The sequence below is a fragment of the Neoarius graeffei genome, chromosome 16, assembly GCF_027579695.1.
Source record: "Neoarius graeffei isolate fNeoGra1 chromosome 16, fNeoGra1.pri, whole genome shotgun sequence".
Taxonomy (NCBI): domain Eukaryota; kingdom Metazoa; phylum Chordata; class Actinopteri; order Siluriformes; family Ariidae; genus Neoarius; species Neoarius graeffei.
In genome coordinates this window covers 67,003,780-67,075,868 of record NC_083584.1, presented here as the reverse complement: position 1 = coordinate 67,075,868, position 72,089 = coordinate 67,003,780, and the positions used below count along the sequence as shown (strand labels likewise).

Here is a 72,089-nt window from a genome sequence, read left to right as displayed (position 1 = left end):
CTAGAAAAGTCACCAGGTCTGACACATAGAGACAAACAACCATTCACACTCACATTCACACCTACGGTCAATTTAGAGCCACCAATTAACCTAACCTGCATGTCTTTGGACTGTGGGGGAAACCGGAGCACCCGGAGGAAACCCACACGGACACGGGGAGAACATGCATTGTCCTTGAATGAATGAATCATTAAATAACACAATTAATGACTCATGGATTATTATCCATCCATTTTGGCATATCACTACAGTGACATGGCCACTCTAATGACTTCAGCCATCAAAGTGTCTCGGGAACATTGCAGTAATGGTTTCCTGTTGCCTTCTACTGGATTATTATAGAGGTTTTCTCCTCTCAATCATTCACATACTCACTCACACTATGGACAATTTAGAGTAGCCAGTTAACCTAACCATATGTCTTTGGACTGTGGGAGAAACTGGAGCACCCAGAGGAAACCCACACAGATACGGGGAGAACATGTAAACTCTACACAGAAAGGCCCTCGCCAGCTGCTGGGCTCAAACCCAGGACCTTCTTGCTCTGAGGTGACAGTGCTAACCACTACACCACCATGCCGCCTATAGTATAATATCATAGAATATAATATCATATAATAATATTGTCTGGCTTTGAGTGGTCTATCAGATATATTCCATTCAGCTAGCATGATATTCAATGAGTCGTAGCTGAATGGAATGTATCTGATATATCATGAAAAAAGCCAGCCAATATTATTCTTATTATTATTTCCCTGTGTAATTTACTGAGTTACTTTTAAAATTAACATTGACAGCTACACACAATGGAGCGACCTGGCAGCCAAAATTTTCTCAAAATCTTCCATTTTTAATGAAGCAAACCTGGCAGCCATGTTTGTTTACAAATTGTCGCTGTCACTCACTAACACGGAAAGTTTACATCTCTGAAGTGTGACGTCATGTTGTCTTGACAACATGCAATATTGCAACAACATTACACACTCATTCTCCATTGGGTAGAGTGGCATGATACATGGAAGTTAAGCGAAATGATAACGATATTGCATGCTATCAATAAACCCACAAGAAGGTAATAGAATACATGTTCTTATTCTATGGAAAAAGTGGCCTGTATGTGCATATAATAATATAATATAACACATCCAGGACACTTTTTCAATGGAATAAAAAAGGTGTTCTATTCCCTTCTAGCAGGTTTCATTCATTTGGTTTGATAGCATGCAATATTGTGAGTATACCGCTTATCCTATGTGTATTATGTCACTCTACCCAGTGGAGAATGAGCATTGAATATGGTTTATGATGTTGCATGGTTGTCAAGACACCATGACATCACACATCAGAGATGAAAACTTCTGCGCTAGCAAGCAACTGTGACAATTTGTAAAGAAACATGACCACCAGGTTTGCTTCATAAAATATAAACTATTTTGAGAGAATTTTGAAAGAGAAAGACACGTTCAACACCAAAAGGAATGTGCATGTATAATAATAATAATAATAATAATAATAATAATAATAATATTGGCTGGCTTTTTTCATGGTATATCAGATATTAACTCGTCTTCGACTCGTTCAGTATCATGCTAGCTGAATGGAATATATCCAACAGACCACTCAACAGCAGCCAATATAATATAATATAATATAATATAATATAATATAATATAATATAATATAATTAATGCAATGTCATTTAATTAGAATGATTTTAAAATTAATAAAATAAATAAATATGTACCGTAGGCAGTAGAAGCACTCACACTTCAAAGTTTGTATGTCACACACAACAATTGGGTGAACTTACACTTAGTTATCTCATCTCATTATCTGTAGCTGCTTATCCTGTTCTCCAGGGTCACAGGCAAGCTGGAGCCTATCCCAGCTGACTATGGGCAAAAGGCGGGGTACACCCTGGACAAGTCACCAGGTCATCACAGGGCTGACACATAGACACAGACAACCATTCACACTCACACCTACAGTCAATTTAGAGTCACCAGTTAACCTAACCTGCATGTCTTTGGACTGTGGGGGAAACCGGAGCACCCGGAGGAAACCCATGCGGACACGGGGAGAGCATGCAAACTCCACACAGAAAGGCCCTCGCCGGCCATGGGGCTTGAACCCGGACCTTCTTGCTGTGAGGCGACAGTGCTAACCACTACACCACCGTGCCGCCACACTTAGTTATATAAATTCCAAATCTGTGGAGAAGTACATATTCATGATATGATTACTGATGTGTCAATCAATGAATCAGTGATTCAATCAGTGAGTCAACCAAAAGATTAGCCAGAATCCAGATATGTATGCCAAGCCAGGATTTTTATTTTTTATTTTGTCTTTGCCCAATGTAACTCAAAAAGTAGTGAACTGATTTGGATGAAATTTGGTGTACAGCTTTAGTATTTATTCTAGGTTCAAGTGATGTGATTTTGATGTTGATAATATGTGGCTTGGTGGATTAGGCAAGATACATTCACATATATTAAATGAGAAGCGCACTCGGTAGAGTGCATACTTGTGCCAAGCCACATATTAGAGTATCCAGGTGTTTATTATGTTTACATACATATTCAGATTTGCATCAAAATATAATGAATTGTTCCTTGGCTAATGGCTCACTTTTCCTCAAAATTTCATCAAAATCTGTTCACTGTATTTTGAGTTACATTGGGAGCAGACAAATAAACAAATGGAGGCAAAAATATAACCTTCTTCAACAAAGTTGTTGGTGGAAATAATTACTGAAACTGTATGAATGAATGAATTAAGCGTTTAAATGATCAATTAACTCATCAATGATTCAATGAAATAATGAATGAATGAAACAATGAAACAATCATTCAATTAAACAATGAATCTGTCACATTTATATTATAGTACCATCACATTCTTTTCTTTGTGCATCCCAGTCTGTTACAGTGGTGCTTGAAAGTTTGTGAACCCTTTAGAATTTTCTATATTTCTGCATAACTATGACCTAAAACATCATCAGGTTTTCACACAAGTCCTAAAAGTAGATAAAGAGAACCCAGTTAAACAAATGAGACAAAAACATTATACTTTGTAATTTATTTATTGAGGAAAATGATCCAATATTACATATCTGTGAGTGGCAAAAGTATGTGAACCTTTGCTTTCAGTATCTGGTGTGACCCCCTTGTGCAGCAATAATAACTGCAACTAAACGTTTCTGGTAACTGTTGATCAGTCCTGCACACCAGCTTGGAGGAATTTTAGCCAATTCCTCTGTACAGAACAGCTTCAACTCTGGGATGTTGGTGGGTTTCCTCACATGAACTGCTTCCACAAAATTTCAATTGGATTAAAGTCAGGACTTTGACTTGGCCATTCCAAAACATTAACTTTATTCTTCTTTAACCATTCTTTGGTAGAATGACTTGTATGCTTAGGGTTGTTGTCTTGCTGCATGACCCACCTTCTCTTGAAATTCGGTTCATGGACAGATATCCTGACATTTTCCTTTAGAATTCATTGGTATAATTCAGAATTCATTGTTCCATCAATGATGGTAAGCTGTCCTGGCCCAGACGTACCGGTAGCAATACAGGCCCAAACCATGATACTACCACCACCATGTTTCACAGATGGAATAAGGTTCTTATGCTGGAATGCAGTGTTTTCCTTTGCTTCTCATTTAAACCATACAGTTCTATTTTGGTCTCATCCGTCCACAAAACATTTTTCCAATAGCCTTCTGGCTTGTCCATGTGATCTTTAGCAAACTGCAGATGAGCAGCAATGTTCTTTTTGGAGAACAGTGGCTTTCTCCTTGCAACCCTGCCATGCACACCATTATTGTTCAGTGTTCTCCTGATGGTGGACTCATGAACATTAACATTAGCCAATGTGAGAGAGGCCTTCAGTTGCTTAGAAGTTACCCTGGGGTCCTTTGTGACCTCGCCGACTATTACACGCCTTGCTTTTGGAGTGATCTTTGTTGATCGACCACTCCTGGGGAGGGTAACCGTTGTCTTGAATTTCCTCCATTTGTACACAATCTGTCTGACTGTGGATTGGTGGAGTCCAAACTCTTTAGAGACGGTTTTGTAACCTTTTCCACCCTGATGAGCATTAACAATGCTTTTTCTGAGGTCCTCAGAAATCTCCTTTGTTCGTGCCATGATACACTTCCACAAACATGCATTGTGAAGATCAGACTTTGATAGATCCCTGTTCTTTAAATAAAACAGGGTGCCCACTCACACCTGATTGTCATCCCATTGATTGAAAACACCTGACTCTAATTTCATCTTTAAATTAAATGCTAATCCGAGAGGTTCACATAGTTTTGCCACTCACAAAATATGTAATACTGGATCAGTTCCTCAATAAATAAATCACCAAGTATAATATTTTTGTCTCATTTGTTTAACTGGGTTCTCTTTATCTACTTTTGGACTTGTGTGAAAATCTGATGATGTTTGAGATCATATTTATGCAGAAATATAGAACATTCTAAAGGGTTTACAAACTTTCAAGCACCACTGTGGGGAATTTGGGGTCAGAGGCCAGGGGGAGGCATGATACAGCACTCCTGGACCTGAGAAGGTAAAAACTCTTTTCTCAAGAGGCCCAGTGGTGGCAGCATGTCAGTACTGGAGCTTGAATCCCTGACCTTCTAATTAGTAACTCATTGTCCTTGAATGAATGAATCATTAAATAACACAATTAATGACTCATGGATTATTATCCATCCATTTTGGCATATCACTACAGTGACGTGGCCACTCTAATGGCTTCAGCCATCAAAGTATCTCAGGAACAGTGCAGTAGTGGTTTCCTGTTGCCTTCTACTGGATTATTATAGAGGTTTTCTCCTCTCAATCATTCACATACTCATTCACACTATGGACAATTTAGAGTAGCCAGTTAACCTAACCATATGTCTTTGGACTGTGGGAGAAACTGGAGCACCCAGAGGAAACCCACACAGATACAGGGAGAACATACAAACTCCGCACAGAAAGGCCCCTGTCGACCATTGGGCTCGAAACCAGAATCTTCTTGCTGTGAGGCGACAGTGCTAATCACTACACCACTCTGCTGGCCATGGATTATTATGCATAACTCATAATGCATGAACCAATCAATGGATTGATTAATTGATCAATGACACAATTAACAAAGTAACCAGTGAATCAAAGATTGAAACAATTAATGAGTAAATGAATGAATGTATGAATGAAACAATCAAACAGACAATCAATGAAACAATTAATGAATCAATCAATCAGGTAAATTTGCTAATAGTTATTATTGGTATATAATCTCTGGAACCCATATCTCACTGATACTAACTAGTGAACTGCTAAACAAACAAACAAACAAACAAACAAATAAGTAATATTGTCAATAGTGTTTATAATAATTGATTTATATATATATATATATATATATATATATATATATATATATATATATATATATATATATATATATATATAAACTTTTTATTGAATTTTGATTCAAGTATGGACATGAAACAGTCTTTTCAGTTGAAACTAGCTAATTTCTTAGCATGTGCAAAAATAAAATAAATATATTTTTCCCAAAATACAATCAATGCTACTTAATTTGTTTAAAATATATTATAATACTAAAAACATAAATAACATGATCATAAAAAATATAAAGTAATGATTTTTTAAATTAAAATAAACGAATTGTGCTTTTAAAAAGAAAAAAAAACTAAATTGAATCACATTTCTCATACACATTTCAACATCGGTGAGGAAGTCATGTCTGCCAGCATTAAAAGATATATCCTTCATATCAGAAGCCATTCAGATGTAATGTAGAGCTTAAGCCATGTCATGTGTTTCAAAAGCAGTATTGTGGCATAAAAAGTGGCATTTATTTTGTTTCATGTGACCCTGCCTAATAAAGCACACAAGTCTTCTCCTCAGAGCCTGAAAACGTAGAGTATAGATTTAAATTAGCATGCAAATATAGTGTATTTTTAGATGTTGCATTATTAAAGTCATTTTTTTTACGTGTGTCTTCTGTTATGTGAAACTGTGTCACAGAGAAAAGTAAGGCAGAGCAAATAAGCGTAGAAATAAAAAAAAAAAGTTTCACCAAGTTGTAGCCATAAAAAAGCACTGTGTACTTGTTTTACTGTTTGTAATATTGATAACACCGTCTCTGTTTAAGCATTTGGCAGGTTGGCTATTTTTGTAGCCTCAAAATTAAAAAAAAGATGCTTTAAAGATATTTCAGAGAAGATGAAGAAGCCTTTATTGGTTTAAACAATCCACAAATGGGCATTTTTTTTCCAGACATATCTTAGAGTGTAATGAAATTTTTCAAGTCAAGCTTATTTTTATAGCACTTTTAACAACAGACATTGTTGCAAAGCAGCTTTACAGAAAATTAAAGACTTTAAACATGAGCTAAATTTATCCCTAGTCTATCCCCAATTAGCAAGCCTGTGGCGATGGTGGCAAGGAAAAACTTTCTCAGACGACATGAGGAAGAAACCTCGAGAGGAACCAGACTCAAAAGGGAACCCATCCTCATTTGGGTGATAACAGATAAGGTGATTATAGATAACTTGCTTCGATAACTGTGTCCTATAGACCCCTTCACAGTAAATGTCATTCATACGTAAGTGGAAATTGCGCACGCAGCCTGGACCCAAAAAAGACTCAGAAATGCCTAGTTGTTGTGTTGTCGGGTGTCAGAATCGTAGCAATGATGGGGTTAAAATGTTCAGAATTCCAGCAGGATCTCGCCCATTCCAAAAAAATCACCGACGTCTATGGCTACAAGCCATCAAACGTGTAGACTGGGATGAAAGCACCATCAAAAATGTGCGGGTTTGCAGCGCCCACTTCATCACAGGTAAGATCAGGCTATTTATTAAATCTTTCTTTTTTATTCTTTCTAGTCTTCGTTTATTGATGTAGCAAAATACTTTGGTAACGTTTGTCTGATTAGCTGGGTCATAGTTACACAATGTAATGAATATTGTTAGCATGTTAACTTAGCTTTGCATGCAATTTTGTTTGTAGGAGAGGTCTCGCTTGACTCAAGCGGTCCAGATTTTGTGCCATCATTATTTGTGTATGCCAAAAATCACAATTTTAAAGCAAGGATGGAAAGGTAAAATTGTGTGCCCTCACTCTAAATGCCAACTTACGTTGACTGCTCTAACCTAGCTCCCGCCCCGTTCAGTTTCATTTCTGCTCTCTGCCTCTCGCTTTTTACGCAGCTCTGATTTCTCTTAGCTGCACTCTTTACACTATCATTCCTTTCATGCCATTACCTCCTGCAAATTGCTGTTTAGTGTTGGTATTTGCTGTTGTAGCTAAAGCCACATTGCCATCACATCACTGGCATAATTTGATTAAAACAAAATGAATATGAATGTCCCATTGTTAATCAAGTTGTACATGCCCACACATAACATAATCATATGCGTCTAAAGACTTGTAGGCACGAAGTTTTTCATGGGTGTACACTGAAGTCTTGTCAATAAGGTACGAGTATATATCTGGCCATTGTATACCAGGGAACTTACTAACATCGTCCGTCCACTCTTTAATTAAATACGGATCCGGTAGGCGATGTCCACTTGTTAGAGTTAACTTATTTATGTAGCATTCTCGATCTTGTAACGACAATTGTTTGGCATAATCTGACAGCTCATAATGCCGGTCTATGGGCAGCGCCATTGTTTCTGGGTCCAGGCTGCGCGCGCATCCTGGCAACGGTCGGTTTGTTTACAAACATGCGAAAGGGTCTATAGAGTCACAAAGTATAAATGTGAAACCAGGAAATTCATTATAGTTTTAACATGAAGTCTGTTTTTGTCACAGTCCAGTCTGGTCCATCCATGCCTAAGTTTGTGGGACTCCCATGCCTGCTCCAGGCCGGGAATTCAGTCCTGCCTTGCTGAAGGACATTTTCCCTGAAGCTGCACTCTCACACCTGCTACCATAGATATACATAGAAGACTAGATGCCTCACCGCGTATTCCAGAACGTCCGCACAGGGCGGCCATCTTACCACAGACAAGCTTTTCCACAGAATTTGCGGTAAACTTGACCATTGAGGTGCTTAAATGTTTATACTCTTATCTCGCTGACATTTTGACGTATATACAAATGGTTTGATTTCTTAAAACATTATTAATGTGGTTGTAATTCTGGGTGCTTGAACATGCTAAAATCGTACCTTTTCTCTTCAAAAACGACTTACTGCAGCTTTTAGTCAAAGTTGTGTTTCATGCTAGGCTAGCTCGTAGCACCAAGTAATTTTACATGGAAGGTCATGAGATAATTTCCTTGCCACCGTCGCCACAGGCTTGCTCATTGGGGATAGATTAGGGATAAAATTAGCTCATGTTTTAAGTCGTTCAAATTCTGTAAAGCTGCTTTGTGACAATGTTTATTGTTAAAAGCACTGTACAAATAAACTTGATTTGATTTGATTTGATAATATTTTCAATAACTGAAGTTGCACTTGCACATGGTTTTCATTTTCGGGTTGGTTAATTGAAAACACTGGTTGTGTCCCTATTTTTTAAGCTTAGACTCCACCACATTGCCAAGATGACAACCCTTTCCTTCCAGAACAACAGCATGAGACAGAAGCACAACAAAGCAGTACTGTTTAAAGGGCATTAGCCAAATATACAGTGTAAAAATTTTCAAGGGGTATGAAGACTTACGCAAGCACAGCCCAGCACTCACATTATGATTTACAGGAAATCAAAGTACTGACTTTGATGACAAGATGATGTGTGTGTCTGTGTGTGTTTTAATTGTAGATGTTTATATCAGTATGTTTAGTTTTATTTTAACTGCACATTGGAGCCTAGTCAAATGAAATTTCAATCTTCTGTGCTAACATATTGTTAGGACTTAGACTGTTTTGGCCTCTAGAGGCCGCTGTTATTTCCTTTTCGTGTCTTGTTTATTTTGGCCTCTAGAGGCCGCCACTGTTCCTGTGTTTTGTGTTTTTGTTAATTGCCTGTTAGTCCTAATTATCTTCACCTGTGTCCTTAATTAGTTTGTGTATTTATACCCCTGAGTTCAGTCCTCTTGTCACGGAGTCTTTGTGCTGTTATGTTTATCTCCAGTTTCCTTTGTACTGTGTTTTGTGGATCTTCTGAGCTTTTGCATTTTTGCCTTTTTCTTTTTGAATTATACTCTTTGTTTTTGTTTTTTTTGTTTTGCCCTGGATTGTATATAGTGTACATAGTATAAATAAACCTTTTGTTACTTTTTCTACTTCCGCCTCACGCCTCTGCATTTGAGTCATTCCCCTGGTGGCCTAGTGGGGGTTTGCTGGCTCATCACACCAACGAACCAGGTTCGAATCCCAGCAAAACCCTAACAGAAAGACTCCGTCATGACCGACTCAGCAGAGGCTGCTTCAACTGTCTACCCAGCCAACCTTCAGGGAATTATGGCAGCTTTGACACACTTCGGAGCGACCATGGACGCTCATGGACGTACGCTCACCAGCCAATGTGAGGCCCTTGCTCGCCACGAGGAATTGCTTCAGCAAATTGGGAAAACCCTGGCACAGCTGACATCTCTGCCTGCATCTCCTGATCCAGTTCCTGCTCCTGATCCAGCTCCCACTCCTGCTCCAGTGCCTCCTGCCATGCTGCCTTCTTCACCTCGCGAACCCAGCCTTCCTGCACCACAGAGGTATGACGGCAAGCACAGTGAGTGCCGAGAGTTCCTTACCCAGTGTCAACTCACCTTTGAGCTTCAGCCTACCACCTACACTACGGATCGCCGCAAGATTGCCTTTGTGATCACCTTATTAGCTGGTAAGGCGCGAGCCTGGGCTACTGCTATCTGGCAAAGACAGGGACCTGAGTGCTTTGATTTCCAGCTGTTTTCTGAAGAGATGCTTTGGGTCTTCGATCAGGCAGACATCAGTACCGACGCAGCCCGAAAGCTCATGTCCATCCGGCAAGGAGGAAGCGTCGCAGATTACGCCATCTCGTTCCGAACACTCGCAGCAGTAAGTGGATGGAACGAGACTGCCCTGGTGTCAGCCTTCCACCATGGTCTGTCTGACCCCATCAAGGACAGTCTGGCCTCTATTGGATGCCCAAGTGACCTCGAAACCCTCATCTCACATGCTATTCGTCTGGACAACAGGATGAGAGAACGCCACCAAGCCTTGAGCCCCCCCAGCCTCCCTACCTCTACCTGGAGACCATCTACCTCCTTCAGTGACTGTCCAGAACCCATGCAAGTGGGTCGTACTCGCCTCTCCGCATCTGAGAGGGAGCGCAGAAGGAGGGACAAGTGCTGCATCTACTGTGGCAAGCCTGGTCACTTCCGAGCATCATGTCCCGAACTCTTGGGAAAAGGACCGCCCCGTCCAGCCGAGGGAGGGTTGTGACGGGGCCTACCCTCTCTCCCGGACTCCCTGGTCAAGGAATCTACATCCCGGTCTCCATCTCCTGGGGTGAGTCTGTCCACTCTTGTCAAGCTTTGATAGACTCAGGGGCGGCTGGGAACTTTATGGATATTCACTTCGCCCAAAGCATCAATATACCTACTGCACCTCTTGAAGTCCCTCTGTCTGTGTCTGCCCTCGATGGCCAAGCGTTAGGTGATGGAAGAGTCACCCAAGTTACTTCTCCAGTCTTCCTCCAGTCTCAAGGTCACAAGGAAGAAATATCCCTGCACCTGATTCCTTCACCTGAGTTCCCAGTTATTCTAGGCCTTCCTTGGCTTATTCGCCACAACCCTCGCATAGACTGGGTAACAAGCCAGGTTGTGGAATGGGGCCCTGCATGCCATGCCTCTTGTCTGCTCTCTAGCTCTCCTGTGTCTCCTGCCGAGCCCCCTGATCTCACCGAGTTATCTCAAGTTCCCACAGAGTACTGGGATCTCAAGGAAGTATTCAGCAAGAGCAGGGCCGCCGTTCTTCCTCCGCACCGGGCCTACGACTGTGCCATCGACTTGCTCCCTGGGACTACCCCTCCTCGTGGCAGACTGTTTTCCCTCTCTCAGCCAGAACGCAAGGCTATGGAGGAATACCTCAAAGACGCCCTGGTCTCTGGGTTCATTCGACCCTCCACCTCACCTGCTGGTGCCGGCTTCTTCTTTGTCAGCAAGAAGGATGGGGGGCTTCGACCATGTATTGACTACAGGGGCCTGAACAAGATCACTGTGCGCAACCGATATCCCCTTCCGCTGATGTCCACTGCTTTCGACCTGCTCCAAGGCGCCACCGTCTTCACCAAGTTGGACCTACGGAACGCATACCACCTCATCCGTATCCGACAGGGAGACGAGTGGAAGACTGCCTTTAACACCCCGTCTGGGCACTACGAATACCAGGTGATGCCCTTCGGACTCACCAACGCACCAGCTGTTTTTCAGGCCCTAATCAATGACGTCTTAAGGGACATGATTAACCTGTACGTCTTTGTCTACCTCGATGACATCCTTATCTTTTCCAAGACCATGCAGGAGCACCGCCACCATGTCCGCCAGGTTCTCCAGAGGCTGCTACAGAACAATCTCTTCGCCAAGGCCCAGAAATGCGAATTTCATGTTCCCGAGGTCTCCTTTCTGGGATTTATTGTACAGACAGGCCAACTCCAAATGGACCCTGCCAAGACCCTGGCCGTCCGGGACTGGCCTACTCCCAAGTCCGTTAAGGAGGTTCAGCGGTTCTTAGGATTCGCTAACTTCTACCGCAAGTTCATCAGGAACTTCAGTTCTGTGGCAGCACCCATGTCAGACCTCACCAAAGGGACAGGTGGATCTTATGGCTGGTCTCCTCAGGCAGAAAAGGCGTTCAAAGACCTCAAGGCCCGCTTCTGCACGGCACCCATTCTGGTCCTCCCGGACACCTCCCAACCATTCATCGTGGAGGTGGACGCCTCGGACAGTGGTGTCGGCGCGGTACTCTCTCAACGTTCGGAAGGAAAGCTGCACCCCTGCGCTTACTTCTCCCACCGCCTGAGTCCTGCGGAGTCCCGGTACGATGTGGGGGATCGAGAACTGTTAGCGGTCAAACTGGCCCTTGAGGAGTGGAGGCACTGGCTGGAGGGAGCGCAACATCCATTCCTGGTTTGGACTGACCACAAGAACCTGGAGTACCTCCAGCAAGCCAAGAGACTGAACCCTCGACAGGCTAGGTGGGCCCTGTTTTTCAGTCGGTTTGACTTCACTCTCTCGTACCGTCCCGGCTCCAAGAACACCAAACCTGACGCACTGTCCAGGCTGTTCTCTGCCACTAACAGGGAGAATGAAGTCGGGCCTATTATCCCGGTGTCCCGGATTGTGGCCCCTGTCCGCTGGGGTATTGAGGAGGCTGTTCGACGAGCCCAACGCCAGGACCCCGGTCCTGGGACGGGGCCACCGGGCCTCTTGTACGTCCCACATCAAGCCCGGGCCAAGGTTCTCCAGTGGGGTCACTCTTCCCCTCTCACCGCCCACCCGGGAGCTCGGAGGACCCTGGACTTCCTGAAAAGACGCTTCTGGTGGCCTAACATGGAGCAGGAAGTAAGGTCATTTGTCCTGTCCTGTGAGGTTTGCACCAGAACCAAGAACCCACGACAGCGTCCCCAGGGTCTCCTGCATCCTCTGACCATTCCCCGGCGTCCCTGGTCCCACGTGGCAGTCGGCTTCATCACGGGTCTCCCTGAGTCACAAGGTAACATGGTCATTTTGGTCATTGTTGACAGATTCTCCAAGGCCTGCCGCTTCATACCTCTGTGCAAACTCCCCTCTGCTCTTGAAACAGCGAAACTTATATTTAATCATGTCTTCCGAGTCTTTGGTCTTCCACAGGACATCGTCTCAGACCGAGGGCCCCAGTTCTCCTCCCGAGTGTGGCACGGGTTCTGCAAGGTCATCGGAGCCACTGCCAGCCTCTCCTCTGGGTTTCACCCACAGTCCAATGGTCAGACGGAGAGGCTCAACCAGGACCTGGAAACCACCCTGCGAGGCCTGGCTATGGATAACCCGACATCATGGAGCACCTGGCTGCCATGGGCAGAGTACGCCCACAACACCCTGCAGTCATCGGCCACCAAGCTGTCGCCATTCCAGTGCCAATTCGGGTTCCAGCCACCTCTGTTCCCGGACCAGGAGGAGGACGCGGGGGTGCCCTCGGTCAACCAATATGTGAGACGGTGTCGCAAGACCTGGAGCAAGGTCAGGAAGACCCTCATACAGACCTCCAGAACCAACCAGACTCAGGCCAACCACCACAGAAGACCTGCACACACTTTCCGCCCTGGGCAGCGGGTTTGGCTGTCCACTAAGGACCTTCCGCTGCGGGTGGAGAACCGCAAGCTTGCTCCTCGCTACATTGGCCCCTTCAAGGTGGTGCGCAGGGTGAACCCTGTCTCCTACCGGCTCCAGTTGCCCCGGACTCTGAGGATCAACCCCACTTTCCATGTTTCCCTGTTGCGGCCTGTACTGACGTCTACGTATGCCCCTGCCCCTAGGAACCCCCCACCCCCCCGCATCTTCCAGGGGCAGACTGTGTTCACTGTGCATCGCCTGCTTGACTCCCGCCGGGTCCGCGGCGGGTTGCAATATCTGGTGGACTGGGAGGGCTATGGTCTTGAGGAGCGCTGCTGGGTTCCTGCTCGGGATGTCCTAGATAAAGAACTGTGTCGGGACTTCCATTCGGCCCATCCGGATCGCCCTGGGAACGTCAGGAGACGCTCCTAGAGGGGGGGGTCCTGTTAGGACTTAGACTGTTTTGGCCTCTAGAGGCCGCTGTTATTTCCTTTTCGTGTCTTGTTTATTTTGGCCTCTAGAGGCCGCCACTGTTCCTGTGTTTTGTGTTTTTGTTAATTGCCTGTTAGTCCTAATTATCTTCACCTGTGTCCTTAATTAGTTTGTGTATTTATACCCCTGAGTTCAGTCCTCTTGTCACGGAGTCTTTGTGCTGTTATGTTTATCTCCAGTTTCCTTTGTACTGTGTTTTGTGGATCTTCTGAGCTTTTGCATTTTTGCCTTTTTCTTTTTGAATTATACTCTTTGTTTTTGTTTTTTTTGTTTTGCCCTGGATTGTATATAGTGTACATAGTATAAATAAACCTTTTGTTACTTTTTCTACTTCCGCCTCACGCCTCTGCATTTGAGTCATTCCCCTGGTGGCCTAGTGGGGGTTTGCTGGCTCATCACACCAACGAACCAGGTTCGAATCCCAGCAAAACCCTAACACATATATTGACTTTGACATGATAATCAGCTTTGAATGTTCTTTTTGTAAATGTAAAGATATATTTTTATCCTTGGAAGTATAACCACATGTGATTAATTAAATGCTTTTTTTGTCACAAACTACCGTGAGTCGCTGTCACTGTTTTATACTATTACTTACTCGGGCAGTGCATTTGTTATTACGCTATGATGTGAGTGCATTAGGTTTTTGAGGTGGATGAAGTATTTCTGAAGTTTCAGAAGTGAGTAAGCTGTTTATTTAACTTTAGCTTCCCATACGGCCCTATCACATGTAAAAATATTTTCACTAAAAATTGGAAATAAATTGTATGGTTATTTGTCCTAAGGCTGCAGTTATCCATAAGTATGCAGTGTTAGGCTTCTCACAGCATAGGAATTTCAGCATGTATTTTTTTAAACCATAAAATGATTATTCATCATTAATATCATAAATACATACTTTTTTTTTTTAAATATAACAAACCAAACCGTTTGAATATCGATTGAAATTTGAGGAAGTTACGGTCATCTGAAAAGTACATATCACTACCAACACAATGTAATGGGTAAGCCAGCTGTCTGAGGTAAGATGGCTGCCATGTGCGGACGTTCGACTTCATTGACGGGCAACGGGGACGAGGCATCTAGTCTTCTATGTATATCTATGCCTGCTACCACTCCTCTCCCATCAGCCAGGGCCTTTTAAAGAACTGTTTGGAGCTACTCCAGTTGCCAGACTGTCCTCACCTTGCTACAGCCTTTTGATATTGTGTCTTCTTGATTCCCCCTGCCTGAATTGTTCCTTATTTTTTCTTGTCTAGTTTTCTGTTCAGTTTTTTGCCCCTGCTGTGCCTGCCTGTTCTTTTGGATTGTGTTTTTGCTTCCTCTGCCTGGATTTCCCTTGTCCCTGTGTTCTTTGTTTTTTTTGTGAAGATTTTTCTGTCCTGTTTTTGTCCCTGACCGTGCCTGCCTGCCCCACTATGTTTTTGACCTCTTGGCCCGTTCTTTGACTACTGATTTTTGCCTGAGCCCTATTGTACCTCTACCCTCTACTTCATTAAATAAGGTTTTTCTCTGAACACTGCATGTTTTGAGTCTGCTCTCGGGTCCTCACTTCACCTGAGCTCACCATTTCTAACAGTTTTGTTGAAGTTATAAACGGTTCATTGATGGAAACTTAAGTGCAAAACTGTTCATGACAACTGCAGTCCTAAAGTTAACAAGTCAACTGTAGTCCTCAGGCATAAATGTATTACCATAAGTGTCCAGAGCAACTTTTGACTGTCCGTATGGGGCCGTGCTCCACAGGAGCAATGTGATGAGATTGCAGCCAGACCTAGGGCATCAGGATGGATCAGGCAGGTCTGAGGAGCAGAAGAGGTCAGCATCTTGATCAAAGGATCGACATGTAACTCAGAGGGACAGACAGAGCGTGTGGGGAGGGGGGATTAGTAAACAATCTCAGCAGATACATGCAACTCCTTCACTAGTTTGCTAGCTAATGTTATCTACATTAAATTGTGATGAATGTTAGCTAGCTAGCTAAGCATAGAACATGCTTTGATGTCAGTAAACAATACAGAGGTCAAGCTAAATCTACAGTATGTAGCTACAAAAGTATTCATGCCACAGTGATTGCTCATACCCCTTCATTTAGCAGACGTTTATTAGCTTCAGTAATATCCCATCCCATCTGATTATCTGTCACTGCTTATCCTGTGCAGGGTTGCAGGCAAGCTGGAGCCTATCCCAGCTGACTATGGGTGAGAGGCGGGGTACACCCTGGACAAGTCACCAGATCATCGCAGGGTTGACACATACAGACATGCAACCATTCACACCTACAGTCAATTTAGAGCCACCAATTAACCTAACCTGCATGTCTTTGGACTGTGGGGGAAACCAGAGCACGCATAAGAAACCCACACAGACACGGGGAGAACATACAAACTCCGCACAGAAAGGCCCCCGTCAGTCACTAGGCTCAAACCCAGAACCTTCTTGCTGTGAGGCAACAGTACACCACCGTGCCACCTGAAACACAATATGTTAAAACCCAGCCTTTATGGTGCCTGCCTTCAAGACATGTTGTTGTGTTTTGTGTTTTTTTTATGACCTCAACCTGACTTCCTCTGGAGTCTCACAGAAAACATCAGAACAAAGAAAGATTTTATTCATGAAATGGCCACCTAATCAATTTTAACAAACTTTTTCAACTACCTTTGCATTTTAAGACACTGGGCTCAAACCCAGAACCTTCTTGCTGTGAGGCGACAGTGCTAACCACTACACCACCGTGCCACCCCACTTCAGTAAAATATATATATATATATATATAAAACCCTTTAGAATTTTCTATATTTCTGCATAAATATGACCTAAAACATCATCAGATTTTCACACAAGTCCTAAAAGTAGATAAAGAGAACCCAGTTAAACAAATGAGTCAAAATTATTATACAACCCCGATTCCAAAAATGTTGGGACAAAGTACAAATTGTAAATAAAAACAGAATGCAATAATTTACAAATCTCAAAAACTGATATTGTATTCACAATAGAACCTAGACAACATATCAAATGTCGAAAGTGAGACATTTTGAAATTTCATGCTAAATATTGCCTCATTTGAAATTTCATGACAGCAACACATCTCAAAAAAGTTGGGACAGGGGCAATAAGAGGCTAGAAAAGTTAAAGGTACAAAAAAGGAACAGCTGGAGGACCAAATTGCAACTCATTAGGTCAATTGGCAATAGGTCATTAACAAGACTGGGTATAAAAAGAGCATCTTGGAGTGGCAGCGGCTCTCAGAAGTAAAGGCGGGAAGAGGATCACCAATCCCCCTAATTCTGCACCGACAAATAGTGGAGCAATATCAGAAAGGAGTTCGACAGTGTAAAATTGCAAAGAGTTTGAACATATCATCTACAGTGCATAATATCATCAAAAGACTCAGAGAATCTGGAAGAATCTCTGTGCGTAAGGGTCAAGCCCGGAAAACCATACTGGGTGCCCGTGATCTTCGGGCCCTTAGACGGCACTGCATCACATACAGGCATGCTTCTGTATTGGAAATCACAAAATGGGCTCAGAAATATTTCCAGAGAACATTATCTGTGAACACAATTCACTGTGCCATCTGCTGTCACCAGCTAAAACTCTATAGTTCAAAGAAGAAGCCGTATCTAAACATGATCCAGAAGCGCAGACGTCTTCTCTGGGCCAAGGCTCATTTAAAATGGACTGTGGCAAAGTGGAAAACTGTTCTGTGGTCAGACGAATCAAAATTTGAAGTTCTTTATGGAAATCAGGGACGCCGTGTCATTCGGACTAATGAGGAGAAGGATGACCCAAGTTGTTATCAGCGCTCAGTTCAGAAGCCTGCATCTCTGATGGTATGGGGTTGCATTAGTGCATGTGGCATGGGCAGCTTGCACATCTGGAAAGACATCATCAATGCTGAAAGGTATATCCAGATTCTAGAGCAACATATGCTCCCATCCAGATGACGTCTCTTTCAGGGAAGACCTTGCATTTTCCAACATGACAATGCCAAACCACATACTGCATCAATTACAGTATCATGGCTGCATAGAAGAAGGGTCCGGGTACTGAACTGCCCAGCCTGCAGTCCAGATCTTTCACCCATAGAAAACATTTGGCGCATCATAAAACGGAAGCTATGACAAAAAAAGACCTAAGACAGTTGAGCAACTAGAATCCTACATTAGACAAGAATGGGTTAACATTCCTATCCCTAAACTTGAGCAACTTGTCTCCTCAGTCCCCAGACGTTTACAGACTGTTGTAAAGAGAAAAGGGGATGTCTCACAGTGGTAAACATGGCCTTGTCCCAACTTTTTTGAGATGTGTTGTTGTCATGAAATTTAAAATCACCTAATTTTTCTCTTTAAATAATACATTTTCTCAGTTTAAACATTTGATATGTCATCTATGTTCTATTCTGAATAAAATATGGAATTTTGAAATTTCCACATCATTGCATTCCGTTTTTATTTACAATTTGTACTTTGTCCCAACTTTTTTGGAATTAGGGTTGTACTTGGTCATTTATTTATTGAGGAAAATGATCCAAGATTACATATCTGGGAGCGGCAAACGTATGTGAACCTTTGCTTTCAGTATCTGGTGTGACCCCTTTGTGCAGCAATAACTGCAACTAAACATTTCCGGTAACTGTTGATCAGTCCTGCACACTGGTTTGGAGGAATTTTAGCCCATTCCTTCATACAGAACTGCTTCAACTCTGGGATGTTGGTGGGTTTCCTCACATGAACTGCTCGCTTCAGGTCCTTCCACAACATTTCGATTGGATTAAGGTCAGGACTTTGACTTGGCCATTCCAAAACATTAACTTTATTCTTCTTTAACCATTCTTTGGTAGAATGACTTGTGTGCTTAGGGTCATTGTCTTGCTTCATGACCCACCTTCTCTTGAGATTCAGTTCATGGACAGATATCCTGACATTTTCTTTGAAAATTTGCTGGTATAATTCAGAATTCATTGTTCCATCAATGATGGCAAGCCGTCCTGGACAAGATGCAGCAAAACCAGCCCAAACCATGATACTATCACCACCATGTTTCACAGATGGGATAAGGTTCTTATGCTGGAATGCAGTGTTTTCCTTTCTCCAAACATAACGCTTCTCATTTAAACCAAAAAGTTCTATTTTGGTCTCATCCATTGCCATATCCCTAACTTTATTGCCATATGTGTTCTCTAAGATTGGATTCCTAAATCAAAACAATGTCATGAAACATTACGGTAATCACCGGCCAATCAGGTTGCACTTTCCTCATGAATATTCATGAGTTCTCCCCAGCCACCCTGCAAAACAGAAATCTGTGTGCAGGTGTGTGTCATTGAAAAGGTTGTGCCTTGTGCATGCGCATAGGATTGGGGGTTATTTCAAAACCACAAGAATACATACAGGCATCCTTGAAAATTCTCTGAATGGAAGGCTTGGTCCTTGGTAGAATTCCAAGGATCCTACACATAGGAACAGTCAGATCATTGGAAACCGTGGATGTGGCATCCTTGAAACAGAGCCTTTAAAGGATCCTTCTTTGACACTGAGAAACACCGACTAATTATGGGTGGAACGTAAAAAGGCTGAGTGTGATTAACTCTGTGACACATGTGACAGGGTCATGTGATTGGACGAGACTGAAGTTTATTACCGTAAGCCTCTGAGGCTATGTTCAGGCTGTCAGTCCAAATCCTATTGGAATCCGATTAAATGTAGCAAGTCCAAATAGCTGAAAATTACAAGACCCAATTTATACAAATCTTTCAGACCACATCACTCTTCATTGTTAAAGGCCTTTTCACAAAACAGTAGACGCAGTGATCATTTGCGAATACAAAAATCAGATGAGAGTGTCTGATCAAGCAAATCATCACAAAATGGCAGCAGCTGCTAATGCCCAATCACAAAACTCGAGGGGTAACAGTACAGATACCAGGCAGAGTTGGGACAAAAACTCTATATTGGAGGCAGCCATGGTCTGTAGGTTAGTGAAGCAGCCTTGGGCCCAAAGCGGTGACGGTTCAATTCCTGGAGCTGGCAGGAAAAATGTGAGGGGAGTTGAGTGAATGAACAGCACTTTCCCCTTCCTTTGTATCATGGCTGAAGTGCAAGTACTTTGAGCAAGGTACCTAACCCCCAACTGCTCCCTGGGTGCTGTAGCACTAGCTGCTCACTGCTCTGGGTATGTGTGTGTGTGCTCATTGCTCACTTGTGTGCATATGTGTGTTCACTGCTTCAGGCGGGTTAAATGCAGAGGAGGAATTTCACTGTGCTTGAGTGTACGTGTGACAAATAAAGACTTCTTCTTCTTCATTCCTTGATGAGCCTCACAAAGCACTACTGCTGTCTGAAGAGAGACGGGATTCTGTGGCTAACAGCCAGAATATACTGTAAGTTAACACCATCATATACAACCCCGATTGCAAAAAAGTTGGGACAAAGTACAAATTGTCAATAAAAACGGAATACAATGATGTGGAAGTTTCAAAATTCCATATTTTATTCAGAATAGAACATAGATGACATATCAAATGTTTAAACTGAGAAAATGTATCATTTAAAGAGAAAAATTAGGTGATTTTAAATTTCATGACAACAACACATCTCAAAAAAGTTGGGACAAGGCCATGTTTACCACTGTGAGACATCCCCTTTTCTCTTTACAACAGTCTGTAAATGTCTGGGGACTGAGGAGACAAGTTGCTCAAGTTTAGGAATGTTAACCCATTCTTGCCTAATGTAGGATTCTAGGTGCTCAACTGTCTTAGGTCTTTTTTGTCGTATCTTCCGTTTTATGATGCGCCAAATGTTTTCTACGGGTGAAAGATCTGGACTGCAGGCTGGCCAGTTCAGTACCCGGACCCTTCTTCTACGCAGCCATGATGCTGTAATTGATGCAGTATGTGGTTTGGCATTGTCATGTTGGAAAATGCAAGGTCTTCCCTGAAAGAGACGTCGTCTGGATGGGAGCATATGTTGCTCTAGAACCTGGATATACCTTTCAGCATTGATGGTGTCTTTCCAGATGTGTAAGCTGCCCATGCCACACCCACTAATGCAACCCCATACCATCAGAGATGCAGGCTTCTGAACTGAGCGCTGATAACTTGGGTCATCCTTCTCCTCTTTAGTCCGAATGACACGGTGTCCCTGATTTCCATTAAGAACTTCAAATTTTGATTCGTCTGACCACAGAACAGTTTTCCACTTTGCCACAGTTCATTTAAATGAGCCTTGGGAGAAGACGTCTGCGCTTCTGGATCATGTTTAGATACGGCTTCTTCTTTGAACTATAGAGTTTTAGCTGGCAACGGCGGATGGCACAGTGAATTGTGTTCACAGATAATGTTCTCTGGAAATATTCCTGAGCCAATTTTGTGATTTCCAATACAGAAGCATGCCTGTATGTGATGCAGTGCCGTCTAAGGGCCCGAAGATCACGGGCACCCAGTATGGTTTTCCGGCCTTGACCCTTACGCACAGAGATTCTTCCAGATTCTCTGAATCTTTTGATGATATTATGCACTGTAGATGATGATATGTTCAAACTCTTTGCAATTTTACACTGTCGAATTCCTTTTTGATATTGCTCCACTATTTGTCAGCGCAGAATTAGGGGGATTGGTGATCCTCTTCCCATCTTTACTTCTGAGAGCTGCTGCCACTCCAAGATGCTCTTTTTATACCCAGTCATGTTAATGACCTATTGCCAATTGACCTAATGAGTTGCAATTTGGGTGGTGTTTACATTAGACTGTATCCGTCTTGTTTTCTTTTGCGGATGCACTGTCCGTTCACATTAAAACGCCGGGAAACGACTCCACAGGCGGAACAACTTGAATCCGCCAGGGCCCACGCATTCAACCCAGTTCGTATCTGATCCGGTGCTGTGTAAACATTGAGATATGAGGAAACGCTGTGCTGAGCTCTAGCTGACGTCGTCATTGGACAACGTCACTGTGACATCTACCTTCCTGATTCGCTGGCGTTGTTCATGCCACATTGGTCATGTGACGCGACTGCTGAAATACGGCGCGGACTTCACTTCCTGCTATTGTTTCCGCCTTGTATCACCTTTTTGTTTTTCATTAAAGAGTATAAAAGGATGAATATAATGCTTTGCTTTGTCATTCTTAATGTTGTTCATGGTAAGATGCAAATACTGCCCATTGTGTAGTTATGATTGTCTTTAGGCTTGCCATCCTTCCACTTGCAAGTGGTGAGTGACTTGCGCATGCCTGATATGCACTGGGATCACACACACACAGCGGCTCAGTTCCAAATCACTGCTCGTGCGCTTCACTCGCGCGCTCTGTGAGCTGCGCAGGGCCGGAGTGCGCACCCTCCAGAGGGCACTCGCTGTTCAGGGCGGAGTGATTTGGAGCGCAGCCGCTGAGGAGGAAGCGCTGAGCCGCACTGACACATTTCAACTTACGTGCCGTCTAATTAGTCATGTGATTAGCGTATCCGTGTATTGGTGTTGCTGTGTGCACGCGAATCGTGTATTGGCATTGCTGTGTGCACGCTAATCGTGTATTGGCGTTGCTGTGTGCACGCTAATCGTTTTAAAAACGTTAATCTGATGATCCGCTGATACGGTCTAATGTAAACACCACCTTGGTCCTCCAGCTGTTCCTTTCTTGTACCTTTAACTTTTCCAGCCTCTTATTGCCCCTGTCCCAACTTTTTGGAGATGTGTTGCTGTCATGAAATTTCAAATGAGCCAATATTTGGCATGAAATTTCAAAATGTCTCACTTTCAACATTTGATATGTTGTCTATGTTCTATTGTGAATACAATATCAGTTTTTGAGATTTGTAAATTATTGCATTCTGTTTTTATTTACAATTTATACTCTGTCCCAACTGTTTTGGAATCGGGGTTGTAGGACTTTTTGGAATCGGGGTTGTAGGACAATGTTCCATTTCTTCCCACATCTGCTGTAAGGCTCATCCGCGTACGGTATATCTATAGAATTTCTACCTCCATATTATCGATTCCTCAAACCTTTCCAGCCTGGAGATGGAAAGTTTATAATTACCATCCCTTTGAGTAAATGTCAATTTTAGATGTTGTGCTGAGACATGTAGGGCAATCACAGAACTGGAATGCCAGAGCTGGATCAGGCATGCCCGGAGATTTTTCCTGTATTGCATTGCCAGGGAAGATATTACACTATTTGCAATGTTGATGAAAATATGTGACCCAGTTTGAGGGACTGGACTGATCAGGCAGAGGAAAGAAAAATGGCATACATTTGTCTTTTAATTTGTTTGTATCACATTAGAGCAGGGTGGCACGGTGGTGTAGTGGTTAGCGCTGTCGCCTCACAGCAAGAAGGTCCGGGTTCGAGCCCCATGGCGGCCGAGGGCATTTCTGTGTGGAGTTTGCATGTTCTCCCCGTGTCCGCGTGGGTTTCCTCCGGGTGCTCCGGTTTCCCCCACAGTCCAAAGACATGCAGGTTAGGTTAACTGGTGACTCTAAATTGACCGTAGGTGTGAATGTGAGTGTGAATGGTTGTCTGTGTCTATGTGTCAGTCCTGTGATGACCTGGTGATTTGTCCAGGGTGTACCCCGCCTTTCACCTGTAGTCAGCTGGGATAGGCTCCAGCTTGCCTGCAACCCCGTAGAACAGGAAAAAGCAGCTAGAGATAATGAGATGAGATTTGAGCATTTTTGGTTTGTTGTATATTTTACTATGCCTGTAAATATTCCATGAATGTTTTGACATGGTTACTGTTGAACTGCTGTGTGTTACTTTTACACTTGAGTGAGTTTTCATCAAAGTAGTGAAGATTATTGTTTTGACCAATGTGCCTTCAGGACCTGAGACAAACTGTAAGCACTGTCAAATATTTCAATGATGTTTATACAGTACGTGTGTGTGTGTGTGTGTGTGTGTGTGTGTTAGCAGATGCTGTTACATACCTTTTTCACTTCTACTGTTCATGTGAACATTTTTCATGGCTTGACCTGTTTTGTTTTCTCCCGAATCGCTGCACTAATCATGACACCACACCCTTGTTTTCATACCCTCATGTAAGGTGCATTCAGATGAAACACGAGCCCTTGCAAAGCTGTGCTCAGTTTATCCAGTATGAAATGGCTGCTCGAAAGAAATTCACTTCTTTTTTTTTTAATGACAGAGAAATGAATACCAAGTGGTAAATAAATAAATGAATAAATAAATAATAAAGTAAAATGATATGTTGAAAATAACTTCAATTCATAAATAGCAGAGATGCAACAAACAAAAAGGTGTAATTATTCTTCAAAAAGAAATACATGTACAACACTTTTCACAGGGTCGTGGCAAAACAGTAAAATCTGTTTATTTGATATTTTTAAACAGGTTTTTTTCCCTTTCCTGTTGGTGTTGTACACTGTCGTGTTTATCATTTCTTTGCTCTGTTTTTTTAGATAAATAGTACAGTAGAGGTTCATGTTTATTTTTTCACCCATAAACAATAAGGGATGCAAACTTTTGCATTTAACTGTAGTTAAAATGTGTTGCAAGTACATTTTATAGAGTTTCTGAAAGTGTAGTGTGTTATTAAGAAGGTGGAATTGGTGTGCTGGGTGTTGAAGCTCCACCCAGCTGGTGGAGTCAGAAATCAAATGTTTCTCCACTCAGTGTGTTTGTTTTAGACAATTTAGATCTGGGAGAAGGAACAAGGAGAGAGCAGAGAGAGCTGATGGAGTCTGAGCAGCTTCCAGGTAGCAACCATTTATGCTTTCATATCGACACCCTCACATTTACACGTTCACATCTACATTCTCACATCTACACCTTCATCTCGATACTCTCACGTCTACACTCTCACATCGACACCCTCACATCTACACCTTCATCTCGACACCCTCACATCGACACCCTCACATCTACACCTTCATCTCGATACTCTCACATCGACACCCTCACATCTACACCTTCATCTCGACACTCTCACATCGACACGCTCACATCTACACCTTCATCTCGACACTCTCACATCGACAACCTCACATCTACACCTTCATCTCGACACTCTCACATCAACACCCTCACATCTACACCTTCATCTTGACACTCTCACATCTACACCTTCATCTTGACACTCTCACATCTACACTCTCACATCGACACCCTCACATCTACACCTTCATCTCGACACTCTCACATCTACACCTTCATTTCGACACTCTCACGTCTACACCTTCATCTCGACACTCTCACGTCTACACCTTCATCTCGACACTCTCACGTCTACATCTTCATCTCGACACTCTCATGTCTACACCTTCATCTTGACACTCTCACATCTACACTCTCACATCGACACCCTCACGTCTACACCTTCATCTCGATACTCTCACGTCTACACCTTCATCTCGACACTCTCACATCGACACCCTCACATCTACACCTTCATCTCGACACTCTCACATCTACACCTTCATCTTGACACTCTCACATCTACACTCTCACATCGACACCCTCACATCTACACCTTCATCTCGACACTCTCAGGTCTACACCTTCATCTCGACACTCTCACGTCTACACCTTCATCTCGACACTCTCACGTCTACACTCTCACATCTACACCTTCATCTTGACATTCTCACATCTACACTCTCACATCGACACCCTCACATCTACACCTTCATCTCGATACTCTCATGTCTACACTCTCACATCGACACCCTCACATCTACACCTTCATCTCGACACTCTCACGTCTACACTCTCACGTCTACACCTTCATCTCGACACTCTCACATCTACACTCTCACATCGACACCCTCACATCTACACCTTCATCTCGATACTCTCATGTCTACACTCTCACATCGACACCCTCACATCTACACCTTCATCTCGACACTCTCACGTCTACACTCTCACATCTACACCTTCATCTTGACACTCTCACATCTACACTCTCACATCGACACCCTCACATCTACACCTTCATCTCGACACTCTCAGGTCTACACCTTCATCTCGACACTCTCACGTCTACACCTTCATCTCGACACTCTCACGTCTACACTCTCACATCTACACCTTCATCTTGACACTCTCACATCTACACTCTCACATCGACACCCTCACATCTACACCTTCATCTCGATACTCTCACGTCTACACTCTCACATCTACACCTTCATCTTGACACTCTCACATCTACACTCTCACATCGACACCCTCACATCTACACCTTCATCTCGACACTCTCACGTCTACACTCTCACATCTACACCTTCATCTTGACACTCTCACATCTACACTCTCACATCGACACCCTCACATCTACACCTTCATCTCGATACTCTCACGTCTACACCTTCATCTCGACACTCTCACATCGACACCCTCACATCTACACCTTCATCTCGACACTCTCACATCTACACCTTCATCTTGACACTCTCACATCTACACTCTCACATCGACACCCTCACGTCTACACCTTCATCTCGACACTCTCACGTCTACACCTTCATCTCAACACTCTCACGTCTACACCTTCATCTCGACACTCTCACGTCTACACCTTCATCTCGACACTCTCACGTCTACACCTTCATCTCGACACTCTCACGTCTACACCTTCATCTCGACACTCTCACGTCTACACCTTCATCTCGACACTCTCACGTCTACACCTTCATCTCGACACTCTCACGTTTACACCTTCATCTCGACACTCTCACATCTATACTCTCACATCGACACCCTCACGTCTACACCTTCATCTCGACACTCTCACGTCTACACCTTCATCTCGACACTCTCACGTTTACACCTTCATCTTGACACTCTCACATCTACACTCTCACATCGACACCCTCACGTCTACACCTTCATCTCGACACTCTCACGTCTACACCTTCATCTCGACACTCTCACGTCTACACCTTCATCTCGACACTCTCACGTCTACACCTTCATCTCGACACTCTCACGTCTACACCTTCATCTCGACACTCTCACGTCTACACCTTCATCTCGACACTCTCTCGTCTACACCTTCATCTCGACACTCTCACGTCTACACCTTCATCTCGACACTCTCACGTCTACACCTTCATCTCGACACTCTCACGTCTACACCTTCATCTCGACACTCTCACGTCTACACCTTCATCTCGACACTCTCACGTCTACACCTTCATCTCGACACTCTCACGTCTACACCTTCATCTCGACACTCTCACATCTACACTCTCACATCGACACCCTCACATCTACACCTTCATCTCAATACTCTCACGTCTACACCTTCATCTCGACACTCTCGCAGACACCCTCACATCTACACCTTCATCTCGACACTCTCACATCGACACCCTCACATCTACACCTTCATCTCGACACTCTCACGTCTACACTCTCACATCTACACCTTCATCTTGACACTCTCACATGGACACCCTCACATCTACACCTTCATCTCGACACTCTCACGTCTACACTCTCACATCCACACCTTCACATGTACACCCTCACATGTACACCTTCATCTTTACACTCTCAAGTTTACACCTTCACATCTACACCTTGATGTCTACATCATTGTATATATACCTTTGCATCTACATTTTGACATCTACACCCTCACACGTACAGCTTCACATCCTCATATCCTTCCGTGTTCTGTGAAGTTTCTGATTTATAATGTATTTTTTAAGTTTTGTTTTAACTTTTGTGTTGAAATATGATAGAATAACTATTGCTATGTTGTCTGTGAGAAATTGCTATTTTAAAATTTGTTTTTAACAAAGAACCACTTTACAATTTATTACAATTTCTGATTTAAAATCAGATCGCAGAATATTTTAAATGATGGGATAGTATTATTATAGTGTGTTTTTATGTACTTGCTCTTTATGAGGCTGCTTGTCCATGTTTTCCAAATTTCTTGGTTTTAATTTAACTTTTTTAAATATAGTTTGGATTTCTTAGTGTAACAGTTAAGGTTGTTGTTTTTTTTTTTAAATGTTAAAAAGTTTATTAAATAACTGAACAATGATGCCATTTTATAAAATACTTGTTTACATCCTGGTCTGAATTTAAAAAAAAAATCAACATTTATTTTACTTTGCTCTTTCTGCAATTGTCTATAAATATTTAGAAATTATTTTACTTTTTTTTTATTTCAATTTTAGAACCTATAATTTAAGGAACTAATATAAGGCTGAGAACTCTCTCTCTCTCTCTCATTATCTGTAGCCGCTTTATCCTGTTCTACAGGGTCGCAGGCAAGCTGGAGCCTATCCCAGCTGACTATGGGCGAAAGGCGGGGTATACCCTGGACAAGTCGCCAGGTCATCACAGGGCTGACACATAGACACAGACAACCATTCACACTCACATTCACACCTACGGTCAATTTAGAGTCACCAGTTAACCTAACCTGCATGTCTTTGGACTGTGGGGGAAACCGGAGCACCCGGAGGAAACCCATGCAGACACGGGGAGAACATGCAAACTCCACACAGAAAGGCCCTCGCTGGCCACGGGGCTCGAACCCGGACCTTCTTGCTGTGAGGCGACAGCGCTAACCACTACACCACCGTGCCAATCTTTCCATAAATATTAAATAAACATCAATCCAGTATCTGTAACTGCTTATCCTGTGCAGGGTCATGGGCAAGCTGGAGCCTATCCCAGCTGACTATGGGTGAGAGGCAAGGTACACCCTGGACAAGTCACCAGATCATCACAGGGCTGACACATAGAGACAAACAACCATTCACACCTACAGTCAGTTTAGAGTCACCAATTAGCCTAACCTGCATGTCTTTGGACTGTGGGGGAAACCGGAGCACCTGGAGGAAACCCATGCGGACACGGGGAGAACATGCAAACTCCGCACAGAAAGGCCCTCACCGGCCACAGGGCTTGAACCCGGACCTTCTTGCTGTGAGGCGACAGCGCTAACCACTACACCACCGTGCCGCCAGGCTGAGAACTTTAAAAAAAAAAACATTTTGAAACTATAATTAAAATGAACTAGAACAAAATAATTAAATATGATTATTATATCATTTGCATAATCATGGAATAACAATGGATTTTTTTCTTGAAGAAATTTTTGATCTTTCAAAGAAAATGTAAAAATGTTCACTGAATAACTTTGTACAGTAATTCTTAAAAATATGTATTTACATTCTGTGAAAACTAGCAAAATTAAGTTTCACCATTTTTCTCCATCTATTATATATATAATAGCATGTGTGTGTGTGTGTTATGCAAATAGATCTCATTGAGGTTAAATCCTGTGTGTTTTCTAATCATCAGCTAACACCTTGTGTAAATATTGAACTCTGACTGTACTCCAATAACAGACACACTATGTTGGACTTTATCACAGTATTATTGTTGTTCTTATCCAAGTTACAGATCAACTGCTTTAAAGGTCCCATGGCATGGTGGTTTGTTGATGCTTTAAACGGGCTCGTGGAGGTTTCCGGATGTTATATCCGCAGCCTTTCTCGAAATGAACCCTCGGCACGTAGATATAGCCTCCTGGGAGAAAGCCCCATTTCAGCGCTTTTCCCAGTGCATCGTTTTGCTAATGAGAAGCAGGAGGTGGGGAAGGGTAGAGGGTGGGGGCGGGTCTTATCATTAATATTCATGACATGTAAACGTGTTACCTCTGATTGGCTAACAGCACTGTGACGCTACCTCCAGTGGGTCAGAACAAGCGGATGTGGGTGTCTTACTATGGCGAGAGAGAAGGAACAAACCGCGAAGGGAAAAATACCGCGCACTGACGTCATTAAGGTGCGACGCGAGGAAATAAAATAAATTCAACAAATGTTTGGGTTTTTACTGAACAAACAAACAAATAAAATGAACGAGTGACTTAAAAAAAGAATGTGGGTGTCTTTTTAAAACTGTTTTGATTGGCTATTATAACAGAGCATGCTGCATGCTTTTTGGTTTTGTAGCGCAGAGTACCTGGCTAACTGCGGGAAGCGGTTAGCTGCACAGCTAATGTAGCCATTGCAAGGCTAACGTGGCACCGATTTTAAAACATGGCAAAACATAAGCTCATAAGTTACAGTCAATTTCCAGACTAAACTCAGTTTAACAGAGCATGCTGCATGCTTTTTGGTTTTGTAGCGCAGATTACCTGGCTAACTGCAGGAAGCGGTTAGCTGCACAGCTAATGTAGCCATTGCAAGGCTAACGTGGCACTGATTTTAAAACACGGCAAAACGACAAGTTATACACTTACTTGTTCGGTGTTTGAGGCTGATGCGGCAGGGATGCTTGGCACAGACCCAGGCTTCAGTAACAGTTGATGTGCAAAACCTGCCCGGTACTGTCCCAAGTTGTGGAAACATTCATCAGGAAAATGCTTCCGACAAACATACACTGTCTTAGGCAAAACTAAGAGGTATAGATGCAGTTTTATCCCCTCTGCTATTAACACATTGAATAGCACATGAGTCCAATATTTTAAGGTTTTCCCCCTGTGATTTTTACACATATTTATATATTTATTGTTTATTTGACCTTCTTCATATCTTTGCTTGGAGCACTTGTCTGTTTGTCACGTTTGTGCTTTTGTTGTTCTTGTTTTGTTTTGTTATTGTCCGCTGTCACTGTCCAGTACTGGGCTGTTGGTATAAGTTTGCTGTGGGTCAGTATTTTGTTGTCTGTGTAAGCTTTTGCTACTTTTGCCTGCAACCAAATCTACCTTTGAGTACAAATAAAGTTACCTTACCTTACCTTACCTTAGACTCGACGGCGTATTATTGAAGTAAATAAAATTAAGCCACTGCGTCTTCAGGGGCTCTCCCGTCGGCAGTAAAAACAGACTCCTTTCTGTGTTGTCACATCCATGTACAGCGCAACTTTCATGTTTCGCTCGCTTAGGTGATGCCATGTTGTTGTGTCCTCTATGGTCTACTCACTACAACTGGGCGGGCAATCCATACAGTGGGTGGGAATCCAGAGGGGGGGCGTGGGGATCATCTCCCTTGCTGACGTCGGCAAGGGAAGAGCTTCTCAAAGCGCCGTTTTAATGCGCCATTCTCAAATATTGGGCATAGTTTGGTTTACACATTATGAAATTTCTAGCCACTTGGGTGACTTAAGAAGGTCAGAGGAACTCATTTTAACGTTAAAAAACCTCAGAAAGTGAAAATTTCATGCCATGGGACCTTTAAATAAAATGAAGTGCTCTGTTTAAAACAAGTGGAAATGATTTCTTTTCATCAATTTTCTTTTTCAGCAGCCATGACAGATGCCATTTCCATCCTTACTAATTTATCTATCAACTTCTTTATTTATTTTACGTACCAATTCAAATTTCATTTATAAACAGAAAAGCATTTATATTAATTAAGCAATGATGAAATAATCAACCTTCATGATTCGTACTTTTGAATCCTCTCATTATTCTAATTAAAGTGCTTTATTAATCAGCAGCATGTAATGTTCCTCTATTTGTAGCTGCATGGTCTCTGCATGATGAGGGAGCGGAGGTGGGCGGGGCCTGTCCTCCATTAGAGGGTGTGTCTGAAGACCTGGGAGGTAGGCCGCTGATCCCGATGACGCAACATGGAAAGGTTTGCTTTATAATTTCTGAATCTTTGTATGAGAGTTTCTAATTCTTATATATTATACATAAATCATATTTTATTAAAATCATGTTTCAAAGTTTATTTATTGAACCTAAACATTTCAAGCGGGCTAAATATAGTTCACTAAGAATGGATTTTAAAAATGTATTATTTAGCATTAACTTCATGTAGCAGAACTATCAAATTAATTAGCCTCTTTAATCATTAACAGTGAATAATTATATAATTAAACAAGCTAATTTCAGGCTAATTTTTCAGGTAAATCTAACATACATTTAATTTTTGCCCTAAAAAGAATAAGATTTGCACTGTGACTACTACTGCTACTACTAATAATAATAATAATAATGAACAAATTAATAATAATTTCTCCATGACATGTAGCAGACAAGGGCGGAATGGTGGTGTAGTGGTTAGCGCTGTCGCCTCACAGCAAGAAGGTCCGGGTTCGAGCCCCGTGGCCGGCGAGGGCCTTTCTGTGCGGAGTTTGCATGTTCTCCCCGTGTCTGCGTGGGTTTCCTCTGGGTGCTCCGGTTTCCCCCACAGTCCAAAGACATGCAGGTTAGGTTAACTGGTGACTCTAAATTGACCGTAGGTGTGAATGTGAATGGTTGTCTGTGTCTATGTGTCAGCCCTGTGATGACCTGGCGACTTGTCCAGGGTGTACCCCGCCTTTCGCCCGTAGTCAGCTGGGATAGGCTCCAGCTTGCCTGCGACCCTGTAGAACAGGATAAACTGGCTAGAGACAATGAGAAGAGATGAGAATTATTGAAAAAAATGCAGAAGCTTGCACAATGTTCCATCTGAAATGTGCTCCTTTAGTGTTGAAATGCAAATGTAGCTAACACGTAAGGAAATTATTAGAGCTACTGGTTTAGCATTGTGCAAACTACATGTCTACATTAGCACAGATAATTTTATAAGTTTGTATCAGTAGCACTATAACATAAATATAAGTGTACATAAAATTTGTAAAATGGCTGTATAAAAGCACATGGAATTTCTGAAAGTGTCAAAAGTTTTCAAAACTGATGAATATAGATTTACACTATGTTTAATAATGCAAAATGAAGTGCATGATTGATTGATTGATTGATATTTAGGCACTGCCTAAAAGTGGAGCTCCCAATGAGTGTATGAGCAAAAATATTTGCAAGGGCACAAAATCAACCTGAATAGATTAATAATATTACTGCATATGAACCATTGAATTGTGTCGTGTCATGTATTTCATGTCAATAAATTGCTGCATTGTCTTGTGACAGTAAGACCAATAATGAGAGACACATAGCAGTTATGAATACATATTTATTCTTTTCTTTGACACCATATGCCATGTGCCAGAAACAACACCACCACATTTATTATGGTGTGACTCTGCTTTTCTGCTCACCACAGTTGTAAAGAGTGATTATATGAGTTATTATATCCTTCCTGCCAGCTCCAACCAATCTGGCCATTTTCCTCTGACCTCTCTTATCAACAAGGCATCTGTTCCCCCCCACAGAACTGTCACTCACTCAATGTTTGTTTTTTGTACCATTCTGTGTAAACTCTAGAGACTGTTGTGTGTGAAAACCTCAGGAGATCAGCAGTTTCTAAAATACTCAAACCAGTTCATCTGGCTCAAACCAACATCCATGCCACAGTGAAAATCCCAGAGGTCACAATTTCTTCCCATTCTGATGTTTGAAGTGAACATTAACTGAAGCTCTTGATTTGTATCGGCATGATTTTTATGCATTGTGCTGCTGTCAAGGGATTGGCTGATTAGAAAACTGCATAAAACAGCAGGTGTATGGGTGTTTATAATAAAGTGGACAGTGAGTGTAGTTATGATCCAATATCAAACTTGATATCTCATCTCATCTCATTATCTCTAGCCGCTTTATCCTTCTACAGGGTCGCAGGCAAGCTGGAGCCTATCCCAGCTGACTACGGGCGAAAGGCGGGGTACACCCTGGACAAGTCGCCAGGTCATCACAGGGCTCAAACTTGATATTTCAAACAGTTCTCTGGTTACATCTCTCACATCCGTGTGTTTGTATGTGTGCACAGCATAATTTGGACCAATTACCATGCACCTGTTCCTGATTAGAGTGCAATCACAGCACATACATATAGGGACTCTCAGTAACACACAAACTTTGTGAAGTATGTGCTCTGTAACTGTTAGGTTTTGATCTGTCTGTACCGAAGGAAGTTGAATTGATAAAGTACTATTTAGGAGCATAGACCTTTGCTGCCGAAGAGATTCTGCCTCATGGATCGATCCGGCAGCAAACTGTCACTGACACAGACAGAGATGCTCAGAGATATTTCTCAGTTTATTGTTGGACAAACATGAGTACATATTCACATTCAAGAGTGTGTTGTAGATATGTGATTGGATGATGATGATTTAATTGATGAAGTGAAGTTATCTATGTATAACAGAAATGAGTGATGAAGCATTACTTCACTGATTTAGACTACACTACTATATGAAAAAAGAGAGACAGTACAGTATGTACCATGAAATCATCCATCAGGATTATAGTCTGATGAAAAGAAGAAAGACATTATTGGTCAACATAACCTTCATTAAGCAGACAGCAGAATGTGCGAGTGAAGATAAATCTCAAGGATTTAACTAACCAAAACAAGTAGCAATCAGAACAGTCTGCACCAGTCTCAAGAACAAGTAGCAATCAGACCAGCCTGTATCAGTTTCAAGCATGCCAGACAAATATTTTATCGGTGCACTCTTCAATCCTGAAAGGATCTGATACATGCTTGCAACACTGAAGTTTCCTAATTTTTAAGTTTGAGGTCTTGCAGTGGTATGGCTATCGTGCTTTTACCAACAGACATTGTCACAAAGCAGCTTTACAGAAAAATAAAGACCCCAAGCATACGGTATGAGCCAATCCCATCCCGAATAAACTCATTTATCCCTGATGAGCAAAGAAAAACTCCCTCAGATGACATGAGGAAGAAACTTTGAGAGGAACCAAAGGGTTTATCCTTGTTTTGGTGATAACAGATAGCATGGTTATAAATTCATTATAGTTTTAACATGAAGACTATTTTGTTGAAGTATACTTCATGCCATTGCACAGTTTATAAGTAATTGCAAACATTGAATAACGTACGGGATACACACACCAATATCAGGACACAAAGCATGGGCACACCCACAGTATGATGCATATCTTCAATGAGATTTTAAATGTTCTGAAAGTTATCAAGAATATAGAAGCAGCAGGAGGTATTGAGAACCTTATCTGTGCCTCCTTTTTAGCATACAGTTGTTGAGAGAAACCAACCCACTTGGTTCCTTTTATACTCTGACAATGTTAATTCACTGTCTAGGATGGATTGGATGACATAATCACATGACCAGTGAAAAGGGAGAACTCAGGAAAAGAGGGATGAATAATTTCACCTCTATGACAAGAGCATATCAACCCACAACTGTGAAGGCTAGTTGGTGACCAGTAATGCAGCACAGAAAATAAGTAATGTGGGACATCAGTATCAATATTGAGATGCTGCATGTACTATCACACAGGAATAGGTATGCATGGTATTGAAATTTGGTTTGATTGTGTCAAGAAAGATAATATAAAATTTACTGTATGTGTATGTGAAAAGGTGAGATGAGAAGAGGTCCCCTAAGGACTTGCTAATTGCTGTATTACTCCTGTCAATGAGGAGAGGAGATGAAGTCCCCTGGGGACTTTTTGATTGCTGTATTGCCCCATCTTTTTTGGTGAAATGAGATGAGTTAGGGATGCTGGAGGACACCTTTTCAGATAACAGGCATGTATCAGCTGTGGCTGGAAGTCAGTGAGGATGGCTGTTCTTGTCAGCTGTTCTCATTCTGGCTATGCACTAATGAAGAAATATGTGAGTAGGTTTTTCTTTGGGCAGAGGGAGAGACAGAGACATCACCAAGTATACTTTTCAAGTTTTCAATCAAAGCTTAAGTAATCACCGACAATCACATCGAAATCACCTGTAAATGAAACACCAGGGTTACATTTGGTCTAAGGGGTTGGAAATGGTTGGCCCATAATTACCTCAAAAGGAGATAATTTGCATCTCAAATTGGGAATTATTATAATTTTGCAAGGGATGGACGGTAGAATGTCAAGTCAGCCTCAGTGGCCTGAGTCTGTAGAAAAGTGATGTCTACTCTGTCACGAGACAAAGAAAAACGAGAAAACATTTGAATAAATGGGTGATTTAGAAACATTTGGGCAAGGTTTGCCCTCTTTGGCCACCCACTTAGCAACTTGGTCTGCTAAGTGGTTCCTGCTGGCCTCAGTCAGGTCACCAGAGTCATGACCTTTGGTTTTGATGATGGATGATTGTTTTGGGCAGGGAACATGCTTCTAAAAGATCCATGACAAGAAAGGTGTGTGATATGTTTACCATCAGTGGCCTTAAGGCCATGTGAGTGCCAAATTTTCCCAAAATCATGAGCTACCCCAAAGGCATAATGGGAATCTGTATAAATATACTATCCACACAGAAAAAAAAACTAAATCATTAGGTTTTTAACAAGAGCTGTCAACAAACACATGCACACCATGATCAAAGGGAGTCTGAGCACCTCAGCGATGAGGTGGTGGTAATTTCTTCTAGACAGTCTTGTTCCAACCATGCAAGATCTGGGCTAGACCTGCAGGTGAGACAACAGGCATTGTAATAAAAGGGCTGGGGTATTATCTGACATGACAGATTTGATAGACAAGTTCTGTGTGGCACACAGGATAGACTCATAACCAGAACTTTACTGAGCAGTCATATGTTGTGTCTGAATATTGTTTAAAATGGAGCATACCTGATATGATGCATGTAAAATCAGAGGGTGAGACAGTACCAGTTTTTCAGCATCAGTCACCATGAGAGCAGAGGCTGCAACAGCACGTAAACATGCAGGCATATCTTGGACCACTGGGTCCAGGGTCTTTGATAGATAAGCTACAGGATGATAACCTCCACCATGCTCTTGAGCCAGGACCCCCACCATGATCACTCTGTCTTCTGAGACATACAGGTGGAATGACAGATTGTAGTTAGTCAGGCCCAGTGCTAGAGCTGATGTGAGAGCTTGTTTCAGATAACAGAATGAGTGCATCATTTCAGAAGCCCATACAATGTGATTGGGCTGGTCTTTGTGGTGGAACTTCTTAGGATCTTGTTATGATGAGGAAATTCTGGAATGTATTGACAACAATAGTTAATGAGTCCAAGAAAAGACAACATGGCATTCAATCTATCAAAGACATATCATTTTCAAGGGAGGAGCCACCTTGAGTATCACAGAGAGTCTATTTGATGAAAGATGATGCTCATCTTGAAAGATGTCAAAGCTGAGGTATGACACCAAAGGATGACATAACTGCAGCTTGGACCATGAGGCTTTAAATCCACACCTAGCCAGGTGCACAAGAAGAGCCAGAGAGCCTTGTTCACACTTGGACTCGTCTGCAACAGATAGCAGAATGTCTTCCATATATAGAGAAGACCGGGGGAGAGTCAATGAACCTTTGAGCAATTCCAGCGTTATGGACGTGACACTTGAACTCAAAATGGCAACAAATGACCCAGTGCATGTTTTATTGTCTCCCAGTATTTAAACAGGTGTTGCATATTTTAAGGCTGTACCATACTGGAGAAGTGATAGAACAAGAACAATTCCCATAGTACATCTAGGGCATGCCAGAAAATGCCAATAAAAGATGCGTTATGGATGTGACAGAAAAAGTATCACTTTTCTTGGGTGACTGTACGTTTTTATCAAACTCTGTGAAATTGTAAACCTAATGTCTAAATGGAGATATCCATTTGATAGAGGGGTCCAAGGTGAATATTAAAAAAATCTTTGTTTAAAATATTTTGTATTTCATGCAGAGTTTCGGGAGGAAAAGTCAGCGTTATGGATGTGACGAAATTCCGTTATGGATGTGACGCGTCTGAAATAGACATGGCATATGTTTAGAAAATCAGCAATTTAACCACCATAACCCTTTGAAAAACTCTCTAAATATCAGCTAAAACTATCAAAGTTCTTAAATAATATTTAGGATGGCTAGTGTTTTGCTGTTTTGTGGATTTTAGCAGACATTTCTGTGGCTTGTGGCAATAATATAGAATTGTACATGATCAAAGTTGATTTTAGCTTGGGTTTTACATTATAAGAAAGAAAGACTGACAGTGACATATTAGGTTGGTTACAAATTGGTTCAACTTATTCACATCTGTAAAATACAGGCCTAGGCGATATCTCTGGGAGTGGTTTTGATGTATTACATGTTGCTTTATTTTTGCATGGTGAGGTTGACATTTACATGGAATTGCCCCTTTCAGGTAGGCAGGTCCATGTATATTGTTGCTGCTTAAAAGTAAAGGCAAATATAGGTTAAGTCTTAACTCTCACGGGGATACTGAAAAATGCACTGCAAAGATCAACAACAGTAAAGTGGGTATGTTGTGATAATAGTGATGAAATCACAGCTTCAATGCCCTTGTCCTTTTCTTGGCATGGTGGATATTGTTTACAGTACACAGAGACAGATATTTTCAAACTGGCAGTGTACGGGGGTACCTGTACATGTTCAACATGTTAAACCTCATTGGAGTGTGATGCTCAGAGAGTTTGAGGCACCTGGTTCAAAATCTGAGGAACAGAGACTTCAGCACCTGTGTCTTCCTGTACCAGTTTCAAGCATGCCAGGAAAAAAATCTCATCTCATCTCATTATCTGTAGCCACTTTATCCTGTTCTACAGGGACGCAGGCAAGCTGGACCCTATCCCAGCTGACTACAGGCGAAAGGCAGGGTACACCCTGGACAAGTCGCCAGGTCATCACAGGGCTGACACATAGACACAGACAACCATTCACACTCACACCTACAGTCAATTTAGAGTCACCAGTTAACCTAACCTGCATGTCTTTGGACTGTGGGGGAAACCGGAGCACCCGGAGGAAACCCACGCGGACACAGGGAGAACATGCAAACTCCACACAGAAAGGCCCTCGCCGGCCCCGGGGCTCGAACCCAGGACCTTCTTGCTGTGAGGCGACAGCGCTAACCACTACACCACCATGCCGCCTTGTAGTTTGTATCACTTTAGTGAGAAGTAAGGTGAGAGAGAAACAGCATTCCAATTCTCCTACATGTCCTGGATATATAGTGAATTGACAATAAAAAAATCTTTGAATCTTTTCTAGTTTTAACCTTGTTTGTGTTTTTGGACTATGAGTATTGTATTACTTTTGATATCCTGTCTGGGCCTTGCTCGACCATTGCTTGTTGATCAACTTTGCCTTTGAACTATGTCTACATTTTGGATCTGGTTGCTAGCGTGCTTTCAATTAAACTTTTCCTGCCCTTACACCCTTACATGACAGAAACTGTCAATTGTCCAACAAGCCAGTGGGCTAATAAAACTGATTTAATTAGTTTTATATGAAACTGTTGTGAATATTTTCTGTAAAATGTGTTACTAAATAATCCCATGTTATTTTTCAAAAGCAAATTAAAATTAAGCACTGGATAAAAACCCATCTATCTTATGTAAATAAAGACACACGTTTCATTGCCTGGTGGTCAAGTGTTAATGAGACACACTGCCTTGCACTTATAATCAGGTTCCCTGTCGTGCTACATGTACAGACGTCGTATGGTTGCAAAACCCATCAAAAATCAGGTTGATGCATTATCGTATTTTCTTAAGTATGGAACTTCGCTTTGCTATAAAATTGTATATGATCACACAAACTGATGGAAAATATCAGTATTAACAATGGAACTGTATTATTAACTGTAGCACACATATCACATGGCATACTTTTGTTCCCAAGGATGAGCTGTGGTCATGTGACAGCTCTGCTTCCTCCTCCGAGGACAGTGACGATGATGATAATGATTCAAGAGTGAAGAAGAAGAAGAAGAAGAAACTGAAGAAAAAGAAGAGCAAGGTGATTTAGTCGAGTCTCACTTTACACATTCATATTAATTTCCATTTCTCATACAGGAATTTTCCAACAGTTATTGTTTAGTATGTATTAAAAACATGCTGTAATTAAAAAATAATAATAATTTACAGTTAGTGTAACTATAACAGGACAAAAAAAATGCAGCTTGGCATGTTGCCAGGAAATGACTGAAAATGTTAATTCCTCTGTCCTGAAGATGTCGGAAAGTTTAACTGACCTTGGAGACTCCTTCCATATATGTTAAATAAGCATCTCAATGATGACACACCGTTTATTATCACTGTATCATCCACTGTACAATCATGAGCTGTTACTATAGAAATGATAATGTATTCAAACGAGAGCATTAATATAAACCTGCTGACAAAAAAAAAAACAACTGACCAATCAGAATCCAGAAGTGCTGTGGTGTAATGTGTTGATCCAATGATGCTTCAGTTCATTATGTTGTATCATAACATCTATTTTTTTCCTCTGGAATTTTCTACAGAGATCAAGCTCGTCATCATCATCATCATCGTCATCATCCAGTTCTTCATCAGACAGTGACAGCAGTGAGGTCAGTGAACATAACGAATGGAAAAACAATGATAAAACATTTTAAATAATGCAGTAAAACATCTCAGTATGGATTTGGGATATTTTTACCTTAAAATATGACTAAAAAACCTCATTTTTATTCCGTTAGCATGATTTTGACTATATCATGTGAACATGATTAGCAAGTACACATGATTATTTATTGTATGGTTAGATTCTGTTACATCATGCTAGCTTTTTTAAATGCTAGCAACATGATAACAATAATAAATAGAGTGCTTCGAGGTCAGCGCGAACCCAGCGGCGGCCATATTGGAAGTCAAAGGTCTCTGTGTCAGTGCATTGTTGTTGTTCAGTGAAGCAAAAAGGAGTGACAATGCCGAATACGTGTGTCATTGTTGGCTGTAGTAGCCGGGGGGAAAAGGGTGGCAAAAGCTTCCACAGACTCCCTAAAGTCGTGACTAACCAGGGAATTGCAGCACAGGAGAAAAGCGAGCGGAGGAGACGACAGTGGCTGGCTGCCATTAACCAATCAAATTTAGGACAACTTGACTGTATCCGGATTTGTTCTGATCACTTTGTGACAGGTAGGTTAAATTGTCTTGAATTTCATAGTTACTAAAATAAATGTGATACAAACTATTATCTTTTCTATGTACTTTCAGCAATGATTAATGGATATATTTGTCACATTAGGTAGCTTATGTCTACTGCAGTGCATTGTTGCATCATCTCATCTCATCTCATCATCTCTAGCCGCTTTATCCTTCTACAGGGTCGCAGGCAAGCTGGAGCCGATCCCAGCTGACTATGGGCGAAAGGCGGGGTACACCCTGGACAAGTCGCCAGGTCATCACAGGGCTGACACATAGACACAGACAACCATTCACACTCTCATTCACACCTACGGTCAATTTAGAGTCACCAGTTAACCTAACCTGCATGTCTTTGGACTGTGGGGGAAACCGGAGCACCCGGAGGAAACCCACGCGGACACGGGGAGAACATGCAAACTCCACACAGAAAGGCCCTCGCCGGCCACGGGGCTCGAACCCAGGACCTTCTTGCTGTGAGGCGACAGCGCTAACCACTACACCACCGTGCCGCCCATTGTTGCATCAAATGGCATTTAAGATCTAGGCCTAGTAATGTTTATGTACACATGCTTTAGTTCACAAAATGGACTTGGGTGAAACACTAGATAGTTCACAAGATCGATGTACGGTATGTCACATGCGGCAACAAGCTGGGGTCAGCTTTCCATTCCTTCTCACTAACAGTGTATGGATCTACATTCCCAATGAAACTTACCTTCTCAGCATAACGCTCCCGTGCCTGCTTATCCAAACTTTCACAGTAGTGCTCCATCACTTCAGATGTCTAAATTCTTAAAAAATCCAAGCTTCTAAGCCCTCTAACATGGAAACGAATCAGTGAATGTGTACTCTATGATGTGTACTCTATGAGCGCTCTGGAGCAAGTGACTTCCAAGATGGCCACGCAGACCGCAGTGTTACTATTTTAACATCATCTCGGAGCACTCTATACAGTCGAGCAGAGTAAGTTAGCATAATGGGAACATTATAAGCTCACTGAAGTCCATAATTGGTTGTTTCACCAAAAATGAACATGGCTAACAAAGAACAAAAGCAAGCTTCTACTTGGTTACACACATGCTAAGCTATTTTGTTGTCGTTTTTGTTGTTGAATTGTAGCTAATATGGCTAACAGCATACAAAATCTAGTTATCATGAGTTGTTTTGTCGTTATTTTTTGATCCTCGCGAGCTGATGCTCGTGATTAGCTTTTGTAATGTTGCTCTAATAAAAGTTTTTTTCATGATTTGTTCAATTTTTGCAAACATTAAGATTTTCCTTCAGAAATACTTTACATGAAGACAAATTTCTCCACAGGATGAGAAGAAGAAGAGGAGACAAAGGAAGCAGAAGGCTGTGACTACGGCGATACCTGAGTCAGGTGGGAGAAATCGATTGCGCTGGGAATTTGTTGAATTTTATCATAAGTAGAGCGCTAAGTGCAAACTTTATTTGTAACATTTGATGGTTCATTAATATTCAGGTGTGATTGGGAATTACACTACAGTGCTGTTGAATTCTGGATTGTGATTGGTCAGAAGGTGTTAATGAATTTTCTGTAACATCACTGCACTCATAATAATAATAGAGTACGTTATCGTTTCTATAGTAACATCATACACAGGGGCTTGAACAGCGGACGCTAATAATAAACAGATTTTAAAAATGGGTAATTGTTGACATGGAGATGTTTCCTAAAGGGTAAGGAGACGTTTGTTTAACATTTACGGAAGGAGTCTCCAGGGTTAGCGCTTTGCTTAGCTAGTCATTGCTTAGCTAGTCATTGCTTAGCTAGTGACTAGCTATTGTGCTGTTAGCTTCTGTCACATCATGCTAGCTATGCTCATAATATTTTTTTTAAATAGTATTACCACTTTTTAAAAAAAAAATCACATTGTTCATTTTTTTCAATCTTCAAAGCTTTTTTTCACTAAAATCCTAGTCACTTTATGATTATGGATTAACACGAACATGAGAAACATTTATACGCTTTCGCAAACAAAAATACAGCTGTATGTTTTCCAACATCTTCAGGACAGTTTGTGTTTTCTCTCTTTACATTTTTTTCTTGTCTTATCAACTTCGAGAGAGTATAAAGAGACCCTGCTGAAGGAATGACTGTTTATAGCTGTGATAATGTAAGCTAAAACATAAACTAGCTTGTTTCATGAATATTAACTGTAGCTATCTCATCTCATTATCTCTAGCCGCTTTATCCTGTTCTACAGGGTCGCAGGCAAGCTGGAGCCTATCCCAGCTGACTACGGGCGAAAGGCAGGGTACACCCTGGACAAGTTGCCAGGTCATCACAGGGCTGACACATAGACACAGACAACCATTCACACTCACATTCACACCTACAGTCAATTTAGAGTCACCAGTTAACCTAACCTGCATGTCTTTGGACTGTGGGGGAAACCGGAGCACCCGGAGGAAACCCACGTGGACAAGGGGAGAACATGCAAACTCTGCACAGAAAGGCCCTCGCCGGCCACGGGGCTTGAACCCGGACCTTCTTGCTGTGAGACAGCGCTAACCACTACACCACTGTGCCGCCAACTGTAGCTATATATGGATAAAAAGTATGATGTGCCGATTTATAATCAATAAACTGGATAATTGTGGTATAAGAGAAATAAAATGCTTCACAAAACATCAGAGGTGGACAGTAACGAAGTACATTCACTTGAGTACTATACTTAAGTGCACTTTTTGAGTATCTGTACTTTACTTGAGTAGTAATTTTTTTGGCAACTTATGACCTTAACTTCAATACATTTAAAAGACAAATATTGTACTTTTTACTCCACTACATTTCTATCAAGGCCCTTGTTACTCGTTACTATGAAGCGGCTTTGAAAGTGGATGTTTTTTTTTTCCTTCTCTTTTCTGGTGTAGTGGTTAGCACTGTCGCCCCACAGCAAGAAGGTTCTGGGTTCGAGCCCAGCGGTCGGTGGGGGCCTTTCTGTGTGGAGTTTGCATGTTCTCCTCGTGTCTGTGTGGGTTTCCTCTGGGTGCTCCGGTTTCCCCCACAGTCCAAAGACATGCAGTTACAGTAGGTTAACATGGGGTGGCCTTGGGCTGAAGTGCCCTTGGGCAAGGTACCTAACCCCTAACTGCTCCCCGGGTACTGTAGTATGGCTGCCCACTGCTCTGGGTATGTGTCCGTGTGTTCACTGCTTCAGATGGGTTAAATGCAGAGGATGAATCTCACTGTGCTTGAAGTGTGCATGTGACAAATAAAGGTTTCTTCTTCTTCAAAAACGTGATGGTTTTTTCACAGGTGACACTGAGACAGCCTGTCAGTAATCACTAGGGTCATGTCACATCCATAGACTGGATAAAATCAAGTTCAGTGATTTCTCAGCAGCATTATTTAACACGATCAGTTGATGGCAGAATGGAAGGAGGCGATTCTTCTGGGGAATGCACACACCCATGTTTCAGTTTTCTGAAAGGAATAAAGAGTCATTTCATTTTAAATGTTTGCTTTGTTTACCTAAAATGGAGCAAATCACAGCCTACAAATCTTGCTGTCTGACCTGTGGAAGCATATTGAGGTCTGTAAACGTTTTATTCCAAGAGAAAGCTTGTAATGAAGTTGTCTGTGCTTTTACAGCTAGCAATAACATTGCAATACCTAAACAGTCTGGTTCATCAAATTATTTTCTATGGATTTTCCCGCCAAATTACCATCGCCTTGTCCACAGCTAATGTTTACACATAGCTAGTTAACTTGGACACTGTTAGTTAGCATGTAAAAACAGAGTTACACTAACATGACTAATGCTAGCTTATCTGAAGTGCCTTTGGAAATGTTTTAGCATAATCTTGCCAAATAAACAAAATGTAGAAATCTTTCTTTTCTAGTAACGTTAGCTACCCAATATGATTTTGAGTTTGAAAATATTTTGCTAGCATGTCAGGTGGAGCTTCACTGACGAGCTAGCTTAACATTAAACCACCATGATTCCGCAGGCAGATTCATACGTACATGAATACATACACTTACACGCATGCATGTGAGACCTGTGAGGTGGACAGTATTGTACTAGTCAGTCACGACAAATTGCTGGAATTTTTTGTTTTGATGCCAGATGATGGTCTTGCATTTTTTTGTCTTGCTTAAAGCAGTGTTGCTGTTGGCCGGTTATTAAGCTCGAGGTGTGGATCTGGGTTTTAATCAGGTTAGACTGTCAGTTTTATTTTCTGAACAAGCTGCATTTACAGTTATTCCACTGTCTTCCTGATTAACATACATGTGTGCACTACCAGAGCTGGGTCAGAACACTACCATGCTGCTTTGTGGGGGTGGGGAGGATTGTTACAATTAAAAAAAAAAAAAAGAAAATGGTTCTTTTTCAGTTCAGTTGTGTTTCCTTTTATAATATTCTACCAGGCATTTATTCTACAGGTTCTACAAGTTAGTCAGTAAATCCAGTCGGTTGCTTCAGAGGCATTAGGTTTTGTAAGCATTGTGGCAATAATACAACAATGCACTGACAGAAAATGTACTTTTAATACTTAAGTATTTTTAAAAGGAAGTACTTCAGTACTTTGACTTAAGTAAAAATTTGACTGTACAAATTTCACTTGTACTGGAGTAACATTTGACCAGTGGGATCTGTACTTTGACTTAAGTAATGAAGTTGGGGACTTTGTCCACCTCTGCAAAACGTGCTGTTATAACTGGAAAATAATCAACTTTGGAATGGCAGCAGTAACTCCACCTCATCATCATACCACTCAGTCGATTATTTTCCTGCAAAAGCACGTCACCAAGTGTTTCATTCCTCGTCTCACACTTTTTAATTTTTTCTTCATATTAGCTTAACTAGAGTGTATTTCAGACGTTTAATAACATTTGCACTGGAGTGAAGTTCTGATCAGTGCTATAAAGTACTCCACCCTTTTATCTTACCTTCAGATATAAACACAATGCCCTGTGTACACACACACTCTGTGACACACCCTCGCCATTAACGCACTAACTCTCAGCAGTGTGTGTGAAGTGGAGTTCATGGCCATTACTGTTCATATACAACTCCTGGTTAGTCGAAATACAATATAGAAAAAACACACACACACACACACACACAATTCGTAGAAATGGACCTCACAGATGCCATAAATGATAAGTGAGTCTTTCATGCACTGTATTTTTCAGTTATAGAAGCAAAGATGGATAGTGCTACAAAGTGCATACACACACACTACATTTCCACCGATCGACTCCTCTGTACATTAGAGCAAAGCCATTATCCGGACCAGTGAGTATGTGATGGAGTTTCTGCTTCACACAAAAAATATATTGAAAAAAAATTCTGACTTGTTAAACACAAGAAATTTAAATTTATGTAAATAAATATTATTAATAAATAGCTCATATTAACTAATATTCATATAATCGGGAAAGTCTGCTAAGAGCTTCTACAATATGATTGAGAGTAGAAACTAACTTGTGTTGCAGATTTAAATGTAGCTGTAAATGAATAAAAAGTTTGACATGTTCTTGAATAAATATAAAACTGTTCTGTAGTTGAATATAACTGTTGGTAAATTATTTGTGGTGTAAGAGGAACAAAACATTTCATTTTCTTAGTGGAAAATAATCAACTTCAAGGGGATGAAAGTGACTGCTTCATCGGCATCACTCACAACACACACACACACACACACACACTGTTTTATTCTTCAGATAACTGATGGAATAAATAAAGTTGTTTTTAGTGTTGTCACACTGTGTGTGTGTGTGTGTGTGTGTGTGTGTGTGTGTGTGTGTCCTGCAGGCCTTGTGCTGGAAATTGTGTTAATACCATTGAAAGAGCAAAACAACGAGCAGGAGATGAAGAAAGCAAAAAAAGACAGTACGACTGTAAGCACAACCAGAGTGTGTGTGTGTGTGTGTGTGTGTGTGTGTGTGTGTGTGGTCTAATACACTGTAAGTCTATATATAATAGAAATGTATTATATATACAAATAATGATTGTAAACTCAAATTATTATTATTATTATTATTATTATTATTATTATTAATTGATTGATCATTTATTTTACAATATTATGAAATATACTAAAAGTATTTTATCAATCAATTAAAATATATAGTTACTATGAATAAAATACCAAATACTAAAATCTGAATGAAATATTTACAAAATATTACACTAAATGTAAAATTAAATATATTATTTGTTGTTTGATTTTTTGTTGTTTATTTTTATTATTTAGCATGTATTTTTTAGTGAGATGTAAAATTTCTGAAACAGTAATATAATTATTATCCCATATCTCAATGATGTTTCTTTTTCTTTTTTGTGTTTGTTTTCCTTTGTTTCATTCATTCATTTATTGTCTAATTTGCTTATTGGTGGAATTAATGCCAAAAATGATGTATTTTTATATTTTGGTCAAAAGAAGAAAAAGAAGAAGAAAGACAAGAAGAAAAAGAAGAAGAAGAAAAAGAAGAAGAAGAAAAAGAAGAAGAAGGTAATAAACATGAGAGGATATCTATCTATCTATCTATCTATCTATCTATCTATCTATCTATCTATCTATCTATCTATCGATATGTGATTGTTTTTTTTTCTTCTTTCTATCTTTTTGAGGATTCCAGCTCGTCTTCCTCCTCTGACAGCTCATCATCTGATAGTGAAGATCAGGGCATGAAAAAGAAGAAGAAAAAGAAAAAGTTGAGGAAGAAGGTACATAGCTGACAGAATTTACTTGCTTATTTGTTTGTTTGATTTTTGTTTTAACTGTGACGTTTGATCAGGGCTCATCGTCTGACAGCTCCACTGATGATGAAAAGAAGAAAAAGAAGAAAGACAAGAAAAGAAAGAAGAAAAAGAAAAAAGTGAGGAGAAAAATCATGAGAATAAATTAATGATTGTATTGTGTCCTTGAATTTTTTGAAACATATTTTGACTTTGCTTTTTTTTTTAGGACTCGAGTTCCAGCTGCAGTCCGTCCTCATGCGAGAGTGATGACGAGAAATCGAGCCATAAATTAAAGAAAGTAGGCTGGGTTCAGACATAATGTTTTTAAAACATATTTTGTGGAATTTCTTTTGAATTTATGTGTTGTGTGTGAGAAAATCTAACAAATAATTTTTGCTGAATTTAATACAAATTAATTCCTAAAAATTACAATTTCTCAGGATGCTTAACTAATGAAAAAAGTGTGGTCTTATTTACTGGATAAAGAGAATTATAATATGTATTGTTTTATTACACACACACACACACATTTCGTTCGTCCTTCACAAGTGAAGATGACCAAGATGTCAATTGAGTTTATGTGTTCGCATGTGGCTAATGAGCCCTATCCTGGCACGAAATAGTCGCCCGCAGGTTTCGCACCTAATGGTTGGCTGCCGAGATGACTCCTTCTCCTTCCTTTTCTTTCTCTTCTCCACGGCCGCCCCAATCCTGTTGGACTCAGAAAAGGTTGCGCCGTTCAAGATGGTGTGCCACCAAGTGGAGCGGTTGAGCGCGAGGGTTTCCCACGCATTGACATCGATTGCAAAGTCCTTCAGAGAGGCCTTAAGCGTGTCTTTGTATCGTTTCCGTTGCCCCCCGGCTTTGCGTTTGCCCACAGATAATTCTCCATAGAACAGCTGCTTAGGAATTCTGCTGTCTGTCATGCACGTTAGGTGACCGGCCCATCTGACTTGGGCCCTGCGCATCATGGTGATGGAACTTTGCATGTCTGCACGCTGCAATACCTCTGTATCGGGGACTCTATCCTGCCACCGAATGTTAAGGATATTCCTTAGACAGTTGAGATGGAACCTGTTGATTTGCTTTTCGTGGCGACGGTAGAGAGTCCATGTTTCACAGCCGTACAGTAAGGTTGTGAGAACGACCGCTTTGTACACCTTTAGTTTAGTGTTGATGCGAATGCCTGTTCTCTCCCAGACGGTTCTACGAAGTCTCCCGAAAGCGGCACTAGCTTTCGCAATTCTGCAGTTGACTTCGGCATCTAGGTTGGCCTTATTTGTTAATGTGCTACCCAGATAGGTGAATTCACCAGTCGATTTTAAGCACTTCCCTTTTACAGTGATGGCAGGGTCGTGATGTTGGACTCCGGGGGTGGGCTGATACATGACCTCTGTTTTCTTGATACTGATGGTGAGCCCAAAGTTGTCACAGGCACCAGAAAACTTGTCCATCAGCAGTTGCATGTCCGGCTCTGTCAGCGCATTAAGAGCGCAGTCATCAGCAAAAAGGAGGTCTCTGATCACTGTCTCCTTTACTTTGGTAACAGCTTGCAGACGCCTTGAGTTGTACAATTTTCCATCGCACCGGTATTTGATGTGTATGCCATTGTTGGAATCTCTGAATGCGTCCATTAGCATGGCCGAGAACATCATACTGAACAGGGTTGGGGCCAGGACACAGCCTTGCTTGACTCCATTGGTTACTGGGAAGTCATCCGATGAGTTTCCATCATCAAGAACATGGGCCATCATACCATCATGGAATTGGCGTACCATGGTAATGAACTTTTCGGGGCAACCAAACTTGGCCATGATCTTCCAAAGGCCATCTCTGCTTACAGTGTCAAACGCCTTGGTCAGGTCAACAAAGGTAGTGTAGAGATCTTGATATTGTTCAATGCACTTCTCCTGAAGCTGGCGTGCAGCAAAGATCATGTCGATTGTGCCGTGTCCTGCACGATAGTCGCACTGACTCTCGGGGAGAAGGTCCTCTTGCTCCAGGTGAAGCAACAGGCGGTTTAGCATGACACGGGCCAAGATCTTCCCAGCAAAGGAGAGGAGGGAGATCCCACGATGGTTGTCACAGCACTGACGTTTACCTTTGTGTTTGAAAATGTGGACGATGGAGGCGTCTTTGAACTCCTGGGGAAGTTATTCTTGTTCCCACATAATGTGGTAGAGGCTGACAAGCCTGTTCAGCAGGACGGGTCCGCCTGTTTTGTACACCTCGGCAGGGATGGCATCCTGTCCAGGCGCTTTTCCAGATGGCATCTGTTTGATCGCTTTCGCAACTTCCACGACCGAAGGGAGGGAGTTAAGTGCAGAGTTAATTGGCACCTGCGGTAGTCGCTGAATTGCCTCGTCATTGATAGCTGAAGGACGGTTGAGCACATTGTTGAAATGTTCAGCCCAGCGCTCTAGGATTTGGTTCTTATCAGTGAGCAAAGTTGAACCGTCTGCTGAAAGGACGGGTGATGCTCCTGAGGACTTGGGTCCATATACTGCTTTCAATGAGTCGTAAAAACGCTTGGTGTCATGCTGATCCGCATACCTTTGAATTTCATCAGCCTTGGCACTGAGCCAGCAGTCTTGCATGCTTCGAAGCTTGGCTCTGATCTTATTATGGATGTCGGCAAAGGCGGCCTTCTTTGATGGGCATGAAGGGTTGCTCTGGTGGACTCTGAGGAGACGATGTTTCACATCCAGCAGTTCATTGATTTCCTTGTCGTTCTCGTCGAACCAATCTTGATGTTTTTTTGTGGTTGGCCCCAAAACCCCATACGCCGTTGAGTGAACTGTATCCCTGAAAGACGCCCATGCTGCCTCAATGTCGGCTTCTAAGGTGCCAGGAGGCTCAGGGAGCTGGTGATCGAGAGCGTTTTTGAGCTCCTGCGCTGCTGTGGTATCTTTCAGTTTGGTTACATTGACCCTCTTGACAACTCTTTGTCCCTGTGGTCTTCTTTTGGGTGGGATATGGAGATTAAGCTTTGAAACAATGAGTCTGTGGTCAGTCCAGCAGTCAGCACCGCACATGGCCCTGGTTACTCGTACATCTCGTCTGTCACAAGCCCTGATGATGACATAGTCAATGAGGTGCCAGTGCTTGGAATGGGGGTGCATCCATGAGGTTTTGTTTCGGGTAGGCAAGCGGAACAAGGTGTTGGTGACAGTAAGGTCGTGCGTGGCACACGTCCTCAATAGAAGGTGGCCATTGCTGTTACATTTCCCTATGCCATGTTTTCCAATCACTCGATCCCACACCTTGTAGTCAGTGCCAACACGAGCATTAAAGTCGCCTAAGATGATGAGCTTCTCAGACTGTGGGACTGCAGTGATTAGAGCATCGAGTTCTTCATAGAACTTGTCTTTGGTCTCTTCAGGGTTAGTCATAGTGGGACCGTAAGCACTGATCAGTGTGGCTTTCTTGCCTTTCTCTAGGGGGAGCTGCATTTTCATGAGCCGGTCATTGAGGCCTTGCGGTATGTTGTCGAGCTTTCTTATGATTTTGGATCTAATGGCGAAACCAACACCAGCTTCACGACGCTCTTTCTTGCTACGCCCACTCCAAAAGAAGGTGTACCTGCCACCAGTTTCTGTGAGTTGACCCTTATCGGCTAAGCGTGTTTCGCTTAATGCAGCGATGTCGACTTTGTAGCGTGCAAGTTCTCTAGCTACGAGAGCTGTTCTTCTTTCTGGTCCTTGGGACAGAGCTGAGTCGAGTAATGTGCATACATTCCAGGATGCTAAGGTGAGTGGAATTCTTCTCATATTCTTTGTATGTCGACCGCTATATGGGATCCCCGCCAGGCACGGTATTCTGGCCAGGGTAGATGAAGCAGACTATTTTTAGGGCACCTTTTCTAGCCCCGTCCTCATGCTGTGGAGGCGAGCAGAGTGATCCTAAAAAGGGCTGCTCGGTCATCTCAGGAGTCTGCCGGACTCCACTGCTGCTTCTTGTCCAGTGGGGAACGACCCTATAGCCTGAGCCGCCTACGTGCAGGATTGTGACTGCAGCTTCCAGTGACTCCACACCTGCTGCTTCACCACTCCCCTATCGCCGCAGGACTTATGCAGGTGTTGGTAATCAAGTTGACATCATGACTGGCGCGTGACTTTGTTTATAGTGAGGGAGATTTGCGCAGAGTCGGCCTCACTCTCTCGTCCAAACCCTTTGTGTCCAGTGGCAAGACATCGTCAAGACGGCTGGGGAAGAGTTAGGATGCAGAAGCTGCCGGGAGATGGAAAGTGTTGCCATACAACCACCTTCAGAGCCCCATTCCGGATTTTCTGTTAGGGTTAACTCCCTTAGCCTTGCACTCTCACCAAGATTCCCACAAGGCAGTGGGGCTAAGTCCATAGCTGGGTGTTTGGTTTGTCGTAACCCTGACAGGGGTGGCTAGGGGGTTGCTCGTACTTGCCAAAGGTACGACCCCAGACTCTGGGGGGCGGGGGCGTCCAACTCCCCGTAGCAGGCTAAGGTCGCACGGAACTTTGTCCTGCCCCATGCCCCTAAACACACACACACACACACACGCATACATATACAGAGAGAGAGAGATGGAATACTGTTTCCCAGTAAAACAGAAACATGTTTTATTTTTCATGTGAGTTAAGCCTCACTCACAACCCGCCGTACGTGCTGCTACAGGCGGTCTACAGTAAAAAAAAACCTAAAACCGTGCTTGAGACTTGCGTGACACTTGCGTGTGTTCAGCGCCGTAGAAGGTCGCAGACTGCCTGTGGAGACTTTTGGTCCTGCACATACAAATTCTACAGGTCTTGCGACAAATCAAGAATACATACACTACGTACGGGCCCCGTACTCCTTTTGCACACCTGAACCAGCGCGGCTAGTAGGGGCTTTTTGTGATGACAGTAAAACTCATGAGTGACGCACGGTCATTGTATGAGTGTTAATGAGGTGTTTTTCTCTTGTAAATATGCATGAAGAATATCCAATTAAGTTTTGGTAGCATTTCAGGTGTTCAGCACGTCTTTAGTTCAGTTTATTTATTTAGTGCTTAAACCTAGCACTGGATTAGCCTCGTCTTCCCTCTTTTCCAGCTGACAAAGAAATGATTGTGCATAATATGTGCAGCAGAAAAGTTTTGTCACTGGATCTTCACATGAGCTCCGACATGTGATGTTGTGTTATCTTGACAATGTGCAATGTTATAACAATATTGCATGCTCATTCTCCATTGGGGAGAGTGGCGTAATACATGGAGGATAAGTGATATTATAACAATATTGCATGCTATCAATAAACCCGCTAGAAGGGAATAGAATACATGTTTTTATTCCATGGAAAAGGTGGCCCATATGTGTACTAATTCTCTATATGTCACTTGTGAGGAAATCGATGAATGGTTTTGATAAATTTGGGGACTTTTTGTTTGTGAATGTGCCTCTATAATAAAAAGAAAATCATACATTGGCTTGAAAACATGAAGTTTATCTTCTCGTGTTGAAAAACTCGCATTTTTTCATACGATATACATTGTGGATCTGAGTGACATATTTCCTGATATTTCACTCCGATGACATCACTCCCAGGATTTTCCTGCTGATTAGATGTGCGTTGTCAAAATGGTGAACCGGTTCAAAATTAAAATTCTTTTGATTAATTTGCATATTTGGGCGGCACGGTGGTGTAGTGGTTAGCACTGTCACCTCACAGCAAGAAGGTCCTGGGTTCGAGCCCCAGGGCCGGCGAGGGCCTTTCTGTGTGGAGTTTGCATGTTCTCCCCGTGTCCGCGTGGGTTTCCTCCGGGTGCTCCGGTTTCCCCCACAGTCCAAAGACATGCAGGTTAGGTTAATCGGTGACTCTAAATTGACCGTAGGTGTGAATGTGAGTGTGAATGGTTGTCTGTGTCTATGTGTCAGCCCTGTGATGACCTGGCGACTTGTCCAGGGTGTACCCCGCCTTTCGCCCGTAGTCAGCTGGGATAGGCTCCAGCTTGCCTGTGACCCTGTAGAAGGATAAAGCGGCTAGAGATAATGAGAATGAGAATTTGCATATTTTTTTGTGGATGTGTCCATATAATGTAAAGAACATTGCACAGTGGTGCCAAGATATGAAGTTTATCTTCTCATGTTGAAAAATACTGTATTTCACTTGTTCACTTTGCTCACTTGTGAAACATTCATTCAGCACTTGAAGATAAACTTTTTGCACAATCATGTCTTTTTTTCATTTTTTTCTTAAATCAGTATCTCTATGTAGGGCAGTCATTTCATTCCAGTGTTTGCTGGAATTCCAACACAAGAATATCTCATTTTACTTAATGAGGTACTGATGTGGTGATCACCTGAACCAAATCTTATTTAATGAGAAAAACTATTAAAAAAAAAAAAAACACTGCTGTGGTCATCACTATCCTCTTGCTATAGGATCAGTTTGGATCCAAAAACAGTGCTAGTTGGACCTTAAATTTAATTGGAATACAAAAATATCTACTCATCATACCAAATAAGTTAAAAAGAAACATTTTGAGTGAGAAAAGAAGGGTTCAATTCTGTTTTTACTGGCAGAGGGGTACAGTGAGTGTCAGGTTGCTTCCATCCTCAAAATTTCAAAGGCAGCAGTTCATAAGATCAAAGTCAAGCAGCAGATATTGGGGATAACAAAATTACAGACTGGCAAAGGGCAAAAACAACTCTCCACTGACCAGGATGATGATCAATTCCTTCAAATGTCACTCACCAACCAGAGGATGACATCAAGTGACCTACAAAAAGAATGGCAAATGGCAGCTGGAGTTATATACATGGCAAGAACGGTTCAAAACAGGCTCCACTGGGTGGGGTTGAAGTCATACAAAGCTAGAAAAAAGCCCTTCATCAATGAGAAGCAAAAAAGAACCAGGCTGAGGTTTGTTAAAGACCATAAGGACTGGACCGTAGAGGACTGGAGTAAGGTCATCTTCTCTGATGAGTACAATGTTCAGCTTTTCCCATCACCTGGTTATCTAATGCTTAGATGGAGGCCTGGAGAGGACTACAAGCTACAGTGTCTCGCACCCATTGAGAAATTTGGTGGAGGATCAGTGATGATCTGGGGGTGCTTCAGCAAGGCTGGAATGGGGCAGATTTTTGCTTGTGGACACATGAATCAAGCCAAGGTTATCCTGGAAGAAAACTTGCTTCCTTCTGCTCTAACAAATGTTCCCTAACTCTGAAGATTGGGCTTTCCAGCAGGACAATGCTCCATGCCACACAGCCACGTCAATCAAGGTGTGGATGGATGACCACAAGATCAAGACCCTCTCATGGCCAGCCCAATCTCCAGACCTGAACCCCATTGAAAACCTCTGGAATGTGATTGAGAGGAAGATGGATGGTCACAAGCCATCAAACAAAGCTGAGCTGATTGAATTTTTGCACCAGGAGTGGCATAAAGTCACCCAAGAGCAACATGAAAGACTGGTGGAGAGCATGCCAAGATGCATGAAAGCTGTGATTAAATGTCTGTGTTATTCCACCAAATATTGATTTCTGAACTCATCATAAGTTCAAACTAGTATAGTACCTAGTTCAAAATTGAGTACGATCTTGATTCCTATGCATTATTCAAAGTCTGAAAATACTTCATCTTTTTTGTTATTTTGACCAGTTGTCATTTTCTGAAATTAAATGCTCTAAGTGACAATATTTTTATGTCAAATTTGGGAGAAATGTTGTCAGTAGTTTATGGAATAAAACAAAAACATTCATGTTCCTCAAATACATATCTCCAAATAGTAAAACCAGAGAAACTCATAATTTTGCAGCGGTCTCTTAATTTCACACACACATTTTTAACAGTTATTCCATGAAATCGAATTGTACATGAACTGATAGCAGACAAGGTGCGTAGCACTGAGTTGGCTATAAGCCACGTACGATGAGACTGAATGGAATAGCTGTTTTATTCTATCCACATTCACTGGATTTTGAGGAACAGAGCATTTTTATTTAAACTTTTTTCACATTCGGTAAACAAAAACCTTTCACAAAATGTCCGACAAAATCATTTCCACTTGGAATGTAAACAAACTGGCAAAATGACAGTAGCAATTTGTGGAAGCATGCGATAATAATAATTCTTGAAAAAAAAAGATTCTTACCATCAGATACTTTTATTCCATATTTTATTGCTTTTTTGTGTTTTTTGGGGTTTTGTTATTGAGTAGAGTTTTTATTTCGTCCTCAGTTGGTTCAGCAACATGCTCTGCTATTTTGTTTTGTTTTTTCCTACTTACACTAAATGAGCTGATAGCCTTGTAATAGAGTAGCCAATCAGAGCACACAATTGCTCATACCCAGTTAATGCAGACAGAATATACTGTATATATGAGGGCAAGTCAAAAAGTTCTAAGACAGATGTTATAATTTCAAAAAGTGTGAAAGACATCCCTCAGAATTCTACAAAGAAGGAATTCTCCAATGGAAACACTGCTAGCAGAAACGTTTAGACTTAAACGGAGGATATGTAGAGAAATAGCTTTGTTATTTTCATAAATAAAGATTTTTTTCAATTTGTCTTAGAACTTTTTGACTTACCCTTGTGTGTGTATATATATATATATATATATATATATATATATATATATATATATATATATATATGTGGCAGATCACAGAATCCAGGGACACATGTCTGCCCGGGGGCATTTTGAGTTATTGACAGATTCAGAAAGTACAGTTTCTAAGCTTTCCAATGATGCCTTCCATGTGGAGATCTGACAATATTTGAAGAATGTGTGGCCTTTTGAAAGTGTATACCTCTTAAAACGGAAAAGGGAGAAAATCGCCCTCAAAGTTTTCCATCTCAGCTACTCTGGGTGTAGGGCGGGCACATAATGGTGCTCATTTGCATGACATTAAGGAAAGCCCTACCCCCTACGAGCTAGCACGATACTACTTTCATGTAAACAAAGATCACCACGTCAATTTTCCTTCCATGCAAAGTATGCCCAACACAATTATGAAGTACAAAAATAAGTCCTAAAGTATACTTTAATGTTTTGTGGTTGAAAAATTACTCACACCGTAAGAAAGAAAGATAGCACGATGATGACACAACTAACACAACACTAGTTTCATGTAAAGCCTCAGTCACAACCGGCCGTACAGTACGTGCTCCTATGGCCGGTCTACACGCAAAAAACGCAAGAAACACACGGAGAGCGCGCATGAAACGCACGAGAGCGCGTGTGTGAAAAGCACGAGAGCGCGCGTGTGATGTGCTGATTTTCGAGCCGCAGACCGGCCGCAGAGGTTCTTTGTCATGTCAAACAAACTCTACAGGCGCTTACGTTTTTTTCAGGTTGCAAGACAAACTTACGGCCAACGCGCGTCTTTCTCCATGAACAACAAAAAAAACGCAGCGATTTGGGAAACGGCAAAAATCACACGGCCAAAAAATCGTACGTCCGGTTGTGACCTAGGCTTAACCAAACCACAACACTCTCCGTTACATGCAAAAATAACCACACAGCTTTAGATTAATAAACTTACCCCATCAGAAAGAGAAACGGCGCTTTGCACACACCAGTGCCTCCGATGGAATGTAATCCTAGAACGGTCCATGTATCATCCAATCATTCAAGTATTCCATTCAATCTGGAAAACAAGGTTGCGTTTTTTTTGCGGTGTGTCAGCTCCTCTGCGCTCTGTTTAGTAACTCATTCCATAGTGAAATCACACGCCTGTATGCAGTTAAGTAGCCATGCTCTCAGCTCGGATCATACAGCTGATTCGCGGAAAAAAAAAAACCAAAAGATTTAAATCATCATGTGAATGGCCCATATGGTAATTTACCCACACCCCCCAGCAGGCTACAGTCCTGACAAAAATGAGACAATTTGCAACAAAAAATGTATGCTTTTCCAACAAAACAATCTATTATCTGAAATACTGATTGCATTCTTCAAGATCTCAACTTGCACATGATGGAAAAAAAAAACAAAAATCACAAATTTAAAAAAAAAAAAAGCTTCTTTTGCGATTATCTCGGATTCGTTTCGGCCGACATGTGTCCCTGGATTCGGTGAGGCGTCACATATATGGGTGGCACGGTGGTGTAGTGGGTAGCGCTGTCACCTCACAGCAAGAAGGTCCGGGTTCGAGCCCTGTGGCTGGCGAGGGCCTTTCTGTGCGGAGTTTGCATGTTCTCCCCGTGTCCATATGGGTTTCCTCCAGGTGCTCCGGTTTCCCCCACAGTCCAAAGACATGGAGGGTAGGTTAACTGGTGACTCTAAATTGACCGTAGGTGTGAATATGAGTGTGAATGGTTGTCTGTGTCTATGTGTCGGCCCTGTGATGACCTGGTGACTTGTCCAGGGTGTACCCCGCCTTTCGCCTGTAGTCAGCTGGGATAGGCTCCAGCTTGCCTGCGACCCTGTAGAACAGGATAAAGTGGCTAGAGATAATGAGATTTTATATATATATATATATATATATATATATATATATACACAGTATATAATCATGATGCTCCCACCACCATGCTTCAGAATACAGGATGGTGTTCTCATGGTGCTGGTTTTCTGCAAAACATTGCACTTTGCTCCAGAAAAATCAAATTCTGGTCTCATCACACCAGAGAACTTTTTTCAACATGTTTGCTGAGTCTCTAACAGGAGACTTCATTATTTGTTGTTGTTATTGTTTTAATTATTTCTTATCGTGAGACTTCTATGAAGTCCAGCTTCTCCTATCTGAGCTCCATCAGAGTTACTAACATAAATGAGGCACTCTAGCTGACTACCAAGCTAAGCCTGTTAAATTCTCAGTGCGGAATTCACTGATATGATGCTTAACTGCTTCTCAGAGATGGATGCAATACTGATACAGGGCACTTTGTTGGGGTTATACATAAAATATCAAATTTAATCATCTGGGTTTTAAGATTGTGGCACTTTTTATTCATGTTCTTACATTATTAAAACCAGTTCAGAGTCAAAAGAAGAGCAATTATTTCAGAGATCAGAGTTTTTTTCCTCAGCTCTAAGCATCATTAAGTGAAGAAGGTGTTGAAAGGAGTAAAATATGGGATGAACTGTGGGTTGAAGAGTCATGATTAAACAAATCTGAAATCTGTGTTCACTCTGAGGAAAAATGAACCCATTTCAAAGAAAATCTCTCTCTCTCTCTCTCCCCCTCTCTGGGGTTTTTACAGGGCGAGCTGGAGGGAAGGTCAGGAGTGACAGCTGATGATTGGTCAGCAGCTTCAGCAGGTTTGTTTCAGCCCAAACTCACACTCTTTTCCTTTCTGCTCTTTTAATTAACCAGTTCATTCTGTTCTATCGCTCCATTCTTTGACATTATGTCCATCAGATCTTTTCCCCACTCTGCTCTTCACCTGAGGTGTGTTTACTTTTACACAGTGTGAAGCTCACATTAACTTCATTTAATGTCCCTTTCATCTTTAAGTCACGCATTTTGCCTGCCATCCCTCTCAGCCTTTATTTCATACCTGCCAACAGTTTTACACACACACACACACACACACACACACACATATACATACATTATATATATATATATATATATATATATATATATATATATATAGTATCTTGCAAAAGTATTCATCCCCCTTCATCCTGTTTTGTTACATTACAAGATGGAATTCAAATGGATTTTTGGGGGGGCGGGTTAGCACCATTTGATTTACACAATATACCTACAGCTTTAAAGGTGAAAACTGTTGTTTTATTGTGATACAAACAATAATTAGGATGAGAAAACAGAAATCTCGAGTGTGCATAGGTATTCAGCCCCCAAAGTCAATACTTTGTAGAGCCACCTTTTGCTGCAGTTACAGCTGTAAGTCTCTTAGGGTATGTCTCTATTAGCTTAGCACATCTAGACATTGGGATTTTTGCCCATTCCTCAAGGGAAAACTGCTCCAACTCTTTCAAGTTTGATGGGTTGCGTTGGTGTACAGCAATCTTCAAGTTATGCCACAGATTCTCAATTGGATTGAGGTCTGGGCTTTGATTTGGCCATTCCAAGACATTTAAATGTTTCCCTTTAAACCACTCCACTGTAGCTTTAGCAGTATGTTAGGGTCATTGTCCTGCTGGAATGTGAACCTTCGTCCCAATCTCAAACCTCCAGCTGTCTCAAACAGGTTTTCCTCAAGAATTGCCCTGCCACCACCATGCTTCACAGTAGGAATGGTGTTCTCAGGATGTTGGGTTTGCGCCACACATGGTATTTCCCATGATGGCCAAAAAGATCAATTTTAGTTTCATCTGACCAGAGAATCTTCTTCCATGTGTTTGGGGAGTCTGCCACATGTTGTTGGGCAAACTCCAAAAGTGTTTTCTTCAGCAATGGCTTTTTTCTGGCCACTCTCCATAAACCCCCACTCTGTGGAGTGTACGGCTTAAAGTGGTCCTATGGACAGATGCTCCCATCTCCACTGTGGATCTTTGCAGCTCCTTCAGTGTTATCTTTGGTATCTTTGTTGCATCTCTGATTAATGCCCTCCTTGCCCGGTCTGTGAGTTTTGGTGGGCGGCCTTCTCTTGTCAGGTTTTACTGGTGCCATATTCTTTCCATTTTGCTATAATGGATTTAATGGTGCTCACTGGGATATTCAAAGTTTGGGATATTGTTTTTATAACCCAACCCTGATCTATACTTCTCCACAACTTTGTTTTTGACCTGTTTGGAGGCTCCTTGGTTTTCATGTTGCTTGCTTAGTAGTGTTGCAGAGTCAGGGTCCTTCCAGAACAGGTTGATTTATACAGACATCATGTGACAAATCATGTGACATTTTGATTGCACAAAGGTGGCTCTTAATCAACTAATTATGTGACTTATAAAGTGAATTGGTTGGACCAGCTCTTATTTAGGGGTTTCATATAAAAGGGGGTGAACACCTATGCACACTCCAGATTTCTGTTTTTTTTTTCATCTTAATTATTCTTTTTGTCACAGTAAAACAACACTTTGCACCTTTAAAGTGGTAGGCATTTTGTGTAAATCAAATGGTGCTAACCCTCCAAACCATTTTAATTCCAGCTTGTAATGTGGCAAAAAAGGACAAACACCAAAGGGGATGAATACTTTTGCAAGACACACACACACATACATACACACACACACACACACATTTTTTTTTTTTTGATCGGTAAATTCCACCCAGAATAACCAGCAGACTAAACTAAGCTGGGTGGCACTCACAAATAAACAGAAGTTCTTCTTGAAAGTACAGTTTTGAGATGGCACACAAGGAAAAAGTAAAAAAGTAAATTAAAAAAAACACTGACAATGAACATCAGCACCAAAATCAAAAACTAAGGTTACAAATGAGAACCAAAAAAAAAGAAGCCACAGAACAGAAAATCAAAAAGAACTTGGTACTGTAAGATGACATACTATTTTTTATTTTTGATTAAAAAAAGAACATTGTGAGCAGGATTTCCAGTTTTCATCCGTTACATTCCAAATTTGTGGTCCTAAAAGTTGAAAGTTAAATTTCCTATAATTTGTCCTAAACTGAAGAAGATCAAAGGATGACTTATTCACTAATCTGGTGCCATAAGATTGAACTGATGAAGCTTTTAAAAAGTCATTAAAAGCTGCTGGCAGACAGTTCTGATCAAACTGGTACATAAAATGAGCTTCCTGGATGTGTGTACCATCATGCATTTTCAGTGTAGAGGCAAAGACTGTCTTATTCTTTCTGTTTTGCTTTTTTCTTCCTTCCTTGCTTGCTTTTTTCACCCTTATATTCTTTCATGTTTTTTTAAATAATTTTTTATTTTCTCATGCTATTTCTCTCTCTCCTTTCTTTCTTTCTTTCTTTCTTTCTTTCTTTCTTTCTTTTTCTGCCACTTCCTATTTTCACCTCTTTTGCCTTTCTTTCTTTCTTTCTTTCTTTTCCCCTGTATTTTCACATTGTTTTTTCTCCATTTCTTGTTTTTTTTCCTCTTACACTTTTCTTGCTCTTTCTTTCTTTCTTTCTTTCTTTCTTTCTTTCTTTCTCTTTCTTCACCCTTCTATTTGTTCATGTTTTTTTTAATAATTTCAGATTTTCTAACACTATTTCTCCTTCTCATATCTATCTATCTATCTATCTATCTATCTATCTATCTATCTATCTATCTATCTATCTATCTATCTATCTATCTTCTTTCACTGTGTTTTTCTTTATTTTTTCTTTGTATTCTATCATTTCCTGTTTTCTTCTCTTAAACTTTCTTGCAATTTCTTCCTTTTTTAGTTTTATTTCTTCTACTTTTCTTGCAATTTCATTTCTTTCTTTCTTTCTTTCTTGTTTGTTTGTTTGTTTGTTTGTTTTCAGGTCATTCCTGAAAAGAGGAGATGAGTAAAATGTTTCAGGACCAAAACACAGTATATCACACACCAAAACTATACACACCTCTCACTATAGCTGATCACACATTCTGATTATTTTTCCCAGCATTCCCTGCAGTCTGTGAGGCCGAGAGCACTGACAGGAGATCTGACAATGGTGAAAGAGGAGAAGAAGAAATGAAAGAGGAGCTGAAGAAAAAGAAAAAGGTTATGTTTATTCGCAAAATTATTTAAAAAAAAGGCATGGAGTCATGTGACATTCTGCTGCTGTTAGATTCTCTGCTTTCAATAAAATCACAGCTAGCATGCTAGAAACAGGTTAGCAAGCTAGTCATAATCGTGAGTTTGATAAGAAATGATTGTGAGCTAGCAAGTTAACATTTTACCTCAGTCTCAGGATTTTGAAAATGTGTCAAATTAAAGATACAAAAATAAATTAAATATCAAAAAAACAAATATTTATATAAAGTAATCCACTCATAAAACTACAAAATAACAGCAAAATGATCTATAAAGATAAGTATAAATTAAAATAAATATTTTTACAGTGGGGTGGCACGGTGGTGTAGTGGTTAGTGCTGTCGCCTCACAGCAAGAAGGCCCGGGTTCGAGCCCTGTGGCCGGCGAGGGCCTTTCTGTGTGGAGTTTGCATGTTGTCCACGTGGGTTTCCTCCGGGTGCTCCGGTTTCCTCCACAATCCAAAGACATGCAGGTTAGGTTAACTGGTGACTCTAAATTGACCGTGAGTGTGAATGGTTGTCTGTGTCTATGTGTCAGCCCTGTGATGACCTGGCGACTTGTCCAGGGTGTACCCCGCCTTTCGCCCGTAGTCAGCTGGGATAGGCTCCAGCTTGCCTGCGACCCTGTAGAACAGGATAAAGCGGCTACAGATAATGAGATGAGATGAGATTTTTACAGTGTATCAAAAAATACCTGTCTATCCCTACTTTCTTCTTTAATATTTTTCTTCATATTTTTTTCTTGATTTTTGTTTCACCCACAATCTTTCCACTAGGAGTCTGCTTCATCTTCAGAATCATCATCTTCCAGTTCAGACAGTTCCTCCTCAGACAGTGAGGATGACAAGAAAAAGAAGAAGAAGGAGAAGAAAAAGAAGAAGAAAAAGAAGAAAAAGAAGAAGAAGAAGAAGAAGAAGAAGAAGAAGAAGAAGAAGGTGCTTTGTTCATCATAAATTAATTAAATAAATGACTTTTAGGATGGTAGATAAGCTCATGTTCTCTGTGTCATTCTCAGGACTCAAGCTCATCTTCATCTGCTTCCTCATCCTCATCGGATAGTGAGGATGACAAGAAGAAGAAGAAGAAGAAGAAGAAGAAGAAAAAGAAGAAAAAGAAAAAGAAGAAGAAGGTGCTTTGTTCATCATAAATTAATTAAATAAATGACTTTTAGGATGGTAGATAAGCTCATGTTCTCCGTGTCATTCTCAGGACTCAAGCTCATCTTCATCTGCTTCCTCATCCTCATCGGATAGTGAGGATGACAAGAAGAAGAAGAAGAAGAAGAAAAAGAAGAAGAAAAAGAAGAAAAAGAAGAAGAAGGTGCTTTGTTCATCATAAATTAATTAAATAAATGACCTTAAGGATGTTAGATAAGCTCATGTTCTCCGTGTCATTCTCAGGACTCGAGCTCATCTTCATCTGCTTCCTCATCCTCATCGGATAGTGAGGATGACAAGAAGAAGAAGAAAAAGAAGGAGAAAAAGAAAAAGAAGAAGAAAAAGAAGGTAAAAAAAAATCATGCTCGGTAAAAAAATAAAAACAAAAAAAGGTAAAACCTGAAACGAAATACAACAGAATTCAAATACTGAAACATACATGGACATAACGCTAATGCTAACTTTGGATTGAGTATGAGTATGAAATGCTAATGCTAGGTTGAATTCCTGAAATATATGTAATAATTATGGTAAAGCTGGTGGTGTAGTGGTTAGCACTGTCGCCTCATAGCAAGAAGGTTCTGGGTTCGAGCCCAGCAGCCGATAGGGGCCTTTCTGTATGGAGTTTGCATGTTTTACCTTTGTCTGTGTGGGTTTCCTCCGGGTGCTCCGGTTTCCCCCACAGTCCAAAGACATGCAGGTTAGGCTAATTGGTGGCTCTAAATTGACTGTAGGTGTGAATGTGAGTGTGAATGGTTGTCTGTGTCTATTTGTCAGCCCTGTGATGATCTGGTGACTTGTCCAGGGTGTACCCCGCCTCTCGCCCATAGTCAGCTGGGATAGGCTCCAGCTTGCCCGCGAACCTGCACAGGATAAGCGGTTACAGTTAATGGATGGATGGATGGATATGGTAAAGCTTGGGTTGTAGAAGGCTAAAGCTAATTCATTTCCACTTTGCACTGCTTGGTCCTGTTGCATGCACATGATGTGCCGCATTCCGTTCATTCACAACAGTCTCAGAACTTTTTGATCAGACCGCATACTTCAACGAATAAATAAGTAAATAATTGTAAATAAATTACAAAAAAGAACAACTAAAGTAAAGAAATAAATATAATAAGTTAAATACATAAAACAATAAAACCATCAAATAAATAAAAAAGCAAACAAACAATAAATAAATAAACATTGATGTGGAAATTCAGACAAATTTCAATTTAGGATAAAAATGGTATATTTATGATATTAAATTAATATGGAGTTCATTCTGATTAGAACTTTATACTATGTTAATGTATCGATGTCTCTCACTTAGGACTCATCCTCGTCAGACTGTTCCTTCTCAGACAGCGAGGATGAAAAGAGGAAGAAGAAGAAAAGAAAGAAGAAGAACAAGAAGAAAAACGTGAGTTTTGTCGCCACACTGGAAGAAAACATCAGTCATGTTTTTTGCTGTTTATCCAATGTTATTTTTGTTGTTGTTGTTGCATTACAGGCCAGCAGCTCTTCATCTGACAGTGAGGAGGAAGAGAGGAAGATGAAAAGGGAAAAAAGAGGAAAGAAGAAAAAGGGCAAATCCAAGAAGAAGCAGAAGGTGATTCTGGAATTCAGCTTTATTTTTTAAACATGATAATTAATAATTTAATAATCTATTATTTCTTTCAATTAATGAATTGTTTGTCCACCTTTTTTTTTTTTTTGCTTTGTTTTTCTCACAATTATTTTTTGTTATAGATTTTTCACCAGTGTTAATATTTTTTTCCTCATCTGCTTGATGGTTTGTTTCAGTTCCTGGAGCAGGTTTTATTCTGATTTTAATCGAATCACAAAAAAAAATAAAATAAAATAAAAATCATGTGATATGGGGAAAGAAAATCCATATTAGAATAATAAGTGAAGTCCAGTCATTTGCATCAAATTTCCAAACTGTTTCTGTGGTGTATATTGGATTTAATTTTCAATACACTCCACTTGCTGATCCATGTTGCCATGGCAACCAAGTCCAGCCATTGACTTGTGTTGTAGGGTTTTTTGTGCTTATTAAATGTGTTATGATTTCGGTTGTGCTTCAGGATTCCAGCTGTCCTTCACCTCACATTGACGATGACAGTAAAAAGAAGAAAGAGGATTTAAAGGTAAATAAAATAAATTACACTCTGTGTGTCTGTGTGAGAGAGAGAATATTTAAACAAATCAGTTTGAAAGGAAAATATATGTTGTTTAAACAGGAGAAAGAATGTGTTTCAACAATTTTTTTTTCAGGTTAGTTATTTATGCTAGTATTAGCATAAAATGGAGGAGGAACTTGTAGCCAGGTGTAAAAATTTGAGATAAGAAGATGAGCAAAACCTCTGATCCTTGTATATTAGCATGTTCTTGATGAGGCTCAGTAGCCAAAACTATAATTTTATAATTTATGTTTCATAATCCATTGTGCAGGATGAAGTAAAGGAAGAACCTCAGGATAAATGGAGCAACGCAGCAGCAGCAGGAGAAGACAGAGAGAGATATGACACGTTCCCAGATGATCCCACTCATGGCATCTTTACTGAGGGGGTGGACTCTCAAGGGGAGAGCTCCAGGGTCACCTGGACGGGCAGACAGATAGGCTACAAGTCTCACCTGGCCCCTGAGAGGAACAGCGATGAATTGGAAGTTCAGATGCTGAAAGAGAACAAATTATGATTTTTTAAAAATAATTTTGTTTTCTGTAATTCAAAGTAAAAAAAAAATCACTCAGATTTTTGTCTTGCATGCTAAAGATTCGAGTTTGGATTTGAATTGTGCAATTCAGCACTTGTTTAACTTTGTATCGCCAGTCATGTGCAAATTGTTTGGGACACAATCAGGGCTTTTTTGTCAGGAACAAGCTTAGAGTCTTTATGTCAGTGCTAAATGATAAGATTTCTGATTTGTTTCTCAAGGGTGAGGGTTTTTTTCTGTATGGAGAAAGAAATTATTGCTTTTTTTTGCTTAAGTTTAGGTTTTAGACACTTGATTTTAGATTTGATCAAATGAGCACAAAGAGCTCAAATGACTGAATAAGGACAAATTAGAGCTGAATGTTTTGTTGATAATTTGGTATTAGCAAGGAGACTTGATTGTAAATTGGAAATTCTTGGTGGTTGTAAAGATGCCAGCTCACTCTTTTAACAGTGATGACACCAACTCTGGATATTTCTGGAGAAAATGCGAAAATTGTTTTTATTTCAAATACCATTTCAATGAAATTTCAGTTCATAAAACTTACCAGTGATGGTGAGAGAAATGAAAACCATCAAACTGTAACATAAAACTGAACCTAAATTTTTATCTCAAAGAATTCAGACACTTGTGACATGCTGAAACTTTTGCATTGACAGGAATAGATGTTATGAAGAAATATGATACACAAGAGTCCAATTTCATCAGTTGGTATAAAATGAGATTCTGATTTTTTTATGTGTGCTTTTTAATAGAAAGGTTTCAGTCTGTTCAGGATTAACAACAGCAATGACATGATAAACAGTGATGCATGAATACAAGTTAAACCCAAATGTCAATTTTTATTTTTTTTCAAAACGAAAATGAACAATATGAGCTTTATAGTGTGATGATGTTTCACTGATTCTTGGGATTTTGGATAAAACAGGTTTTAATTTTGAAAATAAAACGTTACTTAAATTACAAAATCTAAAGGTATATCATTATAGGACAAGGCCTTGGCTGTTCAGCAATTTACTGGTACAAGCTCCTCATTTTGTATTTTTTTCATAAAATAGGCATTTTTTCAGCTATTACTTTGTTTTTGTCAACACCGTCAGACACAATAAAAAGCAAATTATTTTGTATATACTTGGTCTAATATGTATTTAGAGTTTTTAAATCATTATCTGGCATTCTTAGTACACATATACACTTCAAAATTGAATATTCACTTTTATTCAATGTTTATACAGTTTCACGTGTACTCCTTTAAAGATCTAATATTATACAATATTTACTTTGAGCCTAAGGAGACAAAGTAATGTTTTTTTTATTTAACAAACTTATTTTTGCATTAAAAGAGACTATTACTTTCATAACTCAACAGCACTGAAGAAACATGTTGTAAGCATATTCATTTAAAACAAATAAAACTCCCTCTGACGGTGGTAACTTTAGAACTGACGGTGGTGACAGTGGCCTCATTACAACATGTAATTTCAATTCCAAAGTCAATGGCTTTTTGCTTAACAACTTTATTTAACTATTTGGTCCAAAAAAAAAAAAAATCCTGAGCAATGTAATAACATTTTTTCAAAGAATATACAGTGGTGCTTGAAAGTTTGTGAACCCTTTAGAATTTTCTATATTTCTGCATAAATGTGACCCAAAACATCATCAGATTTTCACACAAGTCCTAAAAGTAGATAAAGAGAACCCAGTTAAACAAATGAGACAAAAATATTATACTTGGTCACTTATTTACTGAGGAAAATGATCCAATATTACATATCTGTGAGTGGCAAAAGTATGTGAACCTTTGCTTTCAGTATCTGGTGTGACTCCCTTGTGCAGCAATAACTGCAACTAAACATTTCCAGTAACTGTTGATCAGTCCTGCACACCGGCTTGGAGGAATTTTAGCCCATTCCTCCATACAGAACAGCTTCAACTCTGGGATGTTGGTGGGTTTCCTCACATGAACTGCTTGCTTCAGGTCCTTCCACAAAATTTCGGTTGGATTAAGGTCAGGACTTTGACTTGGCCATTCCAAAACATTAACTTTATTCTTCTTTAACCATTCTTTGGTAGAACGACTTGTGTGCTTAGGGTCGTTGTCTTGCTGCATGACCCACCTTCTCTTGGGATTCAGTCCATGGACAGATGTCCTGACATTTTCCTTTAGAATTTGCTGGTATAATTCAGAATTCATTGTTCCATCAATGATGGCAAGCCATCCTGGCCCAGATGCAGCAAAACAGGCCCAAACCATGATACTACCACCATCATGTTTCACAGATGGGATAAGGTTCTTATGCTGGAATGCAGTGGGTTTTTTTCTCCAAACATAATGCTTCTCATTTAAACCAAAAAGTTCTATTTTGGTCTCATCCATCCGCAAAACATTTTTCCAATAGCCTTCTGGCTTGTCCATGTGATCTTTAGCAAACTGCAGATGAGCAGCAATGTTCTTTTTGGAGAGCAGTGGCTTTCTCCTTGCAACCCTGCCATGCACACCATTGTTGTTCAGTTCTTTTAAGTTCGTTTCTTAAGACACGTATTTTTAAGTATGTTACCTCGCTTGTTGACAGTTTCGGCGAACACTTCCGCCTTCTTCAAAACAGTCACCAGATGTCGAGTGGTGACGTGCCTTATCAGCTGATGTTACTCTATGTAACAGTAACATACTTAAAAATACGTGTCTTAAGAAACGAACTTAAAAGAATAGTTATAATTATCAGACATAATGAATTTTCACTACATATTGTTGTTCAGTGTTCTCCTGATGGTGGACTCATGAACATTGGCTAATGTTAATGTGAGAGAGGCCTTCAGTTGCTTAGAAGTTACCCTGGGGTCCTTTGTGACTTCGCCGACTATTACACGCCTTGCTCTTGGAGTGATCTTTGTTGGTCGACCACTCCTGGGGAGGGTGACAATGGTCTTGAATTTCCTCCATTTGTACACAATCTGTTTGACTGTGAATTGGTGTCGTCCAAACTCTTTAGAGATGGTTTTGTAACCTTTTGCAGCCTAATGAGCATCAACAATGCTTTTTCTGAGGTCCTCAGAAATCTCCTTTGTTCGTGCCATGATACACTTCCACAAACATGTGTTGTGAAGATCAGACTTTGATAGATCCCTGTTCTTTAAATAAAACAGGGTGCTCACTCACACCTGATTGTCATCCCATTAATTGAAAACATCTGACTCTAATTCTGGGTTTTTCAACACTGGGGTCGCGACCCCACATGGGGTCGCCTGAACTTGCAATGGGGTCGCTTGAAATATCCAGAAGTGGGAAAAAAAATACTGCTAAAAAAATAAAATAATTGTATGAATAATAATACTATCAAAAAAGTATTACCATCGATTAAAATGCCACACACACACACACACTTAAACGAACATACATGATCGATATGGATTTTTTATGTAAATTCGTTCAAATGACTGCGATGATGGCACGAAGATACGCCCACTTCAGTTTACGCGCTTGACTAAATAACTGAACGGTAGCCAGTGCTGCCCACACAGCCTTGCTAGCGTCAGTCACAGCTATTAGCCTACAAGTGCAACAAAAAAATGGAACGATTTCTTCGTCCGCCGACACTACAAAGAGCAGACAAACAACACCAGATGAACATGAACCGAAAACAATAAGGCTGAGAAGATACGACGAAAGTTTCTTACAATTTGGATTTACCAGCGTGCTGGAAAGAAACAAGGAAAGGCCGAAGTGTCTTCTGTGTTCGGCCGTGCTGTCTGCGGAGAGTCTCAAACCCAACAAGCTGAAAAGGCACTTTGAAACAGTGCACAAAGAACATCTCGGTAAACCCCTAAGTTTTTTTGAAAAGAAATGTGTTGAGCTTAATCAGCAGCGATCTTATTTCAAAAAGGCTGTGACGGTGAGTGATGGGGCACTGAATGCATCGTTTGAAGTTAGCTACCTCATTGCGAAAACCAAGACCCCACACACAATTGCAGAGACGCTAATTATGCCCGCTGTCCTCAAAATGGCAAAAGCAATGGGTGAGGAGGAGGTGGGAAGAAAATTTAAAGCGATACCTCTGTCTGATAATACAGTTAAGAGACAAATCGATGCTATTGCCGCTGACCAGATGGCCGCTGGCATCTAAAGAACTGAGCGCGTCCATCGCAGGCATCATGCAACAGGTGGTAGCCATGGTGAACTACATCAAGCCACATCCTCTGCGAGCACGCCTGTTCGCAAAGCTATGCGTCGATATGGGCTCTGAATATGAAGATCTGCATTTTCACACAGACACCCGGTGGTTGTCGAGAGGCAACACGTTGGAGCGGTTTTTCAAGCTGAGAAACGAACTGTTGGCATTTTCAATGGATGTGAAAAAAACAATTTCGTTGACTTTCTCTGTGACCAGCAGAAAATGTGCCTCCTTGCATATGCCACGGACATATTCAGAAAACTTAACGAACTGAACACAAGCATGCAAGGAAAAAATAAGAATGTCATGCAGATGAGTGATCAGATTGATGGATTCAGGGCCAAAATCACACACTGGAGAGGAAGTCTTGCAAAGGGAAACTTCACGCATTTCCCCCAGTTAAGTCAGTTTTTGGAAGACAACAGCATCGACAAGTGTTCTACAATGGAGATGTGCAGCCACCTGGAATGGCTTGAGGAGCACTTCGCCACATACTTTCCAGATGTGGATATGTCAAAGTTTGAATGGGTGAGGAATCCGTTTCACTGTGATGTGAGCACAGTGGACCTTTCTGCCACCGCGATAGAACAGCTGATTGACATGTCTCGTGACAAAATGCACCAGCAATTACATTCGTGCGTGCCAGTGGAAGAATTCTGGTTTGGAGCCAGAGTAGTACCCCGAGATCGCACTGCGTGCTTTGAAACTGTTGGTTCCTTTCGGAAGCACTTACCTTTGTGAAGCTGGATTTAGTGCACTTGTCTGTATGAAATCAAAGTACCGCTCGCATTTGGATGTTACGTCAGAGATGAGATGCGCACTCTCTACCACAGAACCGGACTTTGAAAGGCTGCAGAGAAGTGTGAAGGCTCAGACATCTCATTAGATGTGGTGAGTGGAGAGACTCTTTTACATAGTTCCATTTTTGTGAAATTGAAGGATATGTGATGAAAATAAAATGTGAGTTTGTGCAATAAACTGGTTACTCTGTATTTACAACACAGTATAAAACACATCAAACACTAATTAAAAAAAAAAGTCAGTGGGGTCACCAAAAATGTACGAGGTCAAAATGGGGTCACAAGCCAAAATAGGTTGGGAACCTCTGCTCTAATTTCACCTTCAAATGAACTGCTAATCCTAGAGGTTCACATACTTTTGCCACTCACAGATATGTAATATTGGATCATTTTCCTCAATAAATAAATGACCAAGTGTAATATTTTTGTCTCATTTGTTTAACTGGGTTCTCTTTATCTACTTTTAGGACTTGTGTGAAAATCTGATGATGTTTTAGGTCATATTTATGCAGAAATATAGAAAATTCTAAAGGGTTCACAAACTTTCAAGCACCACTGTAGGCCTAAGGTACAATTAAGCAATATCATTTTTAAAAGTACTCCATCCCCATATCATCAAATATCAAATCATCATAGTAAGAAATAATGCTATTACCAGTGGGAATAATGTACAATGCATCACTAAGATCTTAAACTGTCATCAAGTGCCCCCTACTCATAAAGTAATACATTAGATTCTTCTGTAAACTGGACTGTAAACTGTATTGGACGTGAACAGATAACAAAACAACAAAAACAAGAACAAAACAAACTCTATATCTGTTATTAACTAAAAACTCAAAAATAACTAAATTATTGTGAGCAAACATTCAATAAGAAATTCTGTGTAAATACCACAAAACACATCTGGCACAATAATAAAAATAATAATTCATATGTGAACTCCTTTGAGTATTCCCTGACTGTTTTACATCACTCCACCACTCATTTGCCTTTATTAAGAAGCATATGGTGTATATGTCTCTCCTCTATGAAGTCCATGACTTCAGCCGACAGGTTGTATATCTCCCTCGTCCTGCTTGCACGACCTGGTTCCACAAGTTTGACCAGAATATGGTCAAATGGTATGAAGCACATATCATTTCCACCTTCTTTGGGATAAAATTGTGTGTTGGGCCCATGAGGGTGGAAAAATTCCACTTCCACATCCTGATGATCAGCGTCCACAGTGACAGCCTTTGCTAACCACCAGTTCTGGTCATAAATGACTGCAAGCCAATCTCCACGATGAACTACATCAGTAGATAGATCTGTCACAGTCCCATCAGGACCACTCTTGGTCAGTGGTTCTTGCTCCATTGGCTCATGCTCACTTTCCTCCCATTCCATTTCCTCCTGCTCCATTTCCTCCATCAGCATTGCCAAAGGACTCTTCCTCTTTTGCATTGGTATAGGACAGTCATCCTCAACCTGTACCTTGGATGTGTTGGCAGTCAACTGGAATAT

The 72,089-nt window shown here is 41.1% G+C and overlaps 1 protein-coding gene across 2 annotated transcripts; it reads left to right on the top strand.

Annotated features, from left to right (window-relative positions):
* The first annotated feature begins 24,407 nt into the window (after window positions 1-24,407).
* On the top strand, window positions 24,408-66,741 carry LOC132900981 (uncharacterized). Of its 2 annotated transcripts, none has more exons than XM_060943392.1 (20): window positions 24,408-24,476; window positions 31,216-31,331; window positions 39,206-39,322; window positions 39,831-39,899; window positions 41,794-41,857; window positions 46,266-46,351; window positions 46,897-46,965; window positions 47,085-47,180; window positions 47,252-47,332; window positions 47,422-47,493; window positions 58,362-58,419; window positions 61,622-61,722; window positions 62,531-62,689; window positions 62,770-62,883; window positions 62,964-63,074; window positions 63,155-63,259; window positions 64,227-64,316; window positions 64,407-64,505; window positions 64,984-65,046; window positions 65,351-66,741. In XM_060943392.1, the coding sequence occupies exons 1-20, from the start codon at window positions 24,455-24,457 to the stop codon at window positions 65,594-65,596; spliced, it is 1,938 nt and encodes a 645-aa protein (XP_060799375.1). In that variant the 5' UTR covers window positions 24,408-24,454; the 3' UTR covers window positions 65,597-66,741. The 2 variants fall into 2 exon arrangements, with proteins under 2 accessions (XP_060799375.1, XP_060799374.1); XM_060943391.1 differs by having other exon boundaries at window positions 46,894-46,965.
* The last annotated feature ends 5,348 nt before the right edge of the window (window positions 66,742-72,089 follow it).

Coding starts and splice junctions, on each gene's coding strand:
- LOC132900981 (XM_060943391.1), top strand. CDS start 24,455: ATGGAGTCTGAGCAGCTTCCAG. Junction 47,181..47,251: donor AGAAAAAGTTGAGGAAGAAG/GTACATAGCTGA, acceptor ACGTTTGATCAG/GGCTCATCGTCTGACAGCTC. Junction 47,494..58,361: donor CGAGCCATAAATTAAAGAAA/GTAGGCTGGGTT, acceptor GGGTTTTTACAG/GGCGAGCTGGAGGGAAGGTC.